General features: G+C 56.5%; 3 protein-coding genes and 1 pseudogene across 4 annotated transcripts in view; 2 read left to right on the top strand and 2 right to left on the bottom strand.

Annotated features, from left to right (window-relative positions):
• LOC111144102 (interleukin 12 receptor subunit beta 1) overlaps positions 1–7449 on the top strand; it is an 18752-nt gene extending 11303 nt beyond the window's left edge. Inside the window, exons 10-16 of one of the 2 annotated variants that reach the window (XM_022498231.1) lie at positions 861–1028; positions 1754–1891; positions 2283–2438; positions 4267–4401; positions 5329–5434; positions 5748–5829; positions 6597–7449. In XM_022498231.1, the coding sequence (XP_022353939.1) occupies positions 861–1028; positions 1754–1891; positions 2283–2438; positions 4267–4401; positions 5329–5434; positions 5748–5829; positions 6597–6950 (1139 nt within the window). In that variant the 3' untranslated portion in view covers positions 6951–7449. Of the gene's footprint in view, positions 1–860; positions 1029–1753; positions 1892–2275; positions 2439–4266; positions 4402–5328; positions 5435–5747; positions 5830–6596 lie in introns of both variants that reach the window. The other variant, XM_022498232.1, reaches the window with a different exon arrangement.
• Positions 7450–22291: 14842 nt separating this feature from the next.
• On the top strand, positions 22292–22520 carry LOC111144367 (annotated as a pseudogene).
• An 8090-nt stretch (positions 22521–30610) lies between these two features.
• LOC111144326 (arrestin domain containing 2) lies at positions 30611–36641 on the bottom strand. The gene is made up of 8 exons (XM_022498573.1): positions 34170–36641; positions 34010–34076; positions 33623–33770; positions 33007–33109; positions 32661–32917; positions 32376–32538; positions 31940–32097; positions 30611–31701 (listed from the first exon to the last, which is right to left on the bottom strand). The coding sequence occupies exons 1-8, from the start codon at positions 34441–34443 to the stop codon at positions 31648–31650; spliced, it is 1224 nt and encodes a 407-aa protein (XP_022354281.1). The 5' UTR covers positions 34444–36641; the 3' UTR covers positions 30611–31647.
• Positions 36642–39284: 2643 nt separating this feature from the next.
• LOC111144202 (potassium calcium-activated channel subfamily N member 1) lies at positions 39285–57211 on the bottom strand. The gene is given in 12 exon segments (XM_022498413.1): positions 39285–39539; positions 42035–42104; positions 42551–42559; positions 46412–46539; positions 47133–47243; positions 49981–50122; positions 52417–52425; positions 52785–53203; positions 55954–56049; positions 56767–57072; positions 57074–57142; positions 57144–57211. Coding segments are annotated over 12 exon segments (1647 nt in total). The 5' UTR covers positions 57177–57211.
• Positions 57212–68773: the final 11562 nt, after the last annotated feature.

Below are 68773 nucleotides of genomic sequence, written 5' to 3'. Positions count from 1 at the left end.
AGGTTCCCTGCTGAGCAGAGAGCCCGATGTGGGGCTTGATCCCAGGACCCTGAGATCATGACCTGAGCTGAAGGTAGAGGCTTTAACCCACTGAGCTACCCAGGCACCCCTCCACTCATTTTTTGGTTCTTAAAAAAAAAATGGCATTGGAACAGTGTTTGTCTTGACGACAGAGTTCTTTGGTGCCTCTAGCTTTGTGCCTGATATGTGCCTCACTCATCTCACCCTGGTCCTGTCCCTGCTGAGTACTCAGCAATCCTGTGAGGACAGGGCTGGTACGGGCGTGCCCATTTCAGAGATGAGACCTCTGAGGCTCAGAGAGGTAAAGCCACATGCCAAGATGGCACAGCCATGAGTCCGTCAGCTCCTGGCCTGGTTCGGGTCATGGCCCCACTGTGTGAACTTGTGCCAGTGGCTCTCCCTCTCTGAGCCTCAGTTTCTGTATTATTGGGGTGATCACCTTCTCACTTTGTAGCAGAATGACACCTGTGAAGTGCTCAGCACTGGCCTGGTACATATGGTTGGTGCTCAGTAAATGGTAGTTGTTGTCCCTGGAATTGGAAGCAGTGCCTGCCTCCCTGAGGTTGTTGCCCAGAAAGGGAGGAGCCCTGGGGACTGAGTGGGTGTGTCCTCAGGCCTCTGAGCTCCTGTCCAGCTGGGAGGCCCACCCTGCAGACACCTGCTAGAGCAGGAGATGCTCCCCAAGCCAGTTGGGGGAGGGTGGAGGGTGGGGGTGGGGATAGCAGCACAGGCAGCCCTGATGGTGGGCGTCTTGGCAGGGGACTCACGGTCAGACCAGGAGACCTAACTCATTCAAATCACCATTGTTAGCCTAACCTGCCTCCCTCATCTCCTTCCAGAAATGGGGGCTCTGAATATCAGTGTCGGAGCCGATGGGACCTCCATGCACTGGCCAGCCCAGGCCAGGGCCAAGACGTATTGCATTGAGTGGCAGGCCCAAGACCAGGACAGGAACCTCACCAACTGCACCCTGACTCCATCCCAGGACCAGGACCCTACAGGAATGGGTACCGTCATGTCTGTCGCCCGGCTTCTGCTTCTGCTTCTGCTTCTGCTTCTGCCTCCTCCCTTAGAGCTCCTGGTTGGCTCCAGGCTAGGGGCGTGTGAGGTGTCTGAGGCCCAGAGAGGTCTTGCTACTTGCCCAGGGTCACACAGAGGTGGGGACGGGCTGAGACTGGGACCCTGCCGCCCATGCATGTCTGAAGCCTCCTGCCAGGACCCTGAAGTGTCAGGGCCATAGCCCCGGGCAGATCGCACACCAATAGGTAATGAGTCTCACATTCCAGGGTGTTTGTTAAACAGGTCCCTGTGCCAGAGAAGGTGACAGCTCCCAAGATGCTGGTGGCAAACTAATGAGACCTCTGGAGAAAAAGGGGGAGCCTTCCAGCCCTGGCAGCCTCTCACTCCCACTTCCTACCTGGAGCCTGGCCCAGGGACCCCGGAAACCTCAGCCTCAGACCTGGCCCTTGAGGTTTCTAGACTGGGGAGACAGAGCTGGAGCCAGATGCACCTGGCGCCGTGGCATCCAGGCTGGGCTGCAGGTGGGGGGATGGGCTGCGGGCAGTGGGAATAAGAAAGGGATCCTGGAAGAGGGGACATTGGCACAAGGGCTTTGAAGTATGAGCAGGAGAGCTTTAGGAGTTCCTGGCAGGCGGCACAGCCAGTGCAAAGGGGCAGAGGCAGCGGTACAACCTATTTACGTTACTGGCCTGGGTTTCGCCAATCTTTCTAGCAACCTACAGCTGGAGCAGAGGATCTGGGGCAATGGAGGAGGAGGTATGTTACCACATCACGATCTTCGCCTCTCCACGCCCAGAGAAGCCCATCTCGTGGTCCACGGTCTTGTCCACCTACCACTTCGGGGGCAATGGTGAGCAGCCCACACCTGCAGGGTGGTCTCTCCAGAGGGGCTTAGTGGGGGTCTTGGGTGTCAGGAGAGGGGAACGAACGCTTAGAGTCACTTACTCCAGGTCAAGCCTTGGCCAGAAGCCAGATGCGCAGAAGTCTCAGGGGATCCTGAAGAATGCCCCCCACTCTGCTTTCCCTGCCTGAAGGGCACTGCCCCCATTTTATAGATAAGAAAAGTGAGTCTCAGAGAGGGGCAGCGATGGGGCCTGAGTTGTGGAGCCGGGATGCGAACCCAGGCCCGCCTGACTCTGTTGCCAAGGTTCCCTGGGTCTCTGGACAGTGCCAGGCTGGGCAGGCAGGGAACATTTAGCCGGTGCTCTTGGAATTGACCACGGTGGCCGGGCTGGTTGCAGCCTCCGGGGCAGGACGCCCACAGCACGTGTCGGTGAGGAAGCTCAGCCAGGGCTCCGTGAACGTGGACTGGACGCCGTCCCCGCTGAGCGCTTGCCCAGGTGTCCTGAAGGAGTACGTCGTGCGCTGCGAGGATGAGGAGGGCAACCTCGTCTCTGGTACGTGGGCAGCACGGGCCCGGCTGGGGGAAGAAGGGGCCTGGGATCAACGTCTGCCTGGCTATGGGCCCCTGAGCATCTCACCGGCCCTCTCTGGGCCTTGGTTTTCCCACTCATAAAACAGGAGTTGCTCGACTCCAAGAGGCCAGACTGCCCTTTCTGGACCCCCAGGAGGGCCTAGTGGGCACAGCTTCCATGTGTGGAAATGCAAATGCAAATCAGCAACTTGACTGCTGTGGAGCCGGATGACCGTGTCCATTTCACAGATGGGGAAACTGAGGCTTGGAGAGGGTCTCCTGCCCAAGGGTTAAGCAAGCCTGGATTTGGGCTCAGTCAGATGCTCCTTCCTGCCCCTTGGGAGGGAAAAAGAGCAGATTGTACATGGTAAGTCTCACCAGCGCTGGAGTTTCCTGTCATTTCACACACTGGGGGGCCCCCATGCAGTCTTTTCCTGTGGCCTCACCCGCCCACCTCCCACAGCAACAGTCCAGGCCAGCAGGACTGGCCGCTTCATGTCTTCGCGTTCTCACCCAGCACCCAGCACCAGCCAAGGCCAAGGCATGAATGCCGGGGAGCGGGGGAGGGATACTGGGGGGATGCTCTCGCATCAGAAACACAGGCATCCTGTCATCTGCTTGACCACCCGCTGTTTAGAGGGGGTAAGTGGGGCCAAGTGGGGTTCAGGGACGCATTCTGGTGGCACAGCTGGAAGCCACCCCTTTACCGATTTGCTGAAAGTCAAAAATGCTGAAGATGAATGCACCAAATGCCCATTCACCAAATTGAGCAATTCCCCCCCACTCCAGTTTCTTTGGAAGAACATTCCTCTTGAATATAGACTTAGGGTTCTAGGAATTTTTTTCTTCTTGATAAGAGCCAACAACTGTATTCTTGTTTTAAGGACTTTTATGGAGAGCTTTATTTGTGAATGAAAGCCAACTGATTCCACACCGTGTGCTGAGGTCCTACTGTGTGCTGAGGTTCAAGGGACACTGAGGAAGCAAGATAGACAAAGTTAATGCTGAACTTGACCCTAAAGATGGGAAGGAGAAGAGGGAGGAAACCATGGGGCTATCTGGGAAAAGGGTGAGCAAGGGGGGGTGGGGACTGCCAGTGCAAAGGCCCTGAGGTGCGACTGAACCTGGCATCTTTTTTTTTTTTTAATATTTTATTTATTTATTTGACAGACAGAGATCACAAGTAGGCAGAGAGGCAGGCAGAGAGAGAGGAGGAAGCAGGCTCCCTGCTGAGCAGAGAGCCCGATGCGGGGCTCGATCCCAGGACCCTGGGATCATGACCTGAGCCGAAGGCAGAGGCTTTAACCCACTGAGCCACCCAGGCGCCCTGAACCTGGCATCTTGAAGGAGCTTGGAGGATGGGGTGGGGTGGGGGAGAGCAAGGAGCCAGCAGAGGTCAGAATTTGAGAAAAATAGCATCATTCACTAAATCTTGGAGGGAAGAACAGTCCCCCAAGTAAGCTGGGGTGAATGGGTGCATTCAGAGTTTTCAGCAGGGGCCAAGCATCCCTCTCTTGGTTTTGGCTCAGGCCGTGATCTCAGGGCCGTGAGATCGAGCCCCGAGTCAGGCTCCACACTCAGCGAGGAGTCTGCTTGAGATTCTCCTTCTGCCCCTTCCTCTCATGCTCTCTCTCTCTAAAATAAAATCTTAAATTATTTTTTAAAATAGTGTTTTCAGCAAAATGTCCCTGAGTCCCCACTACCACTCTCAGCATGCGGCTGCCCACCCAGGACCTGGGCATCCCACTCCTGAGCCTGGCCTCCTGGCAGTAAAGAGAGTCTGGGAACCCATGGCTGCCTCCCTCCCACAGAGCTGCCTGTGAAGGCCACAGAGACCCAGGTCACCCTTGATGGCCTTCGGGCTGGGACAGCCTACACTGTGCGGGTTCGAGCAGACACAGTGACGCTGCAGGGTGTCTGGAGCCGGCCCCAGCCATTCAGCATCGGTGAGCAGGAGGGCAGGGCCTGGGTATGTACCCAGCATGCACTGCCCCATCCCAAGCCTCTGCAAGCAGCCCCACCCTGGCCCTGCTCCCCATGTAGCACCCACAGGAGAAATTCCCAGCCCACTCTGCTCTCCCCTCCTTGTGCAGTGTCCCCTTGTGAATCTCCCTTTCATGCTCTCATTGCCTTGCCCGTGCAGGCTCCTCTGCCTGGGATGTTTGTTCTCCCTGCTAACTCCTATTCATCCTTAAAACCCAGTTCAAAAGCTTCCTCCTCCAGGAAGCCAACCATGCTTTCTCCAGGGTGCCTACCCCATGCGCCTCGCCCCCCAGCCCCCGCCAATCTGTGAAAATCCTCCCTTCCTGGCCTGACACCTTGGGAGTGGGTGAGGCTGTCCAGGCTCTGCCAGGCTCTGTCCAGCCTGGGGGCTCCGGTGGGGTGAGAGAGGATGGGGGGGCCATTTGTTGAGCGAGTGAAAGAATGGGTATCTCTCTTATCACAAAGATAAGGAGGTGGACTCCATTGTCTTGGGGTGTGTGGCGGGAAGAGATTTGGAAACCGAATGATCCCTGTTCCTACCATGGTCTCTGCCTGTTGCCCTTATAATGCAATTTGGTCTCAAGAGAGCCAGTGTGAGTCAGGCTTGGCATGGGGTGGCAGATCTGGGCCCAGGGGAGCAACCACAGGGGCACAACAAGCAGGCATGTGCAGCTAACATGTCCCGAGCCCTGTATGCCAGGACTTATCCCGCAGACCCAGGGCACGTGGGTTCCCTGGTCCCCTGCTTCACACATGAGGAACCAGGCACAGAGGGACCCATGGTGTGCCACAGTCAGCAGTGAGTTGATGGAGGGTCCAGCCCTCCCAACGCCCTTCCTAGTAAGAGGCAGGAGGTGCCCCTCTGCCAACCCAACCTCTCGCACTCCCAGAAGCCCAGGTTTCCCGGTTGTTCGATTTGTCCATACTCTTCGTGTCTCTGGGGAGCTTCGTCAGCATCCTTCTCCTGGGCGTCCTTGGGTACCTCTGCCTGAACAGGTAATTTGCATGTCTCCCCCAAGATGATCCGTAATGACAATAGTGGTCATAGTAATCGCTCATGCCAAGTCAGTATTTGTGCCCAGTTTACAGATGAGGAAACTGAGGCCCAGAAGAGTCAGGGCCCAGGTATCCAGCAAGGGGGGCAGAGCTGGGATTTGAACCCAGGTCTGTCAGCATCCCACACCCCCCAGCCCCAATCCACATCCAATCTCCCTTTGTAATGTAGTGGAGATGAAAAGAGTAAGTGGAAACAATTAAAAAGTAAAAACAGAAAATGCTGCTTCTCTGACCAGTTTCCTTCCGTCCCCAGGGCTGCACGTTACCTGTGCCCGCCCCTGCCCACGCCTTGTGCCAGCACTGTGATCGAGTTCCCTAGCAACCAGGGAAAGCAGGTAAGGACTCCTTTTCTGATTTAAAGTCCTATTTCTTGGGTCTATACTCTGGGCCAGGGTTCTACAGAGTAATGGCCGTGGACTAACTCGTTTTATCCTCCCCTAACCATGGACACAGGGACTCCAAGAACCTGTCCGATTTCACAGATAGGCAAGAAGAGGCCCAGAGAGAAACCTCCTGTGGGTCCTTTCCTAGCAGTAGAAATAACTCAAAGTGGCTTCAACAAAAAGGGAAACTGATGGGGGATGAGGGGATTCCCCAGACGGTGGTCTTCAGGCATGGCTAGGTCTAGGAATCCAGAGACTGGGTATCCATTTGTCTGGACTGCTGTTCTGCTCGCAGGCTTCCTTCCCACTCGGGTTCAGCCTTTCCCCAGTGGAAGAAGAGTGTTCAGTTCACTTTAGCAAAAGTCCCAGGGCCATCACCAATAGGCCTAGAGTGGGTCACATGCTCATCCCTGAGCCCATTGCCGGAATCAGAGGCTAGAGTGCTCTGATTGGCTGGGCCATGTCACATATCCATCAGTCAAATTGTGGTGGGGTCAGTGCATAACCACATCAAAACAAGAAGAGGAGGAATAATTTCCCAAAGAGAAATGGTGTGTGTGTGTGGGGGGAGGGCTTCCTAAAAGGGGCTGAATGGGGGGGGGTCATTGAGGCAGAGCTAATCCTCTGGTCTCAGGATTTTAGGGAATTAAGCCAGTAGAAACCTGATCCCAGGAAAATAGGGCCCTGCTCATAGCCTTGGACCCACCCTTCCTATCTAGGCTTGGCAGTGGACAAGCCCAGCAGACTTCCCGGAGGAGGTGTCCCCAAAAGAGGCCTTGGTGGTGAACATGTCCTGGGAAAAAGGTGAGGGAACTGACCTGGACACACCCATGCATCTCAAGGAGAAGACACAGCTACTTCGGGACACTCCTGAGCTGACCTTGGACACAGAGCTCCCGTTGGAGGACAGGAGACATGTGCAAGGCCATCTGGAGCCTCAGGCTCTGGGGCCAGGCAGGCAGGAAGGTCTGGAGGGCAACCTTGCCCAGGGGGCTGGACTCTCACTGCCCTTGGGAGACCTAATACAGACCCCCATAATCAGTGGCCCTTCGAACATGGACTTGGAGGCCTGAGTGACGGAGAGGAAAGTCGGCCTCGACCTTCAGACAGGAAGACTGAAGGCGGCTGGTTATTAAGGAAACATTGCAAACCCAGCCTGTTCCGTCTAGACACACCCATGATGTCCTGATTCCCCATAACCACCTTGAGAGGTACATGGCTATTCTAGTTTACAGATATGACCACTAAGGCTCAGAGAGAGCAAGTGGATAGCCAGAAACTACCCAGCACAGGCAGGAGTCAAACCTGGGCAGAGAGATCCAGACCCCATTTCCGGGTCCCGGCCCCTCCCCTCCTGCCAACACAGGTTGCACCATGTCCTGTGGCGGGAACCCTAGGAACCACCAAGAGAAGGAAGCTGCTGCACCCCATGACACCCATGGGGAAGGGACAGAATTTTTCAGGGTAGACTAGATTGGAGGGGGGCCCAACGGGGGCTTAGGCCAATCCTAGGACACTAGGCTGGACGTTGTGTCCCAGGAGCACTTGACGGGGAGTCTGGGCCCAGAACTCCTGCAGCACTGCAGGCTTCAGGCTCGGAAGATCTAGTCGTTGGAAAACAAGGGCAGCCCTAACCATTCTGAGGGAGGCGATGGTTTCCTGCTTAGCCTTAGTCTCCTCCCCTCTAGAATGGGGGTGAGGATAATATTGAACTCACAGGTCTATTGAGGGGGTGTACGGCTTAATAAATGAGCCTTCTGTTGGGTAACGTTCCCCAGGCTGAAGCCTGCGCGTCATGTTCAAAATCCTCCAGTAGGGGAGTTCATTCATTCTCCACACGCATTTATCCATCTCTCCCTCTGGGCGCCCCCAGGAGCTCCCGGATTGGGGGAGACAGAATGATGATCACTCGGCAGGGTCAGGACTGGGCAAGGGGAGGGACGGCTCGAGGGGGGGTGGGATTTGGCTCCTTCAAAACAGGAGACTTGGTTCATTTCCCCAGCTCCGCCGGCTCCCCCCCCAACTCCGCCCCGTTTGGGGGTCGATCTGCCCTCCGCCCAGGGATCAGGTCAGGAATCGGGGTTCCCCCTTTCTCCTGACACCCAACGCCCCACAGCGGGAACGCGTACCCGCCCCCCCCCACCCCGTGCCGTTCACACCCTGAATCTGCCCTCTTCCTTTCCCCTCCTGCCTAGAGCTCCTCCCATTGTTAAACCAGGCGTCTCGGATTCCCCCGGCGGCCACCAGGTGGCAACAGCAGCACGTGTCTCTCTGGCCTAGCTGGGGCGTGGGGGTACACCCCCTCCCCGCCCCTCTCTACCCGCTAGGGAGTTTGCAAAACAGACTTTTCCGGTGTTAAGTGGAGACGGGAGGGGGAGGGGTGGAGATTAGAACCCAGAGCCACTGAATTTTGTGGCAAAAGGACCTGAAGCCTCTGGGTGAGAGCGGTCTGGCCCCACAGGCTGGGAGACTAGCGGTCCAGGCCCCGCCCCTTTGGGGGGCCCCAGTTTTCCATTTAGATGGGGAAACAGAAGCCTTGGCTCGGTGCTCCAACCACGAGTGACTGCTCCCTGTTCCGCGCATGCTCCCTCCCTTGAATTTGCCACCTCCCTGCCTGGCAGGCCTTCCCTTGTGAATCAGTTCTCATTCTTCGGTGGCAGGACCGAGTGGGCAGACAGGAAGGGATGCTGGGTCAGCGCCCTCATAGAAGAAAACCAGAGGGATCTGAGCCCCGGGCTCAGAACTACCCCCTCAAAACCAGGGCCCCACACCCATCCCTACTGCTCCTGTGCTCCTCACTGCTCACGGCCGCCAGCAGGTGGGCCCCACCGGGATGCCCATTGAGGAACGGAGAAACAGACGCAGCCGCACAGTGGAATATTACCCAGCCATAAAAAGGAATGAGGTTCTGAATCGTGCTACAACGGGGCTGAACTTCAGCCCAGTGAAGAACAGTGGGTAAGAGATGGCTTCCAGGCAGGGGTGATACCAGGGTCAAGATGGTGAGAGGAGGCCAGCAAAACCAGTGAGCAAAGGCCCTGAGGTGGGTGTGGTTAATAGGGGAGTGGGTGAGAGGAGGGTGTTAGAGATCACTGCCTACTGGGAACTTAGGGGGTTCAGTCCTGTGCTGGGGGAGCTGGTGTCCTAGAGCAGGGTTGTTGAAACCCGATTTCTGAGTTGTTTAAAGATTCTTCCTGCTGCCGTTCAGAGGAGCGGGTGACCCAGCCCTGCTGGCCTCAGTGTTCTAGTCTGTAAAATGGATAAGGTGGCCTCTCCAGAGCCCTTGGCCCCTTCTCACTTCCTCTCCTCTGTCTCTATCTCTCTTGGTCTCCCTCTCACCATGGCTTCCACCACGAGTCAGGAAGCATGTCTCTATCAGAGAGAGAGGCTGCCTCAGTTTACCTCCCCAGATACATTCCTCCTCTATTTCTCCGGTGGCCTCTAGGTTTGGTCAGAAAGAGATGTTGTCTCTGTCTCTGCCCTCGAGCCAGGATGGGACTGAGGTATCAGTGGCCCCCTGGGGACTCTGGGCTGTGGGAGATGACACAGGACAGCCGTGGCCGGGCCTCTCACACATAACTGCCCGCGATGACAAGGTTGCCCTGCCCCCAACTGGGCACCTTTGTTCATGCCTCCTTTTTTGTTTTTTCGTGTTTTGTCTTTTTTTTTTTTTTAAAGATTGTATTTATTTATTTGACAGAGAGAGAGAGATCACAAGTAGGCAGAGAGGGAGGGGGAAGCAGCTCCCTGCCGAGCAGACAGCCTGATGACGAGCTTGATCCCACGACCCTGAGACCATGACCTGAGCCGAAGGCAGAGGCTTAACCCGCTGAGCCACCCAGGAGCCCCTGTCATTTTTTTTTTCTTTTAAAGAGACATCTACACACCATACAAATCACCCTTGCAAAGTGAATAGTTCTGTAGCATTTGGTGCATTCCCAATGTTGTGAAACCACTGCCTTGTGTAATTCCAGAACTTTTTCATGACCTCAAAAGGAAACCCTATGCCCATGAACCGTCACTCCCCATCCCACTTCACCCAGTCCCTGGCAACCGGCAACACATGAAAAAGCGCTCAACACCAACAGTCCTCAGGAAAAGGCAGATCAAACCAGCTCTCTATGGATTGGCCTGTTAGGACACTTTCTATCCGTGGAATCACACAGCACGTGGCCTTCTCTGTCTGTGCTCTTGTGGAATAAACAGCATCATGTTTTAGAAGTTCAGCTCCGTTGTTGTAGCATGAATCAGAACCTCATTCCTTTTTATGGCTGAATAATATTCCGCTGCGCGGCTGGATCACTGTTTCTCCGTTCCTTGATGGGCATCCTGTGGGCGCCACCTGCTGGCAATCGTGAGCAGTGCGGCTGTGAGCTTGGTTTACAGGCTTTGGTGTGAACACCTGTTTTCAGTTCTCTCGGTATATGCCTGGGAGGACAATTGTTGGGTCATAGGGTAATTCTGTGTTTCACTTTTCCTCTCGAGGCGCTGCCGGATTCCCATCAGCAATGTGTGAGCGTTCAGATTTCCCCACATCCTCATCAATACCTGTTATTTCCCAGTTAGGGAGAGGGGAGCCATCCTAAGGTGGCATGGGGTCTCACTGTAGTTTGATCTGCCTTTTCCTGAGGACTGTTGGTGTTGAGCGCTTTTTCATGTGTTTATTGGCCATTTATTATATCTTTGGAGAAATCTCAATTTGAATCCTTTCCTTATTTTTAATTGAGTTATTTATCTTTTTATTACTGAGTCCTAGGCATTCTTTAGATCGTCTGGATATTGATCCGTTGTCAGATACAAGATTTGTAAATATTTTCTATAGCTCTGGGAGTTAGCTTTTCACTTTCTTAAGAGTGTCCTTTGCAGAAAAAAAATTTTTTTTTTTTAACTTGATGGAGACCAATTCACGTGTTCCTTTGGTTGCTTGTGATTAGGTGCCCTAGCCCAGAAGGCTCCTGGCCATCGCGCAACTCTCCCATCCTCCTGCCCCTCCGCGCCTGCCGGGTCCGGCCGGCAACCCCCCCTCCCACTGGCGTTGGGGCATCTGCGCCCTAGTCCCCCAACCGGGAGGCCTCTCGGGCAGGCACCCAGCGGTCTCCATCAATGTTTAATAACGAACCGGGCACACGGAACTTTGGCACCGACGTGGGAAACCCCGCCCGGACCCATTCGCCCCTTGGCGCCCCCTATGACCACACGTGGGGGCCGCGACCCGGCTGGGCCCCGCTGTCCAGGACCGAGGAAGACACGGGGAGGGGGGGAGCCGGACTTGCTGGCCCCGGTGCTGGGGCGAGGGCGTAGGTCGCGCCCTGAGTCCTCCCTACCCCGGCCCGGAGCTGCTTCTGGCTCCCCGCCAGCCCTGGGCTGACCCTGCCGGCGGGAACCGCCTGCTGCCGCGCCACGGCGCTCCTGCCGAAACCAAAACACCCAGGAGGAGGGAAGAAAAACACTCCGGGAGGGCTGGTGGGGGGAGGGGGCAGTCGCGGGTGTGCTTTCCGGTCCGGGGTTAAGGGGGGCGGGTCACACCGCCTCACGGATCCGGGGCTGCCCTGGCTCTGCGCCCTGTCCCCAGCTGGCTGTGCAGCCTGGGGCGCCCTGAGCCTCAGTTTCTCCGTGGGTAAAATGGGGGTAGTTAGTCTTCTTTGAGGGTGGGAAGGTGGGAGAGGGAGCAAGATGAAGCTGTGGTTAACATCATCCATGATAATATTCAAGTCATGGTTTGTGGGCGCCTGGGTGGCTCAGTCGGTTAAGCGTCTGCCTTTCCGCCCAGGTCAAGATCCTGGAGTCCCCGGATGGAGCCCCCGCATCTGGCTTCTTGCCCCGCGGGGAGTCCGCTTCTCCTTCTCCCTCTGTATTCTCCATCTCTCAAATCAAAATCATCATCATCATCATCATCATCAACATCTTAAAACAACAACAACAAACCAGAGATTTAACGCTCCACTCAGGGGCTGCTCCAATGAGGGGACAGGGGGCTGACCCTGAGCCCCCAGGTTCCCCTGGGTTTGCAGGGCAGGGATGGGCCTGTGTCTCCCTGACTGTGCCAGCCTCCATCCTTCCCCGTTTCTCTCCCTTTCTCTCCTGCTTCACCTCTCTCATTCCCTGTCTCTCCCTACTTCTGTCTCTCCCAGAACCCTGCCTGAGGATCGCCCAGACTACCACTGCTGGCGCAGGGTAGTGGTCAGTTTAGGCGCCTCCCTAAAGCCCAGATCCTAATGTCCCTGCATCTGTCCCCACTGTGGCCTCAGGGGCAGCTCCCGAAAGCCTGGGACACTCACTTGCCGTCCAGAAGACCCAGACTGCGTAAGAATCCCTCTCAGACCTAGGAAACCCAGCTGCTTAACATCCACACACTACCCCGCCACCAAGTTTTTAGATGGGGAAACTGAGGCCTGTATCAGGAACAAGTCGCATCCAGAGCCTCCAGCCCCAGGGACATCACTGGTCATTCTGGCCCAGCCACCAGGCTCTGTGGCTTCAGACCATCCTCCAAGTGTGCTGTCCCCTGGGCCTGTCCCAGAAATAGTCATTTCAAATGCTGCCACCCCGGGGAAGGCTGGGCAGTGACACTCTCACCTCCCCGAGCTGGTTTCCCAGAGGCTGTGGTCTGGCGGGTGGCCCAAGTCGTGTCCCTGTCGGTCTCATCGGAGGATGCCCGGTGCCAGCTGAGAGTAGGGGCTGGAGGCGGGGTCTGAAGCTGGAGCCTCTGGCCCACGAAGCGCCTCACTGGCCCCACTCCCTGCCTTTCATCATAACCGTGGGGGTGGGGCCACAGGAAAAGGGGTCTCAGGCGGAGGGTCCCTTCTTCAGGAAGCCCCCGGACCCCTGGGGACCCCCAGGTCTGGGTACCGCCTTCTGGCCTGGGCTCTATGGAACTAGGAGTATCTAGGCCTGAACGCTCCCAACCTGAGACCTTGGACTTCACCCTGCAGGAGGCAGGAACCTGAAGGTGGTGAAGAATGAATGAATGGAAGAGTGAGCAGTTCTACAACCCCAGACTTGGAAGGCCACACAGGTGGAAACCTGAGTTCTTACACACCTGGAGGCTTCCGCCCCAGTCCCCATCGGAAGCCGGGTACTAAGTAGTACCTTCTAGGATGGAACATTTGATGCTGCTGCCCCGCCCCCAGGTGGAGTGCCATCCCAGCAATAGGGTCTGGAGCCTGAAGTCCTGGGTTCGATTCCCCTCTCTGCCATTCATCAAACTGCATGACTGCTCCATCTCTCTGGGTCTCAGTTTTCCCTTCTGTAAAATAGGGGTTGTGCCCTGGTCTCAGAGTCGCTGAGGGGAGTAAATGAACCTGTGCGAAACTGGGTCAGGCCTGTTGTCAACCATAAGTGGTGAGCAGCTTCCCTCTGACAAGACTGAAATTATAGAGAAAACCAGAGATGGAATGATGACAGTGTTTGTATCAGGAGGCCGATTGGCCTGGTGAGTGAGGGGTGGCCCTGAATCTCCCTCCCGGACCCTGGCCACCTCTTAACTTCCCACTGTCCCTTTCAGGCTCTCTTTTACCTAGATTCCTCTGCTCCCAGATCCTCAGTTTACCTCCCTGTGATATGGGATCAAACAGACATCCTTGACTCTCTTCTCCATTCTCCAGCAAAACTGCTCACATATCTGACCCTTTCTCCCCACTTGGTCCTGCCCCACTATCAGTCTATCCCTGAGACCAACACAGGCACTGCCTCCCCGGTCTCCTTGCTTCTGCTCTCAGCCTCTATAGAATCTTCCCTCCATGGTGCCCGGAGGCAGACTTATCTATGCTTCCTTTCTCCAGAACCCTCTATGGCTCCCATCTCCCTTAGGGTAAAAGCCGGAAGTTCACTTGTAACCACAGGACTCTGCTGGTCTCGCTGGTCCCACCTCCCAGCCCCACCCTGGATATTGCCAGAGGCTTTTCGTCTCTTCAAGAAAGCATTCAAGGAGAGACCAGACATAACGGTGCAGGAAGGAACATATAATTAAAGCAAAAGTACAGTCTGAGATGTGAGAGCAGGCAAGCTTAAGGGAGAGGCAGTTGGGCCTGGGGTTTGGGTCTCTAGCTGTTGTTGATAGTTATTAATTAGGGGGTAGAATATTTATTTCTTGGGGAGGAGACTTTTTGGGGGAACAGGGTTTTGTGCTTTTTTTTCTTTTTCTTTGTTTTGGGTCCATCTAGTTCAATCTGGCTTTTCGTGGCTTTGTTTTGGAGAGCTGCCAGGACAGACCTCTGACTTTTCAGATAGCTGACGGGCCTCACAGTTTGCTGGCCTCCAGGCATCCTGTTAAAGCCTAACTAGCTGCCTACTCCAACACAACCCTTTCTCCTCTTGATCTACATGGACTTCCTGAAAACGCTTCCACATCAGGCACACTCAGCCCCAGGGCCTTTGCACAGGCTGTGGCTCTGCCTGGGACAGTCTTCCCCAAGACACCTGCGCGTCTCCAGCACCTCCTTCCTTTGGGTCTCGGCTCCGATGTCCGCCCACATTGCCCTTTTTCTCTTGCCATCAGCAGTCTGTGTTTTATTCACAGCCGTGTTAAGCCAACGTGCTTCATCATTGTGCTCACAATTACATTCGTGATGAGTCATTTACCAGACGCTTACTGTGTGCCAGGCCCTGGGCTGGGGGCTGGGGACAGAGTTGAGGACAATTGAGACATATCCCTGCCCTGGTGGGACGTACGGCCTGGGGGCAGGGAGAGAGATGGACAGAATGAATAAAAGAGGACACGTGGCCAGATGCGACAGAGAGAGGGTCTTTTTCCGATCAGACCTCCTGGAAGAGGGAGCATTGAGGCCCAAGCCCTGAGATGAGAATGAGCTTGTTTCTTTGTGTGGAGGCAGAGCCGGGAGAGCATGTGGGGAGGGCAGCAAGCCTGGACTCATGGGGCCCTGGGGGCCTGGGAGGGGGCTGCTCTTCACCTTCAGAGCAACAGGGCACCCTGGGATGTCTCAAGGCAAGTGACAGGATTTGATTCATGTCTCCCAAAGGAAAGAGCAGCTATGTGGGTCTCCCCAGTTCACAGGCAGGGAAACTGAGGCTCAGGGAAATGAAGTCACTTACCCAGCATCTCTGAATCTAGTGTCTCCAACCAGGAGCCTGCAAATCCCTCCTCCTTTCCACCCACCCAGAGCTGCCCAGTTGCAGGCAGGTAAACTGAGGCACAAAGGTGCTGTCACTTCCTAAGGTCCCACGGGAGCACAGTAGTCAGCCTTCCTCCACTCCCCTTGCCCCTCCCGGATGCAGCTTCACTGGGGGACTTTCTCACAGGGAGGAAACAGCAGCAACTGGTTTCACAAGTGGGTGGCCAAAGCCTCAGCCCAAGTTTCAGTTTGCAAATGGCGTCAGGCTCCAACCACCTGCCTGTCTGCCTGTCTGCCCCAGCCACAGCCCGGGAAGGCTGGCAGCACCACTCTCTGTGTGCGAGATGGCCGAGCAGCCTGTGGGCTGGGGGGCAGAAGGGGGAGTGAGGAGTGGGGCAACCCTGGACAGAGGGGGCAGAAGGCGGAGGGGTGGCCCACGTAGGCGGTGGAGCTGGGGGGGGCGGGGCCTGGGAGTGCACCAAGCCCTCCTCCCCACTGAGCTTTGATCCCTCATTCAATCCACAGTCAACCATTACTTCATGCTTTGCTGAATTAGCACATTTTATTCTCCCAGGGAGCATGTATTAAGTGCTTACTGTTTGGCAGGCAGTGTCCCAGGTACTGGCTCATTTGACCCCCCCCCCCCCCCCCCCCCGCCAGCCAACAGCTCTGTTAAGGCAACGTGTGAGATTCCTGGGGCTGCTGGAACAAATGCCCATGAACCCTGCCTGGGTTTCAACTACAATATTCTTACACAATCCAGTGGGGCCAGGGGTGGGGGTTGGGCAGTGGTCTGGAATCGAAGTGGTGGCAAGGTGCGTTCCTCCTGGGAGCTCAGAGGAAAAGCCCATCCCAGGCCTGTCTCCCAGCTTCTGGAGGCTTCCAGCAGCCCTTGGGGTTCCTTGGCTTGGGGCTGCAGAACCCCGATCTCTGCCTCCATCTCCCTGTGGCCTTTGTCTCTCTCTTTGTCTTCTCTCTTATAAGGATACCGGTCATTGGATTTAGGATCCCTGGAGTCCAGGATGATCTTGTCCCCAGACCCATAACTTATGCCATCTGCAGGGACCCTTGTAAAATTGGGACCAAGTAAATCTGAAGATCTCATTGGCCTTATGAAGCCATGAATGGATGGGACAACATTGCACTTAGCAGGTGGAGGGCAGAGCTGAGGAGTTGTACAAAATGGAAGGTTTTTACAGGAAGGAGGATGGGGTAAGACAGTTATCAGCAAAAGAAAAGAAAGGGTTAGTCCAAGCAAGGCCACCTTCCCTTAGGGAGAAGGACAGGGGGTCTGGTTAGGCGGATTACCTCCTTTTCCCTAGGGGAGTGGGATGGAGATGGCCCACATGTCAGACAGCTCACTGGTGTTGATCAGAAAATTCTTGGGTGACTGGTTAAGACTTACATTCTGGGGGAGGTTGAAACTGCAATTAGGTTAGGCATTAAGCCCCTTTCTAGTGACTTGGCCCAAGCAATACCCTTTTACGCTGGTGATTTTCTTTTTAATGCCCTTTATGGTCCTGTTCTAAGGTTCTGGGTAGACATGTCTTTTGGGGGCCACAATCTAACGTTCTCCAGGCAGATATTATCAGCGCTACTTTAGGGGAAACTGAGGCACAGAGAGATCAGGCTGCTGATGTGAAGGGCTAGGACTTAAAGCCCGGCTGTTTGGAGCCTGAATCTGTCCGCTTCCCTGCTCTCGAATCACCTCCCATCTGCTGTGGGCCACGTCCTTGCCAGAGCTGGGGATACGGAGGCAAGCGTGGCAGCACCAGGGATGTGACCTATGAACCTCAGGCTGATGGATGTTCAGGGTGTTAGGGTGTGATCTTAAGATCAGGGGTCTCCCAAAGTGGGCTGTATGGTGTCCTCCAAAAGACACAGCCACCCAGAACTTGTGAATGTGACCGTATTTGGAAATAGGGTCTCTGCAGTTGTCAGTAAGGTAAGGATCTCAAGATATGGTCATCCTGGATTAGGATGGGCCCCAAATCCAATGATAAGTGTCCTTATAAGATAAAAGCAAGGTGGGGAGGATCTGAGAGCCGAGCAGGCCAGGTAAGACGCAAGCAGAGACTGGAGCCAAAGACTGAGCTTTTTGTGTGAAGTGATGTGAGGACCCAAGTCAATTGTTTTTGACAGGGACTCTCACTTCACAGATTCTTTTATAGAATTGTCTCCCCTCCCTGCTCCTGGGATAGACCTTCTCGATCTTGGAGCAAATCCTTGACCTGCATAGGGTGTCTGCGGGCATCTAATTCCAATGCGTTGGTCAACCTGTCTTTCCCTGTGCCAATATCCCTCTGCCTTAATTACAGGCTTTGTCATGGGTTCCCATATCTGGTAGGACAGGTAACACTGCCTGTTCTGTGTAAGTATTTTGACTATTTGCAACCGTCTGTTCTTCCACATAAATGTTTGAATCATCTTATCAAGTTCCGGAGGGAAATCCCCTGCTGTGACTTTGATTGGGATGGTGTTAAAACTTCAGATGGGGGGAAAAAAAACCCCAAACCTTCAGATGGGAGATCAGCATCCAGCATCCTTTGAGCCTTAGCCTTCCTGTCCATGAATATGGTACATCCACTATCCCTGTTGCTTCCTTGGGATCTCTCTCCTTTCTCTTTTTTTAAAGATTTTATTTATTATTTGAAAGAGAGAGAGAGAGAGCTTGAGCAGGGGAGAGGGGCAGAGGGAAAAGCAGAGACACCCCCCCCCAAGGAGGAAGCCCAACGTGGGGTTCAATCCCAGGACCCTGGGATCATGACCTGAGCTGAAGGCAGATGCTTAACCGACTGAGCCACCCAGGCGTCCTCCTTGGCATCTCTTAGGGCAGCCATTTCTGTTTCCCTGAAAGGTTGAGAACATTATTTATTTCATTTATTTCTCTTTCCCATGTAGGGAGTCCTCCAGCTGACCTTCTGTTTAACCAGGGTATGGTTTCCCCCACTATATTCCGGATAGTACCGAGTTGTTTTGTTTGTTTGTTTTCAGAGGGACCCATTTTCACGTGGCCAGCATCTCCCCTTGTCAGTTTTAGGGGCGTACATCAAGTTCATTTTAAGCTTCTGTCCTATCTGTCCTCCTGTTCCCACTCTTGGTGGAGGCCATGGTTCAGAGGCTTTTCCTGGTGAAATGAGGGGCTTCTCCAGATCTGGTCATTTGGATTCCAGCCCGTTTCCTCAGGGACATCAATGATAAGGCCAATCTCAGTTCCCCAGTCTCAGGGAATGGGATGAGAGCCCAGTTCCCCTAAAACTCAGGCCATCACTTCTCACTCCCCCTCATTCTTCTGGTCTGGCCTCCCCTCACCCCCAGCCTTTCCCAGGATGGTAGCCCATGGCGGGGGGAGTGGTCACTCTGTATGTTACAAGTGCCTCCCCAGGGTTAGGAAGGAGCAGTCACTGCCTAGGTCATTCCAGCCTCGCTCCCGGCAGGCGTGGGGGTGTGAGCCACCTCTTGCTGAAATGGCAGGGAGATGCCAGGGGCAGAATTCCGAGCCGCCTCCTTGAGGCTGCCTGGTGCCTCTGTCTCAGGCCTGGGGCATTCTCAGACTTTTCTCAGCACCCCCCACTCCAGCGCCTCTGGGCTGGTCTCCAGAAAGAGCTGAGATTTCCCTCCATCCTGGACATCAGGCCTGGGATCAGACCCAGGAGCGCAGAGATCATTTTAAAATGCTTGTGTTATGGAAAATTTCAAACATGCCCTGGAGTCAAGAACGTGCACTGACCCCATGGGCTGTCCCCAGACTTGCAGTGATCCAGGAGGCACTGACCCATGTCCATGACGCTCCTTCCCCCTCGACCTTATTAGGGTACTAATCCCAGAGTCACACTCCTTACCCGAGACCTGAGATGCTTCTCACAGGACAAGCCCCGCTCCAAAATCTAAGTCACCCTTGAAACCTTTTCTCTCTCCCTCTCTCTCCTTGTATCTCTGTCTCCCTGTCTCTCTTTATCTCTCTTTCCCCCATCTATCTCTTTGTATCTCTCTCCTAGTCTCTCCCCCATCTCTGTGTCATCTCTCCCTCTCTGTCTCATCTGTCTCCCACTGTCTGTCTGTCTCTCTCCTAGGTGGATTGGGTGCCCAATCTCACCCCGCCCCACCCCCCACCCCAACTCCGGCATCTACCCCTGGGCCTCAAGTCTGTGTGGGAAGAGACATACTGTTGAACTGTCCAGTCGGTGGTTGACGGGCCGGGCTTTTGAATGAGCTCAAAGTTGTCCATGCTGTGCCCAACCCGGGGCCCAGCCGCCTTGCCCCACGTGTTAACCCCCATCCTGACAGTCACAGTGCTGAGTCTCCACCCTGCACTGCAAAGGTCCCCTTGAAGGGCCATGAACTCCCCCATTTGTCACCCGGAGTCCAACCTCCTAATGACCCAGGGACTCCGGGGCCTCAGGATGCCGGCCTGGGCTCCTCAGCATCCCCACGATTGTTCTAGAATAGAAGCAGCACCACAAGTGGACCTTGTCAGGGGGTGGCTGTGCACTGGGGATGGCTGGGCCACACAAGCAAGCCTGTCCTGTAGACGAACAGCTCAAGTGCGGGGCCATGGTTCGATGTGCGATATCTCCGTTCTGTGGATTGCCATCAGCAGAAAGCAAATACGTACAGCAGAGAGGATAAAAGATATTAAATCCAACCCAGGGTTTACTTATCCCTCCTCGATAGCACCTACTACACCACCCGCAACCCACCTGGTCCCCATGTGGCCAGGGGGTTATGACCTCATTGTACAGCTGGGGTGTACGCCTTTACCTAATAGTATGCGCATGTGAATTACACGAAGGCTTTGTATGTATTGCATTAATATTCATGTGATTGAAAAGACGGATGTGCTTTATTTTGAAGTGAGAAAAACAACACGAACAGGCACGCCTGGAGAGCTAGACTCTATAGTAGGAATGTTTTTTCATCCTTCCCTGGCTGTAACCTATCACACAACTTCCTGAAACAGAAGACTTTGTATCAAAGCATTTGGATTTTGTTACGATGTTGTCTTCCCCTCCCCACAATCTTAAAATAAAATATTATATAACTATTTTAAAGGTCAGCTTTGTTGGGGCACAGCTCACATATAACAGAGTACAGTTGGATGAGTATTGACAAAGGGATACAATCCTGAAACAATCACTCTGGAAAGATTTCCATTACCTAGAAAGCTCTATCCCCTCCCCACCCCCTTGCAGCCAATCCCCTTCTCCAGGTATATGGTAAGTTATAAACACTGGGTGAACACATTTGCCCTTACCAACTGGAAACAGTGAGTTATAGATTCAGCAGGTGGGGAGATGGAGACTGCCTCTTGCCATGGTCCCCCGGCGTTGAGCCCAGAACAGGTCCAGGAGCCTGGGGTGAAGGTCTGCCTATGGATACTGGCAATTGGCCAAAGTCCCATTTCATAGCCAGTACTACTGAGGCCAGAGACAAATGGCCCAGACAAATGGTCCAGTGACCCAGATTCCAGCCCTGAAACCTGGGCCTTCTCACCTCAAAACTGAGGATAAAAAGGAAAGGTGGCTGTTGTTATAGACTGAATGTGTCTGCCCAATATTCATAAGTTGAAGCAGCCCTAAGCCCCAGTGTGATAGTGTTGGGGTGGGGGCTTTGGGAGGTCATTAGGTCATGAGGGGGAAACCCCCATGATAGGATTAGTGCCCTTAGAAGAAAAGACACAGGAGAGCTGGCTTCCTCTCCCTGCTTTCTGCTATGTGAGGACATCATGAGCAGGTGTGTGTCCATAAACCCAGAATCAGCCCTCAACAGACATCAGATCTGCCAGTACCTTGACCTTGGACTTGCCAGCCTTCAGAAGCATGAGAAGTCCATGTTTGCTGTTAACCCCATTCTATGATAGCTTGTCATAGCAGCCTGAACAAAGATTTGCTGCATCATGGTCCCCATGTGCCCTCAACCAGTAGCTTCGTCCTTCTGAATCTCGGTCTTCCGGTCTGTGAAATGGGGATATTTCTGGGACCAGCCTGCTGGGGGCTTTTGTGGCTATTAGAGGTAGCTCCAGCAAGGCTTGGCTGGAGATGTTAGGCAGCTATGATGACTGTGGTTGCTAATGTTTCCATCCCAGCCCTGGTTTTCAGTCCTGAGAGTTCCCAGCTGGGCATCCCAAAACTCTTCTCTTTGCCTTCTGACTCTACCCAGCAGCCTGTAGTCTCATATTCTTCCTGCTCTGTGTCCTGGGAGGTAGCCACGGCAATGGGGCAGAGGACGGTGCATTGGGGAAGCAGGTGGCTCAGGAAATTCCTGTGCAGAAGCGAGCTGACTGTTCATCTCACCTGCTGCCCACCCCTCCACCACTCTCCCCCGGCCCTTGCGCCAAGGTTGTGCTCAGACTTTTGTCCTTCCACCTGTGGGCTGTTGAGGGCACTACATCCTGCCTGAATTGCCAGGTGACCCCGGCCATCCTAAACTTAGCCTTGACTATCTGCTGAAGCCTGCAGAATGTCAAAGGGAGCTGGGGGTGGCATGAAGCCAGCCCCTGAAATCATTATGTTCCCTCTCACCCCAGGACCTTTGCACACACGGATCCCACTGCTTAGGATTCTCTATTCCTGCAAACCTCCTCCTCCAGGTCTCTGGCAAGTGTCACCTCCCCCGGAAAGCCCTCCTGGACCCTATTCAGGGGATCCTAGCACTGAGTATCTCCCTTTGGCAGGTCTTGCCCGACTTATAGTTTTGTATTTATGGTGATGACTGTATTAACATCCGTCTCCCTTGTTGATGGGAGCCCTGAGCAAGCAGCGGTTGGAGTACCAGGCATACAGCAATTATACAATAAAAAGTGATGGAATCGAGCAGTGACTTCAACAATTGTTTATTGAACATCGTCTTACATTTGATCAACAACTCCCCTGAGCCCTTCAAAGCACCCAGGTGCGGGGGACATCCTGTGAATGAACCCCCCTTCTTCCTGTGGCCCAGAACCTCTTGCTGACATCCTAGTGAAACTCTTGAATGGTGCCATTCTTGTCATCCAGGCCCTGTTCCCCAGAGACACATGATGCATTTATGAGCTCATCAACAGACCATACTTAGGCTCATCCCTGTGACGAGGTCCTGGCGAAGACAAGGACAGTGAACATCAACACTACGACGCATTGGACTCTTGCTCCATGCCTGGCCCGAGATTCCCCTCAGGACCTTCACAGCTTCCCTTCGGGAAGACGTCCTCACAGGAGAGGCAGATGTGACAAATAAACATCTCATTTTCTTGTTTGTTTGCTTTGTGGTTTTTAGTGTAAGTAAATCCCATACAATATTTGGGATATACTTATACTAAAAATGTATTGCTTGGTCTTTGTGCTTGCCGAGTAGACCCCATAAACAAAGCTCATCCTCCAGAGTTGAAAAAAATTATGGACAAGATATTATCATTGAAATTAAATGGTGGCAGGCATGCCCAAGGAATACTGTGGGAGTTTGATCCCTTTAGGAATCTTGTGACAGATGAATGTGTGGGGATGGCAACTAGTGAGTGGGCCACAGAACAATATTGGAACAGCAGTAATATGAGGAAATGACATCATCATGTGAGAAGCTTTGGAACAAATATAAAAAATGGGTGTGAGGGGTGCCTGGGTGGTTCAGTCGGTTAAGCATCTGCTTTTGGCTCAGGTCATGATCCCAGGGTTCAGGCCCCACATCAGGTTCCCCACTCAGCAGGGAGCCTACTTCTCCTTCTCCCTCTGCCCTTCCCCCTCCTCATGCTCTCTCTTTCTCTCAAATAAATAAAAGTGTACAAACAAAAACAAAAAACAATGGGTGTGTTGGGGCGCCTGGGTGGCTCAGTGGGTTAAGCCGCTGCCTTCAGCTCAGGTCATGATCTGGGAGTCCTGGGATCGAGCCCCGCATCGGGCTCTCTGCTCAGCAGGGAGCCTGCTTCCTCCTCTCTCTGCCTGCCTCTCTGCCTGCTTGTGATCTCTCTGTCAAATAAATAAATAAAATCTTTAAAAAACAAAACAAAACAAAACAAAACAAAAAAAAACAATGGGTGTGTTCACTGGAAGAAATCAACTGCTTCCACGTGCCCCTCTCCATAGCACCCATTTTGCTACAATATAAAAATCAGGTCATGTGAAGAAAAAAAAAGGGGGTGTTGCTGGTTGTCTGAAATTCAATGTTAACTGGGTATCTACCCTGTATTTTATCTGGTCACCCTGATCCATCGGCATGCCCATTTTACAGATAGGGAAGTGGAGCTCGTGATGTGCGCATGGTGGCACAGCCAGGAATAAGCAGAGAGAGAGGATGCAAGCCAGTCCCTGGGACCTGACACCTGCAGGGCTCAATTCCTGCCTCCGAGGAGCGGGTATGAGCCTGGGCGTCCTCGGTGAGCAAGAACCTCGCCTTGTCTGGGCCAAGAACTCTTTCCACATTCCCGCTCCCGGTGCCAGAGGCAGCCAAGCAAAAGGGGTCCCCAGGCCTAGGGCCCTCTGCAAACACCTGCAGAGGGGCCCGTCCCACCTGCCATCTGGACTCTGGCATCCGGAAGCTGGTGGTCAGCTGGGCCCCCTGTAAACAACCGGTCTCATGTCACTGTAAACAGCTGGTGTCTAGAGCTGTTGTCACAGTGCCCAAGTCTCAGTGTGACTGCCCTGTGACTCGATACTCTGCCACTGGCCCCTGTCACTTGATACTCGGTAAACAGTGTACTGAGAATGGGCAGCAGCACCCCGTTTGGTCAGTCTGCTGCTGAAGCCAGGGGCCGGATCCAACTTAACCCGGGTCCCGACACCTCGTGAGCCATCCTTGCTCGCTCTGTTCTAATACTCTGTAAACAGCGAGTCTTGATAGCTGTTATTTGTCAATGGTAAGACACTGTTGGTGTCTGAGCAGCTCTACTATGTCATAGCTGGCTGACCTGGAAGCACTTGGAGCAGAGTTCCAATATTTTGTAAACAGGGAGTCCTGATACTTAGTTGCCTGATGAGTTCCCCCTCCCGGGGTTGGCCAACGGCAGCTCTGGCCACATCCCAGAAGTGGCTTTTACGCTTTCAAATGGTGTTGGAAGCAGACCAAAAGAGGACTTCATGACACACGAAAACTATCTGAAATTCAAGTTCCGTGTTCACAAATAAAGTTTTATTGGGATGCGGCCACGCCCACTTATTTGTGTCTGTGTATGGCTGCTTTCAAGGGAGCCATCTGGCAGCTGAGAGACTGCATGCCCCACAAAGCCTCCAATATTTATTATCTGACTTTTTTTTTTAAAAGATTTTATTTATTTATTTTGACAGAGAGAGAGAGATCACAACTAGGCAGAGAGACAAGCAGAGAGAGAGGGAAGCAGGCTCCCTGCTGAGCAGAGAAGCTGATGTGGGGCTCCATCCCAGGACCCTGAGATCATGACCTGAGCTGAAGGCAGAGGCTTAACCCACTGAGCCACCTACGTGCCCCTATTATCTTTTTACAGAGAAAATTCATCAACTCCTGCTCTGAGCTCTGGGGCAGTCCCCGTTCTTCCAGGCACATGGCATACAGGAGGCCCCAGTTTGGCCCCATCTGGTCCCGCTGGCTGAGTGGAGCCCAGACCATCCCTGCCCCTCCGGTATTCCCCCACTAGATGTGAGCCAGGACAAAGGCTTTATGCATTGTCAGATCTGGCCGTTCTAGCCTTGAAGTCAGCCCTTTCCACTTTTTCGGTGACTCTAGGTAAGTGAGACACCGATTGGCCCCAGGTACAGGAGAATAAACTAAGGTTTACAGAGGGAGCCCACACAACCTAGGATGCAGAGGGAAGTGGTCAAAGCCGTCAGGACTCAAGAAAGGGCAGGGGAACAGCCAAGATGTGGGTGGGGTGACTCGCTCAAGGCCATTGTCCTGAGGCCTGAGAGATGGAGAGGAATGGAGGGCAGAGTAGCTTGGTTAGTGGGCATAGCAGGTGCAAAGGCCCTGAGGTAAGAACTACCTAACAGCCTTCAGGAAGAGCCAGGGGGTTAGAGGCCATTGAAGGAAGGGGCAGATGGAAGGAAAGGAGAGCACTATACATACCCCAGCACAAGCTAGCTCTTGCCAGCACTCACCAGTCCCCGCTACCAACAGACACCTATGCCCAACACCTAGGCCCAGACTCGCAAATGCACCAAGCGGCCCCTGTTTGCTCCCCGTACCGGCTGAGATGTGTCAGCTCACATTTGGGCACATGCAACACACATGCACGCGCCTCTGGCAACTCCACAGCCAAGGCTGACGTGCAAACACACACATGCGCACTGGGGGCTCCGTTTATCTCCAGGCTGTCTGCAAACCCACATGTGTGCGTGCACCCCCACCCCCCGCAAGCACAGCACACGTCATGAGGAGGCTCAGGAAACACTGCTGGGGGCTCCCTTGAGAGCCAGCTTCCTGTTTTCAAAGAGGCCAGGAACTGCTGAGGGAATGTTTTGGACAGACCCAGCCCCTCCTCCCTCGGCTCAGCACGCCCCATCCAGGCCCACAGACCTTTAATTGCTTCCGTGCCCAGTGCTGACCCGGTCGTACAACGAAGTCAGGTTCCAGATGACAAACCCAAGGATCAGAGAGGTGCGGCCACTATCCCAGGGTCACGCAGGAAGGAAGAGGTAATGCTGGGTGTCCAGACCCTGAACCCCTACCCCACCTCCCCCTGGAGCACCATGCCTGGGGTTGAGGGCTCACGGACGGGGAAAAGGAAAAGGCTCCCTCCTGCCTTGGACTGTGGTCCTGTTCCCGGGCTCCTGGGGCCATCCTCACCCAGCCCCAGGCTCTCCTGCCCTGTGAACCCAATTCTCCCATTCACTCCCCACCCATGTCTCTCATCCGTGTCCCCAAAGAAGGGCCACCTACACTACAAACATTAAAGAAACATCAGGTTCCAACAAAGCTGCCAGCAAAGACTTGGTCTCGCCCTTAAGCGGCTGATGGGGGTGCCTGGGAGCAGAGAATCCCACATATTACAGCTGCCCTCTCTGTGCTCCAGCCCCCCAGGGCCGCCGGAATGGCTGAGGACACACCTGGCCCTCTCTGGCCTGCTGTGGTGGCACAGGCTATTCCCTCTGCTTGGAATGCCCTTCTCTAGCTCCCTGGCGAACTCCTCTTCATCCATTAAAGCCCCAACTCCAGGCTCCTCTCCTCCTGGAAGCCCTCCCAGGGCTCTCCTGCCCTCACCCTACCCTCAGGCTCTACCTCACTCCACAGGGCTAGGGGTGTTTGTGGATTTCATCACAATGACCTGGGGACTCTCTGTTCTGCCCCTCCTTAAGGTAGCAAAGATGGCACCCATTCTCACCTTCAGAAGCCCCCAAACTCCTAGGGTGATTTGCCCACTCAGAGTCACTATTCCTGAACCAATCCCTGAGTCTGTGGTCACAAAAGGCTCTAACTGGCCAGACCTGGTCACCTGTCCACATCTGGAGCAAGGAAGGGGACCTGGCTCCTTTTGCCAGAAGGCAGGCGGGGAGAACAGCTACAAAACCGCAGAAACTTTTGACCAAGGACTAAGGGGTCCTCTGCCTGCCCCATCCTGGCTGGAGGGTCTTGGGCAAGTCACCTGTTCTCTGTGCCTCAGTTTCCCCACCTGTGAATCGGGCTCAGCAGAGGGGAGGTATTGGAGCACTGCGGACCCACTGAGGCATGCCCCATCCGTCCCCTCCCCAATCCTGCTCAGCAGGCCCTGTTTACCGTCCCCGCCCCCCATTCTTTTATTGTTCTCTGTGAGTCCCCCAACTCTCCCTTCCACCCCCCCCCCCCCCCCCCCACCCCCGCAAAGGGTCTCCCAGCTATGCAGGCCCGGATGAACACTGGCTGAGTCACTTCTTCCTCCTGGGCCCCTTGCCCGGCCTGTGCTTTCTGGGGACTTTCTGGCCTTGACCATCAGAAATGAGGTGGGGGAAGCGAGGGCAGAGGCACGCCTATGGACAAGCCTGTGCACACCCTGGCGTGGGTTCAAAGTCCCCATCCTGCACCCACGTGTGAGATGGAGGGCGTCTTGCCTGCTTCCTGGCAGAGCTGGGGGACTCCACACATGAACAGCCTGCATGCCCTCCCCCTCGAGCCGTGGGCGCCCAGTGTCAGTACTGTTGCACCTGCTTTATGTGTGTGTGCATACATGTGCACGCGGGTCCGTGCTCATCGAGGTCCAGGCTGTGTGCCCCCGAGTCCGTGGGCCTATCTCTGTGTTTCCTGTGTATGCATGCATTTCTGTGCATGCGTGTGTGTATGTGTGTGTGTGTGCCCAGCCCCAGACAGAGAGACCCAGCCCCTCACTGGAAAAGGTGTATCTAGGTGGGGGAACTCCCTGGGAAGAGATGGGAGGGCTGGGAGATGGCTGGTGTGTTGGGAGTGCAGGGGACAGCAGCAGGAGGTGTGTGCAGGTTTGGGAGGGGGTTGGTCAGTCAGCTGAAGGGATGGAAGCTGTGTGTGGGAGCCTGGGGGCTAAGGTAGATCTGAGCTTTGGGGGTGAAATGGCATGAACTCTAAAATATTCACTGAGCACCTAGTGCACGCCCAAGGCTGAGGATAGAGCAGGGCAATGGGGTGACTGACACCACACCAACAAACAAGTAAATATAGAACTCTGAGGAAGGGGAAAGACCAGGAAGCAAAAGGCATCAGGACAGAAGTAGGGGAACTGCAGCGTGTTTTGGCCCAGAGACACAGAGGACGTCCTGAAGAGGTGATGTGTGATCTGAAGGCTGCCGGGGAGAAGGTCCTGGGCACAGCTGAGGAGAGGGAGCTCCAGGTAGAAGGCAGAGCATGTGCAGAGCCCTGGAGGTAGGGATGAGCTGACAGAGGGGCCCCATTCAGGAAGATCTAAGCCCAAAGTAGGGAGGAGAGGCAGCAAGGGGGCAGCACTGGTGGGGAGCAAGGCCACCAGGACGGGCTGTCCTGTAACCGGAGCCTGACAGGAACCCTCCACTCCCACCCCCAGTGCTCCCTGCTCGGGACAGAATGTGCTGGGAGGAGAGGCCAGCGGCTATGCCTGGTGGCTGGATCCGGGCAGCTGGAAGATTCCTGAACAGCAGCCCAGCTGGGCCCCCTGCCAGTGAGAGCGGGAAAACAAGCGGAGGGTGCCCTGCCTGCCTGTCACCCTGTGGCCCAGGGGCCGGGCCAGGCCAGGGGAGGAGACAGAGTTGCTGAAGGTGTCAGAGACTGAGAGAGCCTGAGAGATAACCAAGGAGATGGTGAGGGAGAGACAGAGACAAAGAAATAATGAGAGAGAGATGCAGAGATGGTGAATCAGAGACAGAGACAATGAGAGACAGAGATGGCAAGCAAAAGGGACAGTGCAAAAAAACACATGGAGAGGCAGAGCAAGAGGGGGCGGTGATAAGGAGGGTGAGTCAGAGAAGAGACCTGGTATTTCACTCTCCGAATGAGTGACAAGTTCTGATTCTAGGTGGTCCTAGGAACAATGTAAGGTGGTAATACCCACATCCCCATCGTAATCTTGGTCCACACTACGGGGGGCGGGGAGTCTCCTTCAATCAACAACCCCCTTCATGCCTCTCATGCCTGCTGGGTGCTGGGGCCAGAGACACAGCCCTCTCTAACCCTGCCCTCAAAGCTTCAGACAAACAAGTGAATATCTAAATAAAAAATTCCAGAGAGCGATGAGGGCTATGAAGACTATAGGACAGGGGGATGGGAGAGGGAGTAGCGGGGAGTGGCACCTTTAGCCAGGAGGTTGGGCTGTTTCCTGAAAAGATGAGGCTAGGAGACAGAGAGGAGCCAGTCCTAGAGAAAAGCCTTTCAGCAGAGGGAACCACATGTACAAAGGTCCTGAGGTAGGAGCCAGCTTGGAGTATCTGAGTGGCAGTCAGGGATCCTGACTACCACTCAGGGGAAGCTGGAAGGAGAGGTGGGTAAGAGGTGGTGAGAGATCTTAGGGGCTTGAGAGGGATAGGATTTTATTTTAGGAGAAGAGTATTTGACCAACCTCTTCGATACCCTATGGGCCTCACTCTGTGTTCAGGGAGTTCCTTGAATCCTGGATGACCCAAGCCTGCTCCATTCTGGTTTTCATTTATCTGAACCATATAATCCACTTCTTCTAGAGATCAGGTTCCAGACAGTTGCAGATGCAGGAGTCCTGGGGACACAAGGTGGCTTGTCTGACCAAGCCTGCTGGGGAGAAACTTTTCTTATGTACCCCCATCTGCAGTTGTAATAGGATGTCTTAGACTCTTCTCGGTTTGGGAACATGGACCCGGAAGCTGGGGTGTTGTGTCCTGCACACCCACGGTGACAGGGAACCTGCCCCTTCCCGAGGCTGCTATGTTGGGGGTTTGGGGTGACTGTGCCATGTGGGTCCATCTCCCCTGTGCTGGGCCCAGAGGAACCCCCAGTCTAACAAGCTCTGAACTAGATGCCAGGGCAGATGCTGCCGGACAGGGAGGGCTGGGTAAACCCCAGGACCAGAAGCAGGTGGAAATCAGGACTCAAATTCAGACCAGGGATGGGAGGCATTTGAGGCGGTGGCAGAGAGGTGCCCGGAGTCCCAGATGAGGAAACCGGCTCAGAAGCAAGTGACTTGCCCGTGGTCACTCAGAGAGCTAAGCCTGAACCTATACCTGCCAGTGTCCAACCTTGGGGTCCCCCCATCCTCATCCCTGTGCCTCAGCTCTGCCAATGGTCATCCCAGACCGCCACTTAATTTTCACTGCCTTGGACAAACTGTGAGCCCAGTTAGAGCCATTAGATGGGCTTCTAACTTGGCCCCGCCCCAAGGAGGGTGGGGCCTCAGGTCTGGGGCGGGGCCTCAGGTCTGGGGCGGGGCCTCAAGTCTGGGGCGGGGCCGAGGGCCCCTACCCGGCAGGGAGCGCCCTGATCTGTGAGGTGTGCGTGTTCTGAGTGGCGACACCAGAGCCTGCACGAGTCATCTCACTCTGTTGGACTCCCTTTCCCTACTTTCATCTCCAGAAGACGCGACCTCCGTGTCGCCAGGGCTGCCTGGAAGCCCAGTGTGTCTTCAAACGAATCCTTGGACACCCATGTCCCCCGCAGCCCTATTCACATTCACCAAAAGGTGGTAATGACCCAAATGCCTATCAAGGGGGTGAAGGGACAATCAGAGTGGGAGTCCGTCCACACAACTGAATATTATTTGGCCATAAAAAGGAATGAAACATTGGATGAAGCTTTCAGTTGAGTAGAAAGCCAGACACAAATGAGGCCACAGGGAGCATGATCCCACGTACAGGAAATGTCCAGAACAGGCAAATCCACAGATCAGTGGGTACCAGGAGTGAGGGGGGTGGGGTGGGCAGGGACTGCGCCTGGGGATGGGCCATCCCCTGGGGTGATGGGAATGTCCTGGAGCTACATGGAGGGGACAGGTGGCTGACAATGTCAACGCACAAAGTGCCACCAAACGGCACACTTTCACATGGCTTATTTCACGGTATACGAACTGTCTTGAAAACAAAAGCCTTCCCCCATTCACACTCCCAGCCTCTGTGACTACACCAGGGAAGGGGAACGGGGTCCGGCTCCAACCTGAGCTCAGCCTTCCTATGTGTCCCGGGGCCTCAGTTTCTCCTTCTGGACAATGGGCCCTCCCAAACCCCTCTCCCTTAGCCTGGCATTCAATCCCGGAGATTCTGACCCAGGGTGGAAGCCAAAGCCACTTGGTTTCATCTTTGGCAGCTGTAGGAAATAAGGCAAGAAGCGTACTCTCTTTCCCCACACTTTTATTTAAAAAAAAAAAACACCCAAAAAAACCCAACTATAAAAAAGGGAACAATTTAAGGCTTATCAGAAATGTTGAGTCCCAGGCGGGGGCCCTGCCCCAGCCAGGGCTGAGAATCTGCAATCCGGGGGTAGGGGGTTGGTCCAGCTGTCCCCCTCATACTTTGTCCCTCCCTCCCTCCAGGAGGTCTCTCCCAGAGCTGCACTGGGCCTGCTGTTACCCCAGGTTGACCTCTGTCCCCAGGGCCCGGCTGAATGTTCTGAACCAGGTTTCCCGGGGTCATACAATATGCAGACGAGGTCTCACATCCTGGAGTACTTGGAGGAGTCCCCAGGCAGTCCCGGCCTGGGCCAGCAATCTCTCTCTGGCTTTCAAAGGCTGGAGCCAGTGTCCCTGCCCCACCTAGGTCCCACATTGCTTCAACGACATGCATCCCCGAATGCCCTGTTTCTGGGCCCTCTCGCCTGCCGGACCTTGCCATGTGGCCTCAACTGAGGCACTCGCCCTCTAAGCCCCAAAGGGGGTGATCTCCAAACATCACTCAGCTCTGACCTTCTCCGACTTCTTCTTCCTCTTTGCCTGTCTGCCTGCTGAGCGGTTGTATGTATGCCAAAGCCTCAGCCAGAAGGCCCTTTGCTCCAGGAAGCCTTCTCTGCTCCCTTCAGGACTCTCCCAGCCATGGGTCTCTTCCTCTGGTCCCACGAGACTGGAAGTATTTATGTCTGGCTATAGCTCTCCCAGACTAGAGGATCCTGGGGGACCTGAGCCCTATCCACGGGCCGGTGTGGACCGACAGGATCCGTCGACGGGCACTCAATGCCTCACGAGGACTGGTCCGGACACATCAGACTCCTGCCCAGCTCTTCCTCTGTCCTGCGTGATGTCAGAAAGCCGTGCCCGTTCTGAGGCTCAGAGTCCCCAACTTCAACGCAGTCAGCTGAAGCTGGTTGGTCAGCTCTTGACACAGCATTGCCCACGTCCACGGTGGCCAGAAGCGCGTGTGCGACCTCATCCCTCGAGGTCTCCCCTCGCTGTTCAGCAGGTCATGCAGCGTGGCCTCATGGCCTCTGAGGGGGGGTTTGGGTCCTCCTGAGAGAAATAGTCCCATCCAGTCTCAGAAGGGCACCGGAGGCTCAGAAACACCCCTCTACCGCCCTGATCTCCAGCTCCCCAACTCCCACACTCAGCCGGTGGCCAGGGGAGGGCAACGTGCAGAGCAGACTGGGGTGCAAGGTGGCCTCAGGCCCCAAACTCATCCGAGTCCCACTCCCACCTATGCTCCCAGGGCCTGGAAAGGGACGGGGGCTTCTTGGACCCCCACACTCACCTCGGAGTACAGGGGTGGCGGGCGGAAGCGGAATTCCTGGATGTAGGCGAAGAAGGGGCCTTCGAGGCTCAGGTTGGTGTCCTGCAGTGGCGGAAAGGGGCTCTGCCCCGCGGCCGCCACCTCCCTGTCAGACACCACCTCTGAGTACTCGGGAGGGGCTGCAAGTAAGACAGACGGGGTTGGGTGAGGCTGGTGGAGGAGGGGAGCCCCGGAATCGGGGACCATGGCCAGGAACTGGCTTGGGCCAATTCTGGGGCTGGTGGGCTGTGGGTCCCCAGGCTGAGATTCTGGGGAGACCTGTGGCCACCAACATGATCACTACTGTGCCCTTTAACAGGTAGGGCCGCTGAGGCTGGGGGAGGGAGAGCCCACCTAGCAGCCACCTTTCTGCCCACCCAGCTCCCCTGCAGCAGGATGGGGGCGGGGAGGGGCTCACCCTCAGGGCGCTCTGGCAGGGCTCCCAGCCCCCAGTCCAGCAGGAAGCTGGCATGGCTGCCCACGCTGGATGAGCGGCTCCCAAAAGGGTGCAGGGGGATGGTGCCGATGACCAGTGGTAGCTCCAGGAGCAACTTGGATGTGCCGGGGATGTCCACGCAGACCTGGGGAGGTGGGGAACAAGCCATGCGGGAGGGCACCCGGACAGCCTTGGGGGAACTCTGGTCTGGGGGACCGGGTGGATTCAGCCACCCCTTGCCCTCCTCGGACCAATGGGACACTCTACCTTGAGGGAGTAGTCTACGTGCAGGACCCGGCAGTGCAAGATGGAAGGACCCACAGGGGGGATACGCAGCGCCCGGCCCTGCCACAGCGCCCGCCGCCCAGGGCCCACAGGCTCGCCCACGAGACTGGCCACCACTGCTCGTTTCTGCTTGTGGGCGCCCCGAGCCATGAAGGTCTGCGTCTGGACCACGGCTGCCCGAGGAAGCACGGGGCGTGTGGACCCATTGTCGATCTCCGCGAAAACTGGGATGACCTCGCCTGTGGTGGGGTGCAAAGGGGACATCAGACTCCCTGTCTGCAGCCCTGAGGTCGGCCCTCTTCCCCATCTCACCCTGCCTGCCTGGTACCTGGGGTGTAACCCTTTCGGTCGATCTTGGCAGAGAGGGAGACGAGACCACGGCTGCTGTACCAGGATCGGGCGACCTTCTCTAGAGCTCCGGCCTGAGGGGCCTGGCGGGTTGGAGGAAAGGGAAAGGAACAGGTCACTTTGTGCAAGCCATTCCCAGCTGAGGGAGGATTTGGGGGCAGAGTTTCTGGTTTTCTCTTAACAACCAAATACCGTCTGGACAAATAAATCCACAGATGAAACCCATCTTATAAAGTTGAAGATGAAGGGAACAAGCTAATTACTTAGCATGTAATTAGTCCTCAGAAAGCCATTATTATCACAAGCCCTGGCTGTCCCCTATTTCATAGATGAGGCCTTTGAGGCTCAGAGAGAGTAAGACACTTGCCCAGAGCCACACAGCAAACTGGCACAGGTGGGATCTGCACCCAGCTCCACTGGACTCCAAAAGCATTCCCGTGCCTGCCTCCCTTCCTGCCAGGGCCCAGCTGTGATTCCCACTTTGTGCAGGAAGCGAAGGGGTGAGGAGCCAACTGGGGTCACCCAGCTACCAGCCCGCCCCCCTCCTCCACCTGCAAAGGTCTCTCAACCTATCTCCCCTGGGAGCAGCCACTCACCAGCAGGGCGGGTGTGTTGATGTCCACGGGCTCAATGACCGTAAATACCTTCCTTGCCCGGCGGGCAGGGACCCAGGGACGGTGCAAGGTGGCCTTGACGCAATACCGGACACTGCCATGCTTACCCTCGAATGACGTCACCAGCGTCCTGCAGGGTGGAAGGAAGGTACTTCAAGGGGCAGAAAAACAGACACCCAGGTTGGGGGGGGGTGGTCCCAGAGACTTAGGAGAGCGAGAGATAGAGACACTGAGGACCCCCTCCCCCGGGGAATGGCAGTCTTGGGGTCCAGAGGGTCCCCAGAAACCGAGCAATGAAGACCTAAACCTGAAAGGTCCTGCAGGCTGAGGGATTCCCCGACAATCCCGTGCCCCACTCCCCGGACTTACGGAGGCAGCTGGAAGCTGAATGGAAACTCGTGGCGCCCAGGAGGCAGCGTCGTGGTTTCTCCTGTGTCTGCAGGTAGGAGCAAGAGGGGGAGGCTCAGCGGCAGCTCCAAGTTCCAGGAGCGCGCAGCACGTGTGCCGCGTCGGGGTAGCCGGCCCGTACCTGGCGCAAGCAGCGTGGCACGGTGACTCACGACCTCCACGAGCTCGCTGTAGCTCTGCGTGTACGCGGTGCTCGAGCCCGCGCTGCGCGACTCGGTCCAGTGCACGTGGGCGCGGCCTCGCGCGCGCAGCTTCAAGGCGCCCACGCGCGCCGGGCCCGCCAGCTCCAGCAGCACCCGGCCGGCGACGGCCTGGCCGCCGCTGAAAACCGGCTCGGCGCCGCCGCTCGCGCCATCCAGCTGCACCACGAAAGCCTTCACCTTGTCGAACAGCATCGCGCCTGGGATGCGAACCCGCGACGCACAGACCCTGGCCTCGAACCCGCGACGCGGTGGCGCGAGGCGTGGAGGATACAGTCTCAGAACGCGAACCTGCCCGGGGTGCGCAGGCGCACTCCGGACCAGGTCAGAAATTCCTGCGCGGCCAGCGCCGGCGCTGCCTTTATACGGCGGGAGGGGTGGGGCGCGACGCGGGCCCCACCCCCAGAAAGGAATACGCCAATGGCGCGGCGAGGGGCGTGGCTCCGCCCAGGCGTGAAACAAAACAACAAACTCTGCATCTGCCCTCTACCCTCGTTGACCCTAGCGTGAGACTGAAGCATCGCGGACCAGAGCCGGTCTCTCGCGGACCTCGGGGATAAAGAGGGGGAAACAGGGCCGGGAGCGGGCCCCAGGCCCAGCAAGAGCATGGGGCCACTAGGTTTAATCATCAACTGGCCACAGCTTGCAGATCTGACTCAAGGCATGTCCAGCTCCGAGCGGGAAGGCTGCGGAATGGCCTGGCTCCAATCGGGGCCGGAGAGCCTCGGACTAGACTGAGCGTCAATTCCCCACTCTGAGCGATGCGGGAAGGAGGAGGAAGTGGGTAGGGCCTCCCTCTGCTTGGGCACCTGCTGCCCCCTCTTGTGATTCGAATCCCGCTCAGCTGGATGACCCCGGGCTAGTGACAACCTCTTGAGCCTGTTTCCACGTTTGTCGTTTGTAGAGCTGGAAGAAAATCGGCCCGACCTCAGAGTATTGTGCATGAATCACGGTGTAGCCCCTGCTTGGACACCCTCCGCCTCCAGAGAGCCTTGCTCCCAGGTCTCTGGCCCATTCCCCACATATCGCCACTCGGTCACGGCTTAGCGTTTCTGCCCAAGCTGTTCCCATCACCCGATGTTCACGTCGCAACTTGCGGCCCCCCCAAACTCCTACACGCCCGGTAGGCGCAGCCCTTGGGCCCTCTCCTGGCACCCCCACCCTGCCCCAATCCCTTCACAGATAGAGCCAAGTGGAGGGGACTTCCCATGAACCCCAGGAGCCACCCACGAAACGGTATGACTGTTGTCTGGGCCTCAGTGTACTCAGACAAGAACCTCAAAGAGCATTTCTGAGGGAAGGGTTTCCTGGTCGCGCTCTGCAGGGCGCCTGCGCCCTCTGGTGGCAGCGAGATGCTCAGCCGCTCGAACCCACCCCTTACCCCCGAGGTCACCTTTGTGGAGTCTGACCTCCTGAGGCCTCGGAACCCCCAGTGGGGGGGGGGGTCATAATCGGACATGGTGCCCTGCAGTCAGAGTGACCACAGAGGCATTGGGTCAGAGCCGTACCTAAGGGAGGGGCAGAGGCTGTAGACACAACCATCAGCCTGGGGGGCTGCATGGAGGAGGGAACTCTGGGATTGAAATGAAAGTCTAGTACCTTCTTCCAGGGCCAAGTGAAGCCCTGGAGGCTGTAAGCCCAGGAGAAGGTGCAGGATGTGGTGAGTCCTTTTCACAGATGGGTCCCCAGGGCCCAAAGAGGAGCAGGGCCTCACCCGACGTTATGTGGCGGTTCTGCAAGCTTCACCCCAGTGTCTTAATGAAGCAGCTGGTTGAGTGGCACCAGGGGTGTGACCAATTTCCCTTAAGTCTCAGGGGAAAGGAAGTGCCTCTGGGGCCTCTTCCTGTCCCGTCCTAGGGCCCTCTAGGCCTGGGTTTCCACAGCTAGTAGGGACAGTCCCCACATCTGCGGCTGTTGGGCTAAGGCTGAAAGGCTGTGGGCAAAGGATCTACTGTGTACAGCTCTGCCTCTGCCCATTTTACAGAAGAGTATAGTGAGGTCTGGCTTAGCTGAGAGGGTGGCAACATCCTCCTCCAGCAAACACAGCTCAGTGCCGAGGCACAGACTCACCCCTGGCCTGCTTCTGACCCCGATGTGTGCCCTGAGTGGGAGGGACTGAAGTTTAGAGCTGGGAGACATCTGGGAGTCCTCTCAGCCTGATCTGACCCCATCCCAGGTCTCTTGCCTCTTGGGAATGCAAACCTGCCTGCAAACACCACCCGAACTCCCCAACCAGGTGTGAACTCATCCCTGCAAGCCCTAGGGGTAAACGGAGGGAGGAAGCACTGGTAGAACGTGAGATGGGGGTCGTCTTTGGGAAATAAGTGACCCCAAGTCTGGAGATAAAGGGGATCCTAGGGTCCAGAGAGGAGGATGTCCTGACTCTACCCAGGGGTTCTCCAGACTCTGGTGGGGGGGGGGGGGGGGGGGGTGGGGTCCAGCCGCATAGTCTTTACGCGGAGGGCTTCCCGGCTTTGGAAAGGGGGGGTGATGCTTAGACCCTGAGAGGGGATCCTGAGAAAGAGGGTTGGGGGAGGAGGTAAGTGGGTGTGTCCTGGCCAGAGGGTCCAGACCCTGGGGAGGAGGTCTCCACTTCTTAAGACGGGTCACCCGACCACACAACCTCTAAGTCGAAACTCTCCGGGCACTGGAGAAGAGCGCCCAGACTGGGGAGAGGGGCCCCGGGGGATCCCGGTTGGGGAGTGCGGAGCGAGCGGCTCACCTCGGAGCAGCAGCTGCCGCCGCCGCAAGTACGTCTCGGCAGCCGCGTAGTCGCTGGACACCGCGTTGACGCCCACGCTTCGGCCCTCGAGCCAGTGCGTTGTCGCCCCGCCGCGTGCGGACACCTCGAGCGCTCTCACCCGCAGCGGCGCCTCCGCCTCCAGCAGTACCCGGCCGCACAGCCGCTCCCCGCCGCGGTACGCGCCGCCGGGGCCCCGGGCTAGCTCCAGCACGAAGCTGCGTACGCCCCCCCGGGCGCATGGCGCAGGCCGGGGCGCACCGCGGGGAAGGCGCCCGCGGCGGGGAGCCCGGCCCGGGCCCCGCGGCTCGGAGCCCTTCCCCGCCGCCCCGGGCGCCCCCGAGCCTCCTCTAGCCTCCGCGAACTCGGGCCGGCGCCCAGGGCTCCCGGCCGGCGAGTCTGCCGCCGACTTCCTGGTCCTGGACGTCCGCCCCCGTGACGCGCCCCGGCCGCCGGGGACGTGCCGCCCGCGTGCCCGTGTTGTTGACTTTGCCACCCCCCCAACCCCCCGCCCCCCAGCGCGGGGCGTGCCGTTTTTGTAGGGTCGGCGCTGTTGACTCAGACGCGGATGTGGCTGGTCCAGAGAGAGCAGCCACCCGGCTATCTGGCGGTTTCATGTGTCCCCCATCCGGCACCTTTGACCCCGGCACCGCCCCAGCCTCCCACTCTGGTCTCCGTGGCTGTTCTCCACACACACCAAGCTCAGGCCTGGCCTCTTGGCGTTTGCACTGACAGTTACCCCGTTAGGAACGCCCTTCCCCACATCGGCTCTCCCATCTCCCCATCCCCACCCCTATGCCCAAATGTCACTTCCTCAGAGTCCCTTAATCATACTCTGGTCTTGTTTCTCTACGGCTCTGGTCGCTGTGTTTGTGACCGCTATATGTTTTTTGTTCCTCCTCCTGCATCAGACTAGGTGCTCCCCGAAGGTGGACACTGTGCCCTGTTCTCCTCGCCAGATCTTACAGATGGGGAAAGCGAGGCCCTCACAGGGGGCAGCCTCTGCCCAGAAGCACCCAGCAGTGGCAATCAGGACTCCCCACGCAGGTCTGGAGCCCACTGGCACCTCCCCACTCTTCTCGGTCTTGAGCCCAGGTTATCTCCTGAGGCTGGGTGGTTGATGGCTGTATATCAGAGGCCGCCAGGGCCCGAGGCTCTCAGACTAGCCTCCCCAGGAGCCAGGCTTCTATCTCTCTATTATGCCTGGAGCCCTGCGGCTGCCAAGCACCTGGCATCCCTGCCTCACCCCAGCACACTGAGCCCGAGGCCTGGAGGGACCTTTTTGATTCTACTAGTGTCTAGAACCTTCCCCTCTGATTCTACTAGTGTCTAGAAGCCTGCCCTGTGGCCACTCTAACCCCTGAATCACACTATACCCTCCCCCCATGTCCCAGGTTCTTCACTTTGGCTGGAATTTGAATCCTGCCCTGCCTCTCCCCCAATTCCTGCCCCTTTCTGGAGCCCCGGGCAGGTGGCTTTACTTCTCCAACCCCCAGTTTCCCCATCCTCCCCTGGTTAGGTTCTGGTGAAGTATGGCAATTTACACTATGTCCCCTGTATCGGGCAAATGTTCAACATACATCCAGCGAAGACTGAATGGTCCTCCTCACTCATGTCACCTTCCCCACTGGACCATGGTCCCACTGGAGCTTGGCGCACACCAGGTGCTCTGGCAAAGTTGGCTGCTGGGATGGGGAGGAGGTCTCCCCGATCTGCTGCCTCCTGCCGGCCGGGGCCGTCACTGCCAGCGGGGACTGATGTTGATGTCCTCAGGAGGTGTACCCAACTGAGCTCGGGCTTAGGACGGCTACCGGGCTAGAACAGGGATGGGACCGGCTCGGCTGGATCCCCACATCCGTTCTGGGACCTGGAGTTGAGCGGCCACCTCCCATGCTGTGATGACCAGTGTCCCATAGCCATGCAAAACCAGGCAGCAGCTGCGTGGGTCCTGCTTTATTCAGAACCGGCAAGGACCCCTCTCCTGGTTGCTCCATGCCCACCGGCGGCCTAGGGAGAGTTGGGGGGCCAGGGGACCAAAAGGAAGCTCCTGGCTGTCCCCCGCCCCGGCTCCAATCAGGGAGGAAGCGGGCGGTGGTCCACCCCTGCCCTTGCCTGCGGTCCGGCCCTGTCTTCTGCCCAGACAGTCTGGGTGGGGAGAGCCCTGGTCCACTCAGCCCAACTCAGCTTCGGCTCCTTGAACTCCAAGAGGCGCCACTGTACAGGGCTTCCCGGATGGCGTGGAGGTGGCGGCCACACGATGGCCAAGATTGAGGGGTCTGGTGGTGGGCAGGGTTAGTCACCCGCAGTCTGAAGGGGCCACAGGTGGCCACTGGCATGGGGGGCTCCGGGCTGCCTGGTCCAGGGGTCCGGGGCCAGGCCGGGGCGGCAGGGGTGGTGGGGGCGGGCGTATGGCTTGGGCGATGAGGCCAGGCAGGGCCTGCAGGGAGGCGCCCAGCGCATCCAGGCGGCTTTCGAGGGCGGCCAGGCGGGCCTCGAGCTCCTCGTGCTGGGCGTGCAGCTCGGACATGAGGTCGTACAGGACATTCTGGGTCTGCCAGAGACAGAGCAGGAGAGAAAGGAGAAGCCAAGTGAGGGGGGGGGAGGGACAGACGCAGAGAGAGACAGGAGACCAGCGCCAGTAAGGTGGGAGCCCACTAAGAGGGACCCAAGTGGGAGATGACTGTGAGGGCACCCTGACCCCACAGGTCTCCTGCTGTACCCCCGTTGCTGTACCCCAGGGAATGGGAGGAGAAGAGGCAAGAGGAGAGACAGGTCTCGAATGTGGGGGACCAGCAGGCCTGAGGAAGGTTGGAGGAAGTCCTGGGGTGGATGTGGCCAGAGCCGCCCTGAGGGGATGGACTGGCCACCAGGCACATGAAGCCCAAGAGTGCTCTTGGGGCTGCCTTCACGCAGGGGGAACCATGGCCTGCAGAACTGTGGGGACAGTGGTGGTGGTGGTGGTGGCAGGTTCTGGGCTGACACTACTCCAGGCTGGAGATGTGGTTGAGAAGGAGGAGGTTCAGTTGAGAACTGTCCCCCCTGCACTCCACAGTAGGCTGAGGAGGGGACAAGGGTCAGCCATGGGACGGGGGTATGGAGTGGGTTGGCAGCCATGACTTCCTGGACCAGATTCCAAGGCTCTGACCCAATCACAGACTGGGGGGCAGAGCAGCTACGACGATAACCATCGCAGCAGGGAATGGGATACCTCCAGCACCTCGACTGCTCCCCGCAACCCAGCAAGCAGGAGCCAGTTCTGCCACTGTCCAGATGGGCCCCGGGAAAGGAAGGGAAGGCTGGCGGCTCAGACAGACCTGGGTGCAGTGCCACTCTTGCCACCAGGTGGCGATACAACATCGTTCCTCCTCTCTGCCCTCCCCTCTGGGTTGACCAGACCCCCAGGCCAACAGCGGCTGACCACCCCCTGGCCTGAGATGGGAGGAGAGGTGCTGAGGTGGGGAAGGAGGCCCCCTCCTGACCTCGCTCCACGGGAGGGGGACAGGATGAGGCAGCTACCAGCATCTTGCTGCTTTCCACCCCAGCCTCTCCCTCCCAGCCTCCGTGCCCAAGCCTCAGTGGTGACCCCACCATGTTTTGTTACTGGCCCACGCACCCCAGCCCCAGGGCGAACACACCCTTTGGGCCCCCTCTTCCACAGTCCCCAGGGCCACAGGGTAACATCTAGAGGCGTCCAGCCTCTGATGATTTTTGGGGGGCTTCTCTGAGGTTTCAATTCTTCAAAACTTAGAAGACACCTTGTACTTTGGTCGGGGATACACAAATTAAATCAGCAGTCTTGGATAGGAGCGCATTAAAGTTTTAATACTGGACGACATTTTAACCTTGTTAAATTTTAAACATTAGGAACCCATACCATCCTATCCAATTAAAGCCTTACTTCAAAGCAGGCTTTGTTAAATGTACTCTGAGAGGGGCATACTGCCGTGATAGCAAGGTTTAAATAACTTTGAAAAATTCGAACTTCAATCATCTGTACTAATGGAAGAAAGAGCGATATGAATAATCCAAATGATAATAACTGGTACCTGAGTTATTCAAAGGCATTTCCTATGTGTTTCCAGCTCTAATCTCATATGGCATCAAACTAGTTTGGCGAGGGTTTCTGTCTGACTCAGGATTATGTTCTTTCTACTACCAACTGAGTGATTTCTTCAGGGATCCACAATATGGGTCCCCCCCCCTATAATGTTTCTTTCCAAATTAAATTTATGTAGGTTAATATTATACTGCATTTCTCTTGATAATGATGAAGAGAATGAGTCCAAAACGCTCTGGGTATAAGAAGGAGAATAGGACTTAACATCTTCCCAGAGATAATATTAAATGAACCTCAGCCTAATTAGCTGATTAAGGGGGAGGGAGCCAGTGAGCAGAGTTCACGCGTGAACCACTCGTGGAAGGTAGGCCACTGCTCAGAAGGGAGTTTAGGACAGTGGGGCGGGTACGCTAAGAGCTTGCCTGACAGAAGTTGGGTCAACCGTCCCATCTTCTGGAGGATGAATAAAAAGTGGGAAATGGAGTTGGGCTTGATAATAAAACCAGCAGAGAGATTCGTTTGTAACACAAACGGGTCTTAGAGAGCTCTGGCCACCAACTTTAATCTCCTGAGGGAGGCTGAATTGCTGCACAAATGAGCTTTCTGCTGATTCTAGAATCTGAATTTATATCCATAGCGAAAGAAATTTGTTTTTCTCTTCAGTTTTGGAGGCTGTATGTAGATCTGCCTAAAACAAAAGGGCACATCCCCAGTTTAGCCCACTAATGAGATACTCTGATGGAAGCTATTTTATGAGATACTGTTTTTTAAAAAAATAAAAGAGCTGCAGAGTTGGGGCTGGTCCCTGTCTGCCTCGCTTGCACCCCTGGCCTGCATCAGCTGTCTGTCCTCCAGGCGCCACCACAATTCCTCCCCTGGCAGGAGGTGGGTTCAGTTCTTTCTGGAACGCCTCCCTTTCCTCCCATGGGGGCCTGAGCAGCCTCCTGTGGGCCTGAGGAGCTGCCCCCCCCCGCCCCTGCCCTGCTCACCTTGGCCAGGTCCGCGAGAGTGTTGGCCTGGTCATTCAGCTTCCCCTGCTCAATCTTCACGCTCCGGAGCCTGGGGGACAGGTGGGTGGGTGGGGTTGTGGGCGGAGGCTGCAGGGGGCAGTGGGATCCTTCATGCACCCACCCCACCTGGGGTCGCCTTGTGAGCCATGCAGGGGGGGATGGGGTGGGAGTTAGCATCGGGCCCCATGCTGCTGGTTCCCTCCCAGCATACATCGGGTGGCAGGGCCTGGGGGATGGCTAAGCCACCTCCCGCAGTGTCCCCCTTTCTGGCCATGTCTCCTCGGGCTCAGTCAGGATGTCCTGGGGAACCTGGACCCTCCCCCCCACCCCCACCCCTGGCCTAGGTGAAGGCTGCACCGGGTCTGCAGGGTGGCTACAAGCCCGGGCTACCGCCTGAGGCCAAGGGGTGGTAGCACTCCACAAGCTGCCCTGGGCCTGTGCCCCTGCCCCGTGCCCACCATACACCACCACCACCACCCCCAGGAAGAGACTTACTTCTGAGCTCTGGCAGGACCCGGCAGAGCAGAGAGAAATCACAAGGCAATTTTAATCTCCATGCCGCTGGGTTGGCTTGTGCCCAGCCCTGCCCACCTCCCCCCCCTTACAACCCCAGGACCAGGAGGGGGGCCCCGTGTGGCTGCGGGGGCCATGCCAGCCCCTTAGGGATGCATCTCTTCTCTGCCCCTCCCTCCAGCAGGGCCCCCCAGCAAATGCAGCTGTTTGCAGCCTGTGGTCCTGCTGTATCCTAGTCTGTGCCAGAAACCTGGCCCCACAGGGGCGCATTTAGTCCAGAGAACTCTGGCCGTGCTGTTTCCCAAGGCGGGTGACAAGACTCAGAGAGGCAAAGCCAGTGCCCACTGGCCCTCCAGCAGGATCTGAACCTGTATCTGCCAGTGGGCCACTGCGCCTTGGCCTCCCAAACAGCTGCCCACAGGAAAGGGGGTGGGGAGGTGGCCACACAGTATCCTGGACCCTCATCTCCATCCCTGGTGTAGTGAAACCAGCCCAGGGAAGCTGTTCCAGGTAAGGCTCCTCCTCACCAGTCCAAGCTCGAATCCCTGCATGCCCACATATAACAGATGCTTGGGGAGGCCCTCAGGGCCCACCTATGCTGGGTACCAGGATCCCTGATAGGACCCAGCCCTCGGTCTGGAGAAATGCGGTGGGTACAAACACCCCCAGCCCTGGAGGTCTGAGGCTGCCCCGAGTGGAAGTCGACGTCTGCCGAGCTCCGGGGTGCCTTTTCCAGGGAAGTCAGTCTTGATCTCTTTGCAACCTCCATGTTATGTGTTGAAACAGTGTCCCCCAGGCCAACTGAAAAAGATATACTGAAGTTCTACGCCCCCAGCACCTCAGAATGTGACCTTATTTGGAAACAGCGTCTTTCTAGATCTAACCAAGTTAAAATGAGGTCTTGGGGTGGACCCCAAAGCAACATGACTGGTGTCCTTGTAAAGAGGGGGAAATTTGGACACAGACATGCACAGAGGGAGGACGATGGGAAGACACAGGGGGAAGGCCATGTGAAGGCGGGGGACTGGAGTGATATATCCAGAAGCCAAGGGCCCCCTAAGGCTATCAGAAGCTAGGAAAGAGGCCTGGGACAGATCTTCCCCTAGTGCCTTCAGAAGGAAACCAGCCTTGCCAACGCTTTGGTTTTGGACTTCTGGCCTCTAGAACCATGAGGTTATAAATTCTGTTGTTTTGGGGCACCTGGGAGGCTTGGTTGGTTAAGGGCCTGCCTTTGGATCAGGTCATGATCCCAGGGTCCTGGGATCGAGTACCGCATCCGGCTCCTTACTCAGCGGGTAGCCCACTTCTCCCTCTGCCTCTGCCTGCCGCTCTGCCTGCTTGTGCTCTCTTTCTCTGAAGAATAAATAAATAAAATCTTAAAAATAAAAAAAAAACCCTTAAAATAAATAGATGGATAGATAGATAAATCTATAAATAAGAGTGGGATAGTCCCGCCCTAGAACAAAGGGACACAGGTAACTCATAGAGCAGGTGCCTTTTTCCCCAGACCTGGATCTCTTTAATTCCCATCCTCCCACTTTCCTCCAACAACCTTCTGGAACATTCCTTGGGACAAAGCCCAGGGCAGAGCCATGTCTGTGTCCCCCATGCCTGGCACACCAGCTGGCATAGGAAATGCTGGTATGATAAGCAAATGAACGTATCGAGGGCGGTATCAATGCTAGCTCCCATGTTTAGAAAATACTGTATGGCAGGTAGGCATGGTTGAGTCCCCAGCTGTGTTTGAACTATATGTTATCACTGGAGGAAAGACACATTAATTACCACTGCCTCCACTTTAGAGATAAGAGAATGAAGCTTGGAATAACACAGTCACTTGCCCAGGTCCCCACAGTTAGGTGGCAGATAGCAGACGGGGCCCCAGTTGTTGGTGAATACCTGTAGGAGGGTCAACAAGGAGGGGTCTCTGTCCTCAAGGGCCTTGGGGTCTTGTGAGGAGGTCAGATTGAGACCTGGACACAGTGAGGTTGAGTAAATGTGGGACCAGCTCCTCTCCCCACTTTTTAGATGATGGTGGGAGCAGACAAAGGGGTGGGGGGGCGTGGCCACCATGTCCCCAGGGACTATGCCAGGCATTCCTGCCTATCATCCCATTTAGATTTCCCTGCAGTCTTGTGAAGTAGAGACCGTTATCATTCAAAACCAATCCAGTTATAACAGTAAACACAACAAATGTAAATGGACTAAACTTTGCAGCTAAAAGACAGTTAAAAGCCCCAGGAAATTTTGGGGGGCAATGGACCTGCTTTTTATCTTGACTGTGGCAATTATTTCATGGGTATATACACTGATCAAACCTTTTTTTTTTTAAAGATTTAATTATTTGTCAGAGAGAGAGGGAGCGAGAGCGCACACAAGCAGAGGGAGCAGCAGGCAAAGGGAGAAAAGGAGGCTCCCTGATGACCAAGGAGCCCAGTGAGGGACTTGATCCCAGGACCAACCCTGGGATTGTGACCTGAGCCAAAGGCAGACGCTTAACTGACTGAACTACTCAGGCACCCTATATACATCCTATATGTGGCTACTAAGCACTTGAAATGTGGCTGGTCAGAATAAAAATGGACTATAAATGTACAATACACACTAGACTTCAAAGATTTAGTGTCAAAAGCTTTCTAAAATAGCTCATTAATGAGTTTAACATTAATCATATTAAAATAATGTTGCATATATTAAATGAATATATTAGAATTTATGTCACTTGTTTTCTTTTACTTTTTTTTAATGTGGCTACTAGGAAACTTAAAATTACACAGTGGTTTACATGATAGTTCTAGCAGACAATGATTGGCATATTAGAGCCTGGCCCAGGCCAAATCTGGCCAGCTGCCTGTTTGGGAAAAATAAAGTTTTATTAGATCATGGCCCACCCATTCCTCTTTACTGCATTCCTGCTACAACAGAGAGTAGAGTAGTTGTGACAGACTGTCTGGTCCACAGGGCCCCAAATATTTACTCTCTGGCCCTACAGGTAACGTTTGCCAACTCCAGCTGTACACTGGACTCACTGGAGGAACTTAAACTTAAGCCTAGGGTACCTCCCAGACTCCACTGTAACTGGCGTTGGGTGCAGCCTATAGGATTTTTATTTTTATTTTATTTTATTTTATTTATTTATTTTTTTTGCCTGTAGGATTTTTAAAGCCCTGTGGGTGTGAGCAGCCAAGGATGAGAACTACTTGAATAAATAATTCTCAATACAAAGGGACAACAGAGAAAATCAAATAATTTCTAATTAACCCACATGAGCACATGGATCAGGACACAAAGTTAATTCTGAGCTTCCTGGCAGCCAGAGCAAAAAAGGGAAATTGCTTAATATCTAAAAGGTAAAATAATTTTGGCTCTTCTGGAGAATAAATTTGCCATTTATGTTGGGTGGGTTGACTGACTTTTCTTTTTTTAATATTTTATTTGAGAGAGAGAGAATGTGCACAATTGGGGGAAGGGCAGAGGGACAAGCAGACTCCCCACTGAACAGGGAGGCCGATGTGGAGCTTGACCCCAGGACCCTGAGATCATGACCTGAGCTGAAGGCAGATGCTTGATCAACTGAGCCAGCCAGGCGTCCCTGGGTTGCCTGACTTATCCAAGGTGATCACCCTAGACAAGTGGTGGGCCCATCACTGCCTCCTTCTGACCATCCACCATCCCACCAGCACAAAGGCTTCAAACCCCAGCCAACTGACCACCCGGAATGGGAGGGTCCATGACAAGGCCATGCTAGCTGTCTGGCCTGGCCCACAGCCTCCTCCCAAGGACCACAGCTGCCTCTGCACCAGGTGGACACAGAAACGTGAGCGGGAAAGGTGCTGGACTTACTGATGGATGGCTTGGAGGAACTTACGCTGGTGTTTCCGAACCCGGGCTTGGTCTGGCTTCTTCACCAGCCTGGTGTGTTTGTAGATGAGCCACGTCTCCCTGAGAACATTAGCAGCGGCATTTTTTACCTGGGGCCAGAGAAAGAACAGTTCCTCAAGGTAGGCACAAAATTGTAGAAGGTTCTGGGAACTTCCAGAAGCTGCCAGAAACTCTTAGAAATTCCTAGAAATGCCCCTCTGGGGTCCTGGGCGTGTAAGGTGAGGCCATATTTATGCATCCACATCTGCGCTCTGTGGGGGGGTGTGTGTGTGTGCACATTTATAACATTTGGCATGGGCCAGACCTGTTCTATACACCTTTCAAATGTTAAATCAATGAATCTGCACGTGCTGGCATCTCTTTATACATGGGGAAACTGAGGCACAGAGTGCTGACCTGCCAAAGTCTGACAGCTTATAGATGGTTTCTAGCTGCCCTGGCCCCAAAAGGCTTGCCTCTTGCTTGTGTTTCAGGGTGGGGCGAGGCCTGGGCACACAGGTGGACACCCAGGGCCACTGCCATATCTCCGTGCGCGGCTCATGAACATTTGCACGGGCAGCAGAGCACAAGGCACTGCAGTGGCCTGTGGGCACGTGGACATGCCCGCTGTGTACAGAGGTAAGGCAGAGAGGGCCTGCCCTTGATAACTGGGAGAGGAAGTGGCTGCAATGGACGTCTTTACCCGCTTGGTGAGCTGAGTGTCCATCATGAAGTTGTGCACGTGTTTCTCTGCCTTGGTGAGCTCCAGTTTCCGGGCCACCACAGCCACCACGAGCGCTGTGCAGCCAGCCCCCTGCATGTGGAGGGTGGGGAACACATCAGTGTCCTGCCTCACGTAGGTCCCAGGCCACACCCTCCCTCCTCCAGAAAGCCTGCCCTGATTCCTACCTCACCTTTCCCCTCCAAGCCCACAGTGTGGGCAGATCCCACCTGCTGAGGTCCCTGATTCCGAGTCCCACCGGCTTAATATCAGTTGAATGTCTTATTTGATTTCCAAAGGCCCTGGGAGGTAAGACCACTCTTATCCCCACGGGGCAGAGGGGGAAACTGAGGCTCAGAGATAAGAAAGGGAGATGGAAAGGGAGGATCTGCAGGTGAATTCAGCACTGGTGACCATGGAGGCGGGAGGATTTGGAAGCATTTCCATCAAGGCTTTGGGGTCTGGGTGCTGGGAACAGAGGCCCAGAGGATAGGTCTTTCTACACTCATGGGAGGGGTCAGCTGGCAGGGTGCGAAGGCAGTGTGAGGAAAGGGGGGGGGCATCTGCAGGTAGGAAGAAGCAAAGGGGGGGCCCCGGGAGATGGGGAACGGGGGGGGGCTGCCTCACCAGTGGCAGACTCTCGGCTTGATGCAACCACATTCCCCAGGATGCCCTAAATGGCAGCCAGACTCGTGGCTAGTGGAAGAGGTCAGAGCGGTCCCAAGAGAAAGGAGAGGGCTGACAGGGGGAGGGAGGCTGCACGAAGTTAACATGGGAGGGAGGGGAAGGGTCTGCCACCCAGGAGTGGGAGCCGCAGAGCCTAGGACACCCAGGAGGGGGTCATCAGCCCCAGAAGTGCCCAAGGCAGGTGGCAGGAGCAGGCAAGGGCTGGTGGTCCCCATCTGCACTAAAGAGAAGTTCCTGGTGCCTTACCTGCCAGCTGCTTCCTCCTGAGGCTGCTGCCTCTAAGAAGGAAGGAAGGAGAGTCTGAGCTCAGCCCTTGGGACTTGGGGGAGCGGTGGGGAGCCTAAGAGGTCTGGGCTGTAGTTCAGTTTTTCTTCTGGATGGAAGGAAACACCTATGGGGAGGGGGAGGACAAGGGCCAGGAACACCACTGCATGGTCCTGGGCAGGTCCGGATGGCCATATGCCCAGCCTGGGCAGGATGGGCACAAGGTCACCCTGTGAGAAAACCCTGCCACGGGTTCCTGGAGTCCCATCTTGGAAAAAGCCCTGCCCACGGGGGCAAAGAAACGTGCTGGAAACCTGCAGTGGGGTCCTGGGAGTGAGCCCCGTGTTGGGCTCCACGCTCGACCCTTTCCCTCTGCTCTCCTCCCTGCTTGTGCTCTCCCTCTCCCTCAAAGAAAGCAAGCTTGGGACCGACCCCAGCACGATGGTTCGTGTGTGCGCCAGGCGCAAGGGCAGGGAGCAAGCTTCGGGCCACACACGGAACTCATGTTCTGGCAGGAGCCAGGTCCCAGAGAATGGAACTCAGCTTTTCCGTTTTGTCTTGGGCTTTTGGGTTTGACCTCACATTACCTGACTACTTATCTTTGTTCATTTGCAAAGTTCATTTGCTTGTTGTCGGGGGTTGGACTGCAGCCGGGCTTTAGTCTTTTCCCCTCCCCGCTCTTGTAAAATAACCTAAGCAAATCGCGTGAAGCCATTTCACAAGAGAAAGGCCATATCAGCTTGGCCAGAAGGGAGGCTCCTGTAGGAGGGCAGGAAGAGGGTATGGACCCCCAGCTTTTGCCCAAACAGCGTAGAGGGGATGAGGGGTGAAGAGAGGACAGAGCCACGGGCCTCAGGAGACAGGGATAACTGGGCAGTCTACAAGCCATGAAATGGGATGGGCAGAGGCATTGCAAGACAGCACCCCCCCCCATCTGCAGGAGGAAGGACACTGTTGTGGGGATGGCGTCTTGTTTTCGCAAGAACAAATGCATCTCTGCGTGCAGAGATAAGGAAGGAGAGACTCCAAGGACTGGCCTGTGATGGAAGCTGGGGGTGGGACCAGATTAGCGTCTCTGGCCTGCTGGTGTTCACTGGTTGTCACCAATGAACCTGTTATTGACTGCGGGGAGAGGAGTAGAGGACTGTGCATCCAACAAGTCATAATTCAAAACATGGAAAAGCATTTGTGAAGGAGGTAGAAGTTTGGAGAAAAAGGTTCCAGAAGGAAGAGATGAGCAGGAAGACTGATGATGGAGTCAGGGAAAGAAGGTGCCGGATGTCAAAGGCTGCCCACACCCCTGGATGGCCTTGAGAAGTCTTTGGGGGAGATGGGGAACTGCCAGGGTGCACTGGGTCACAGGAGAAAAACTTCACACCACTGGGGTTCAGTGGGGTGCTTGGGATACCCGAATAGTCAGGCAAGGATAGGGAATTGGAGGGTGTTGACTGGATGTCCACACTATTCATGTTTCTAGGCATTTCATGTAAAGGAACAGACTTGAACCTTATAGTGAGCGGAGGTAGGCACTGTTACAACTGGGGAAACTGAGGCATGGAAGCATCAAGCTCCTAGCCCTGGACCCAAGGGCTGTGATTTAAGCAGGATGCAGAGAATAAAGGGCAAAGAAAACTCTGTTCTCAGTAGACCACAGCATCTAGCGCTGTGTGCACCACAGGAGCTACAGAGCCAGGGCTGGAAGGAGCCAAGAAGAGATGCCCCCAGGAGGCCCAAGGGTGCAGATTCTGAGTGGTGGCAGAGGTAAGGAGGAAGAAGGTGAATGGGTTAGGATGACACAAGAAGGAACTCTGATGCATTATTGTTGGCAATGGGGTGAGCTCCCCACTGGCAGGGGGCATGCAAGGGCCCTCACCCTTACCATGATGCCAGTGAGCAGGCACACGCCCTTCCCGCAGTAGGTGTGGGGCACCATGTCACCATAGCCGATGGAGAGGAAGGTGATGGAGATGAGCCACATGGCCCCCAGAAAGTTGCTGGTCACTTCCTGCTTGTCATGGTACCTGTGGGGAGCCAGGAAGGCCCAGTCAGTCTACACTGGTGTCTCTGCTGTCATCATACCCGTGGGGCAGGCAGCACCGGAACACCAGAGCCCTGGGTCCTCCCAGCTGTGTGGGGACCTTGACTGCAAGAAGCTGATCGCTTTGAGGCTCAAAGAAATAAAGGTGCCACTTCGAGCAGGGAGGGGGGTGTTTATCAGCTTCCTGAGGGTCCCATGGGGCAGAGGGCACCCACACTCTCCTCCCAGCCTCCCTTCCAACCCCCACCCCCAGAGCTACTGTCCAGGATGTGTGCCCTCCCCAGCCCCAGTTATGGGGCAGAGTGGGCCAAGGGAGAGTACGTCCGCACGTGTCCACTTGTGTCCACACTGTGCACACAATCCCCGTCCCAAAGACAGACACACAGACAGACGCAGACACAGGTGGCCACGGGCACCAGAAGCAGCAGGGAGTGGAGGCGAGGATTCAGGTCAGACACCGGGAAGAACTTCCCCAGCCAGCAAGGCCCCATGTTGGGAAGAGGACCATGGTTGGGGGGGGGGGCAAGGGACATGGTTTTGTCCCTGGTCAGAGCTAAAGCGGTGATCCTGGTCCTGTGGGCTATAAACAAGTTCTACCCACGGTCAGCCTAGGCTGGGGGTCTGCGGGGTTGGTCAAGGGTTCTGCTCTAGCCCAGCGCCCAGCCTGCAGAGCCCTTCCACCTAGGACCCTTTCCAGGTGACCCACTCCTTCCCAGACTTCAGGCCCTGAGGGGGGGGTGTTCAAGGTCAGAGGTCAACTAAGGTGACACAGAGGGGGGTGGGCCCTCTTCTGTGGGCAGGGGTAGGACAGGGGAAGCTGGGGGCAGGGGCTGGAGCCAGGGGCTGGAGATGGGGAGGTGACAGAGGCCCCAAACGGGGATGGGAGGGATGGAGAACTTCCCAGCAGGACTGATGTTTGGGACTCCCTGCCCAACCCTGGGGACCGAATGCCACTCTGGGCCCCCCTGCCTGGGCTGCCAGTCTTCTTGCTGGCTGAGGGGGACCTGGGGCTGAATCCCATCTTTCACTGAGGTACCTAAGCCCCAAGTTACCCTGGCCTCCACCTCTCGGTCAACCAGCACCCCACACCCAGGGGACAAGAGGAGAGGGAGGCCCTCCAGTGGTGGGCGGGGGAGCCCTGGGCCTGGCTGGAGCTGTGATGGGGACTGCGGGATGCCCCAGGACTACTTAGGACCAGGAAGTGGGGGGCATGCGGGAGGCAAGGGGTGGGGTGGGGGGTGGGACAGAGCCACAGGGGCGGAGCGAGGCAGGGGAGGGGGCTTCGAGTAGCATCATAGGGCTCAGAATTTAGGATTGGCTGCCCCCCCAGTCCTGCCCCGTTCCCTGCCCCAACCCAGGGAGCCCTACAATGATCCAGACAGCACCTTGAGGGTGCCTGAGGAGGGGTGCCCCTCACTCCCCAGACCACACTCCTGACAGCGTGGGGTATGGTTTGTGGGTACCGGCCTGGCAGTACATTGAGAGTCCAAGGAGACCTTGACAGGTCTTGAGGTGGTAGGCCCCAATGACAACAAGGCCAGGGCCCTCACCGACATGAGCCCCACAACAGGCTGAGGCAGAGGCCATGGAGAAGGGCTTAAAGGGGGGGAAGGCTGAGGTCCTGGGGGGCAGGTCCAGCCCAGGGATCTCATGGGAAGCCCAGTACCAGCACCACGTGCCATAGAACCCTCCAGGGCCTTCCCCAGCAAGGCATGAGGTAGAAGAGTCTCCTTCCCAGGCAAGGTGCCCCTGTGCCCTGAGAAGCCCAGGGGGAACCTCCCTTTCCTGAAGCACCCTGCGGGTCTCCAGAGCCAACCAGGAGTCAGGCCTCAGGAATGTTCCTTTGCCCCAGAGCCTCCGTTTCTTCATCTGGAAACTGGGTTGATGGTCTACACCTTCCAGGGTTGTTCAGAACAAACCCTGGGCAGGGAGAGTTGCTAAAGGCTGGGCCGGTTTTTATTTACCCCAGACCCACTCAACTCTTGGGGGGAAGCTGTCCCAGTCCCCCAGGGTCAGCTGTCCAAACAAAACCCTCCCCAACCTTGGACACAGGACCTCCAGGATGCCCAGGGGACGCAGCCGGAGAGCAGCCTGCCTCCCGCTGTCCTTGGCCCTGCTCCAGACTTGCCTGCCCGGGGCCCCACTGGGACTCTGGGCTGGTCACAGCCACCCCGCCTCACCTCCCTATGCCCTCCCCGTGCGGCAGCTAATCTTAAATTCCTGGCGGGCAGACGGCAGCAGCTCTGTGCACACAGCTCGGTCAAAGGTAGGACTCACATGTTTTCCCTACAGTCCGGTGGGGCGGGCAGAGGGGAGAAGGAGAGCAGGTTAAATTGGTGATGGTGGTTGGGGGGGGAACAGGCAGAAATGGGGCCATCTGGCTCCGGCTGCCTCCACCGGCCCCGGGCAGGAGGCCGGAGGTTGGCTGCTCGCTGTGGAGGAGGGGGGAGAAAGTGGATCCCAAGACCCCTCTCCCTCCCAGGGGGAGAGGGCAGGGGTCCCAGAGGGGTATGGGTTGGGGGACAGGTTGAAGTCCCAGGGGATGAGGGGCCTGCGCTTGAGGGATTGTCTCTGGGGCCAGGAAGTGGGGCGGGGCCGGGGTGGGCCCGGTGGGCGGGGCTGGGGCTGGAGGGGGCGGGGCGTACCTCTCACAGACACGCACGGTCCAGGCAGCGATGATCCAGGAGGAGATGCTGAAGACGAGCAGCACGGTGCCCGGGCAGATTGTCATGAGAGTCTTCATGACAAAGCGTGTGTTGAAGGTGATCTTGTTGAGCGCGCCGATGCTGCGGCTGGAAGCGTCTGTGAATATCTTGCTGTGCAGCAGCATGACGCGGCCCAGCAGGTAGAGGCGCAGGAACATGGGTACGGACAGTAGCACGTCCACGTCGGCCTCGGCCGCCGACGGTGCATACGTGAAGGCCAGCCGCGCCGTCCACGTGAAGCGGTAGTGGCCGGGCACCGGGTGGATGGCGCACACGGCCAGCTCCAGGGAGATGAGGAAGACGCGCTCGCACGTCATGGCGATGCGCCAGTCGTCCGCCCCGTTGTCCACCATGAACAGCTGCGGGAGGCGGGCGGGGCGGGCGGTGGTGGGGCTCGGCCTTCTGCCCATGCCCCTTCCAGACACCCCCTCCGACCCCAGCCCCAGACCCCAGCCCGAGACACACACACCCCCAGGCCCACCCCCTGCTTGGCTTTTACAAGAAACTGCCCTTGGAGTGCGAAACTCCCTAGCTGGCGGCGTTAGCCACAATCCCAATTAAATGTGGGACAGGCGTTCCCGAAAAAGAAAACGCAGGGTTACTGATGACCCAGCAAGCGCACGCACTCCTAGGGACAGAGGCAAGAGAGAGGAAAACAGGCCTTGGAACAAATCCTGGTACGTGAGCAATTGTGCAAAGTGGAAAAAGTCCCAGGGTCCGTGTATGAATGAGTGCATTACCAAAATGGGGTCCTTTGGTGCAAAGGAATATGATTCAGGCATCCGGGGATACCTGGGTGGCTCAGTTGGTTAAGGGTCTGACTCTTGTGATTTTGGTCCAGATCATGATCTCAGGGTGGTGAGATGGAGCCCTGCATCCAGCTCTGTGGGTGTGCTTGAGATTCTCTCTCTCTTCCTCTCCCTCTGCCCCTCCCCCCACTCTCACTTTCAAATGAATAAATACAATATATATATATTTTAAAGGGTAGGAGCGCCGGGCTGGCTCATGTGCTGTCCTGGGATCAAGCCCCATGGCAGGCTCCCTGCTCAGCAGGGAGTCTGCTTCTCCCTCTGACCCTCCCCTCTTGCCTGTTCTCTCTCAAATAAATGTATAAAATCTTAAAAAAAAAAAAAAAAGGTGTGTGTCAGGGAAGAGCTCTGATACTTGCTACAACGTGGAAGAACCTCGAAAACATGCTGAATCGAAGAAGGCCATCACACGAGGTCACCCCCCACAGCTGAAGGGGCAACGAGGCCAACCCAGCGGGCTCAGAAGCTGGAGCGCTGAGCTCAGGAGGATCATTCTCGAACAAATCTGATGGAATGTAACCCTGCTAGCTCTTCGACTTGCTGAGCACCTGACACCTTTTCTTCTTTCACCTTTCTCTCTTTGGGAATGGGAAAGTCTACCCTATGCCTGCCCCAGCCCCATATTGGGGGAGACAGTGACTTGTCTGGCTCTCGGCTGGAGAAGAAGTGTGCCTCAGTCGTACCCGTAACTGATACCTCAGTGAGGCTTGGGACCTGGAGTTGCTGCTGGGATGGAGTAAGACTCTGCAGGCTGTTGGGATGCGGTAAATGGACTCTGCTTGGGAGGGGGACAGGAACTGGAGGGATGGCCCCGCTGGCGGAGTGTTCTAGACTGACTCAAGTCCCCTCAAAATTCATAAGTGAAAGCCCTAAGTCCCATTGTGACTGTATTTGGAGAGAGGGGCTTCAAAGAGGTCATCTGGGAGGGGCCCTGATCCTACAGGACAGGTGTCCTCATAAGACAAGGGCCACAACCATGGATGCGCACACACGGAGAAAGCCATGAGTTCACAGGGAGAAGGCATAGGATAGACATTCCCGTTCCTAAAGGGGGCTTTGTTGTGGTAGCCCGAGCACACTCACACAGTGCTTCTGTTTTTGTTTTTGTTTTAAAGATTTTGTTTATTTAAGAGCAAGAGAGAGAGCGTGCATGCGCACACCCACGAGCAAGGGGAGGGCAGAGGGAGACGGAGGGGGAAAGATGCTCAAGCAGACTCAGCACTGAGCTGAGCACAGAGCCCAGCACGGGCTTGATCTCATGACCCTGAGATCATGACCTGAGCCAAAAACCAAGAGTCAGATGCTTAACCGACTGAGCCAGGACCCGCGGGCTTCATTTCCGAATGGTTGAATCTTACTCCGTTGTATGCCCATAAGACATTTTATGTGTCCATCCACCAGTTTTGGGTTGTGTCCAGTGTTTGGTTACTGTGAATAGTGGTACACAGGTGTACAACTTCTGTGTGGATGTAGGTTTTCATGTCTCTTCGATGTCATGGAATCTCTGAGTCGCATGGTACCTCCGTGTTTCACTGTATCGGAACTGACTGTCGTCCCCAGCTGCTGTGCCTTTAGAACTGCTTCCTTCCAACTCGCGGATCCCTGTCCCCTCCACTGGCCCTCACCACATGCCAGACCCTGTGTGTCTCCAGTGCTGTCTGTGGGTGGTGCAATCCAGGCAGGATTTTCCTCTACCTGTCTCCCGCCAAACCATGGCTGCTTGAGGTCAGAGGTCAGAGGCCAGCAGCCAGACCCAGGAGCCAGCTCTGATACCCTCTGGCATCCCCCGGCCCTCGTGCCAGCCCCAGGTGGCCTCTGCCTGCTGTGGGCACAGGTGCCCAACGTGCCCTGAGCTGGGATCTCTGGCCCACTGAGATTTCGATTAACTCCCGAAACAAGAGAACAGACTCTCTGACATCTAATAACCCTTCAAATGCGGGGTCTGATCAAATAGGAACAGAAGCCTGGTGTCACAAAAACTGGTTTCCGAGGCTGCCAAACCTCCAGAAGACCCCAGGGCTGGGAAGGTGCTTGAGAGTGCCAGACCCCAGCTCACCTCCTCCTACTCCCTCACTGTTCTCCCCCCACTCCCTGCCGCCAATAATCTATGAAAAGTAAAACAAGGCATTCCAAAGAAATTTGGAGTGATCTAAAGCGTGTGTCTTCACAGAGATCTGTTTTCTTTTTTCTAGAAAGAGGCTATTGGTCTTTTTATGTTTTAGGGGGTTGGGGTCCTGGGTGACTGGTTTGGTAAGGGCAGGGCACAGGGAGGGGAGCACCCGGGCCAGCGGGGCACTGACCTGGATCTCCCGGGCGTGGTACAGGACGACCAGGCCCAGCAGGATGACGGTAGAGAGGCTGATGAGGCATTTGAGTGCAAATGAGTACAGGGACTCCTGGGCAGAGAGAGAGAGAGAGAGAGGGAAAGCAGAGGGCAGGAGGACAAGGATGTTGGGGGGTGGGTGTCCCTCCTGACCCCCACCTGGGCTCTTTATTCAGGAAGCCATGCTTCTGTCTTTACTCCTTAGGCCTGAGTTGACAGCAAGGCTGGCCTATACTTCAGAGCTTATAAGGCCTGGCCTTCTAAAGTCCTCGAGTGTGGCCATCTATGAGGCCTGGCCTCATGTAGGCACAGGCTGTCACGGTCTCTAAGGCCTGGCCTCCTTCACCTTCTCTGTTTCATCGTTTATAGGCTGGTATGCCGATCTCTCTCGGTCCTCACACAACCTTGGGGGGCACAAGGGGACACAGAGCCAGGTTCATAACCCAGCCCAACCACTCTCAGAAGGAGAAGCTCTTTCCGGGCTCTGGGGCCCAAGGCCTTCTCTGGGGCTCTCTTATCTTGGGCCCGGCCTGGGGGACAGCCCCCCGCCCCCACCTGAAGCCAGGGTGTGGTCTCTTGGTGCAGGGCAGAAGGAATGGGCTGAAACCTAACTTCCCCTTGGGCAGCCTGCCCAGTATTCCCCGCCTCCGGGGCCCCCTCCTCCCAGCACCCTCCACCTGCTTCTCCTGTGGCCAATGTGGTCCCTGACCGGTGCCCAGGGAGTGATGGGGGAGCCAGGCAGGCCCAGAAGGGGCTTCCCTGGGATGCCGAGGGGAAGGGCTATGCCTACCTTGGTGTAGACCCCCCAGGACAGCTCCGTCTCGGTCACCATCACAACAATGCCGAACATGCCGAAGATGAGGGCGTAGTCGCTGAGGCGCTTCCGCTTCTCAAAGAGTGCCCGCCGGTGGCCCAGGCGGTGGCCCACGTTTGGGGTCTTCCCTGAGTCCCTCCTCCTGCCTGCCTCATCCTCTTCATCGTCTTCCTCCTCTTCCTGGTCCTGGGGCTGCCCCCGGGGACTGCTGGGTGAGGGCCGGGCTGGCTCGCTCTTGGCCACCACCACCTGGAGGCTCGGGCCATGTGGGGGCTGGGGGGGGGTGGCCAGCCTCGGGCTCCGAAGGATCTCTGCCCTGGGCACCCAGCCCACTGCCCAGCGGCCGCCCCCCCGCAGCCATTGTGGCTGTGGCTGTGGCTGTTCATGACTATGTGGGCGCCGGGGTTGGGCTCGCTGTAGGCCGCCCGGGGCCCAGCATGGCTCAGAGACTGGGTGCCCGCGCTGACCTGAGGGGGCATAAGGGACACAGTCATGGCAGGGCCTGGCCAACGGACCAGAGGGCCAGGGACCACTGCCACCACCCCAGAACATTTTGAGGCTCAGGAAGCCATGAACCCAGAAAGGCTGACATGTGGGATGGCCATCCCAAGTCAGCCTACAATCCTCCTCTGCTCAAAAAACCTCCCAAGGCTCCCCAGTGCCGTTGCATGAAAACCAAAATTCTCCCTGTGGCCAGAAGGTCCTCTGTGGTCTGGCTCCTACCCACCTCAACCTTCTCCCTCTCCCCAGAGTCATTCCCTTCCAGCCCCATAAGCATCCCCATCACCAGATCGTGACAAGCCTGGTCTTGCCTGGGGTCCTTGCATCTGCTGTGGCCTCTTACCAAAACTATGCCCACTGATTTTCTGTCTCCGGGTACCTAGAACAATGCCTAGCACACAGCAGACACTCAGTAAAGACTTCTGAGTGTCTGGGAATGGAATTCGCCAGCAGGTTTGCCTGGGAGGGCTGGAGGCCGCGTAAGTGTGTGGTCGGGAGATGATTCCAATCCAGGCTTGACTCCTCCTGACCTTCAGGCTCTTGGACAAGTTAATGTCACCCTACTGAGCCTCCATTTCCTCCCCTAGAGCTATCCAAAAGCCTGAACACACCTCAGTGTGGGGGACATTAGGACAATGGCTGGGGCTACAGGGACACCCCTACCCAGCTCCCTCCTGCCTGGGCGGAAGGAGGTCTGTGATCTCCAAAGAGATTCCACGACCAGTGTGGCAACCGAGCATTCAGCTCTAAGGTCCTAGAATTGATTCTGTGGGGCCTTGTGAGATGTGCTCAGCCTGGCCTTGTGTGATCTCAGGTCAACCTCAGTTTCCCCACCAGGCTACCAAGGAGCAGACTCATTGCCCTGATACCCTTGCATTCTGCCCTTGGATAGGGCAGTGTCCTCTGGCATCATGTTCAAGAGCAAGGACCTTGATGCCAGTGACACATACATGACGAGGCTGCCTGGAGTCTCACCTCCGGGGTTACCACTTGCTAGACCCTCCCCCACATCTCCCCCTCCCACAAGCTGGCATTTAGTGAACATCTACTATATGCCAGGCTCTATCCTTCCCCCAAATTTTCTCCTCCATCCTCACCATGCCCCCAAGAAGGGGGTCCTGGAATTTGGCCAGTTTTATAGCTAGGGAAACTGAGGCACCATGCTATAAAGGGACCATCTCCTTATAGGGTGGATTCTAGACTGGGCTGCCTTGTGAGATTCCCCTGACAAGTGCTGTCCTCTTTGAAAAGGCCAGGCTGGCATGCACTGCAGGTGCCTAGGTACCAGGCCCAGAAGAGAGGGCCGTATGTACAGACAGGATGCCACCCCAGCCCAGAAGCCACACCCTCCGGGAGACAGACACGGAAACTGTCACACCAGGACAGGATGAGACAAGCCATGCTACCAGGAAGGGCACGGGTTACCTTGGCCAGGGCAGGACCACCTGTGCCCCTTGTCTGGCACCCCCAAGACAGCATCTGACCCATCCATGACATGTCCCCATATGCTGGTGCCAGCACACAGTAGGAACACAAGAAATGCCCCTTCCATGACATGGCAGTGACCTCGTGAGCATCAGAAAGTGTCCCTTCCCTCACCACTCCCAGCCATCCCATCACATCAACCAGGCCAGGGCCACCTGTGGCCTGATGCTTCCGCTGATGATGCCTGGCCTCATGGTTTACATGGGTCTGACGCCTCATGGTTTACACGGGCTGGTCTCCTGCAGGCCCAGCACTTCCCAGCTTGTAAGGCTGACCTTGGCCCTGATCTCTCACTCCACCTTCACAAACACTCAGGTGCCACTCTCCTCCTGGGCCAGGGCCCCTGCTTGCTACCCAGAGGGCCATAAGCTGTTGGCAGGGCTGCGAGCTTGTCACCGGGACACGCGCGCAGCAATCCCAGACCCTGCTCGCACCCGGGGGATGAGGAAACCCCAGGCACCACTCCTACCATCTCTCCTGAGAGCGCAGAAGGCCCTCGCCTGGGGCTCAGGGGCATAGGTAGGAGAGGCAAGTGGCCTGGCAGACAGCGCCTGGGGGGGGGTGGGGTGCGGCAAACGACCTTCCGAAACGCACTGATGAAGATGCAGTTTGGGGATGTGACTCAGCCGCCCGACGCACAGGCCAAATTCAGCCGTGTGTCCGCCATGCTCCTCCTTGCCTGGCAGCCTCGTCCTAAGGTGCCCTGGGCAGGGAGGGGTTGGGGGGATGGGTACAGGTGGCCTCTGGGAGGGAGAGAGGCAGCAGGGGGGTGGAGCTTCCAGGGCCCACGATGTGAATGTATACCCAGTGCTGATTGTGGCCTTTATTGAGCTCTTTATGAGAATTACCACGTTTAATCCCCATTGCCACTCAGTGAGGTAGGTGGCCATCCTGGTCCCATTTCACAGATGGGAGACAAGGCTCAGAGATGTTTAGCACCTTGCCCAAGGTCACAAAGCCAGGAGGGGCAAGAACTAAGTTGGTACCATCTGGGGGCAGTGAGTGGCTAGATCTGCCAAGTTCCCTCTTGCCAAGCCACCATCTGAGAAGGGAGCCAGCTCGGCCCTGCCCTTGACGGGCCACAGAGCTTGGGACACAGGCATTGTGGGCGTCTGACCATACCCGTGATCTCAGAGGACACGGAAGGACAGAGAGTCCTGCCTGACTCTCCATAGAAGGGGGCAGCTTCTGCGAGGCTGGGTGGGGACAAGAAACCCCCCACTTGCTCAGGTCTGCCTTCCCCTCCTCTACTGCAACTGGGCCTAAAGCTGGGGTCCCAGGGCTCCTTAGAAATTTTCAAAGAGGGGTGCCTGGGTGACTCAGTTGTTAAGCGTCTGCCTTCGGCTCAGGTCATGATCCCAGGGTCCTGGGATCAAACCCTGCTTCGGGCTCACTGCTCGGCGGGATGCCTGCTTCTCCCTCTCTCACTCCCCTTGCTTGTGTTCCCTCTCCCGCTGTGTCTCTCTCTGTCAAATGAAAAAATAAATCTTAAAAAAAAAGAAAGAAAGAAAGAAAGAAAGAAATTCCCAAAGAATCAGGAGTCCCTCTGAAACTCTGGCCAAGGTTGGATGTCTATGGAAGGGTGTATTTTTCTGGGTGAAGGACATGGGTTTGCCAATGGGTTCTAAAACATTAGAAACACCCTACTGGGCCGCATCTGGTTTTGAGGGCCTCTAGAATCACCAAAACCACCTAACATGTCTGGGGCATGAGACCTCTGTTCACTGAAGGCTGGGATGGAAGGATGAGCCAAGTCCCTGCTTCCACACCATCCCAAGAGATGCTGTGGGAACCTTGTGAGCCACAAAGGGCAGGGGGTACCCAGGAGGACTCAGGAGTGGGAGGAGGTAGGCAGGTGGCAGGGAACAGGAGAGCTAGCTCCTCCAAGGTCTCCCACCCAACAGAAATGCAAACTGGCCAGATCCCAAGGGTCCTTGAGTGAGCCCTTTCACAAATGATGAGCCCTTTCACAAATGCAGTGGCTGCCTGGGAGGGACCCTTGGGCGTCCTAGCTGGGATGAAGTCACTGCCCTCTCCTCAGGGGCCTTGGTGCCCCCCCGCAGTGGGTCGGCGGCCAGGATGAAAGTGAGATCTCACTTGGGAAATGCTTAGCGTGTGGCCATGGATACATTTGTGGTGGTGGAGCTGCCCAGGGCCACACTCCATCCTTTAGAGCTGGGCAAGAAGGTGCCCCCTGCCTGTCAGTCTCCAAGACAGAGCCCCTTGGGGCAAAATGCCCATCCCACCACTTTTAGGAACTAGGGCCCACCCCACCACTTTTAGGAACCAGCACATGGCAGAACCTTCCAGGATGTGTGGGCAAGCTGTGGGGCGTGTGTCCCTGTGGGGACACACCTTGGGTAAGGTCCCCAAGACACCCCACCCAGCATCACTCTTCTGGCCCTAGCACTGCAGGGTGGACAGGATCCACATGCCCTCCTAGCGCTGAGCTGCCCGGGAATGGGTACAGTAAGGCACCGACTGCCCAGTTCCCTTGGGCGCCCCCCCCCCCCCCCATCAACACCAGTCAGAAACCTGCCAGCAGTCAGCAGCGTGCAGTTAGCCTGCCCAGCCTTCCCCATGGCTGCCTCCAACAGCGCCCTCCACTCTGACCCATCAGCATCTCCAGTTTGGCCCCCAGCCTCCAGCACTCACATCTGCAGCCCTCCAGGACAGCCAAGGCAGTGCTCTGTGGGGGTACCCCAACCTCTGTCCAGGGACAGCTGGGAGACCCGGTTCCCTGGCCCCTGTAGGTGCGACCCTGAGGGCAGTACCTAGGGGCCAGTGGTGAGGGTCTCCTTCCTCCCATTCCCAATTCAGTCCCAGGTTACTGCCTACACCCCAAGAGCTCTCCCCACCCTATCTATGGAGTTTGGAGACTCACTGCTCTACCCCCACCAAAGTGAACCCAGTACCTTTCCCCTTCGGAGTGGGGGGTCCGTGAATCTGCACTCACTCAGACAGTGCACATACACATGCATTCCCTCCCTCTCTGCATCCCTTGGGTTCCAGACCCTAGGGAGACCCTCTGTCCTGGCCCCTGTCCCGAACCGCGCGTCCCCCCTCCAGGACGCGCCTCGCTCCTAGAGCGCTCTGGTCCGTCCCACCCCGTACCTGCAGGGCTCGGCTCCCACGGGCAGAAGAGGATGGAGGGGAGAGGGTCCCGCGCGGCCGCAGACCCTCGCGTGCGTGCCGGGGCCGGGGCCGCGGACGGGGCGGGCAGCAGACGGCGGACGCGGGGCCCGGAGGAGGCCGGGCCAGGGGCGGCGGCGGGTGCATCCCCCGCCGCCCTGTCCACGGGCCCGGCCGGGGGCGAGCGCCCGCCCGGGCCGGGAGAGGAGGGGGCGGTGCGACGCGGGCGGAGCCGCCGATTGGTCGAGCCCGGGTTGGTACCGCCCCCGGCGACCCCGCAAGCCCCGCCTACATTTAAAGATCCCACATTCCCGGGAGTCCCCTTCAGCCCCCAGCGCTCAGCGGGTCCTCAAACTCGCTCTCTGGCTGGACACAATGGAGGGTACCTGACTTAGCGAAGCGACAGCTCCGGCCCCCGACAGCTCTCGGTAACTCCTAGAGACCCCCTTTCCAAAATCAAGTCCCCAAACTCCAGCCAACCCTCGACCCCTCAAATACACACATTCGCTGAGGGGAGAACTTCGCAAAGCGACTGGACACCTCCCTCCTGACGTGACCCTCTCAGACGTCCTGCTTGCTGTCTATTGCCAAGTGCAGGGTGCCTAGGACCCTAACGTGGGGGCTTCTAGGAGTTGAGGGGGTGCTTGTTAGGACCATGGGTTCAAGGCCATCTTCTTGGTACTTAGCCCCACCATTTCTAACCCTTACCACCAATACGAGGATGGCAGGCCAGCAGAAGCCTGCTTGTCCAAAACCATGCTCCTTTCTCCTGGCACCTAAGGTGTCCTTGGGCGACTCATTTATTCAACTTAATAATGGCTGGAAGGGGCTTTGGGGATGGGGCAGGGGGAGCTCTTTCCTCCTCCTCCCCCAAGCTGGCCTAGGCCTTACCCTATCCCTGACTGGCTGGGGTGACTGAGTCCAGCTCTGACCCCCACCCCCCACCTCTCTCCCAGTCCCCCACTATTTTCTTCCCAGCTCAGAGCTTGGGACAGGGTCAGGAACATCTGAGCGCTCGTCACTACCTGTAGTCTGCTGATCTGTTTCCTCTGTGGTGTCCGGTTAAAACAGCAGGACTGAATGAGGATGAGCGGATGGCTACCTGGGCAGGGGGTAGTCTCATGGGCCAGCGATGAGGCTGTGCAGGGCCAGGTGATGGCCCCGGGGTCGGCGGATGAGACTTCTGTTTCTCATCCCAGCCTGTTGGGGACACCCCAAAGAAGGCCTGGCCGTGGAAACCCGGGGACCACTCAAAGCCCTGCCATGTCCGCAGGGGTGCCAGGATGGGGGACCCTAAATGGATGCATTCTCAAGCCATGCTCGAGGAATAGCCACGCTGTTCTGTAATCCCCATCTGCCCATCCGCGCAGCAGCCCCCCACCCCAGGCCTGCCTGGGCTGCTGGGGGCTCTTTCTAAAGCACAGTCACGTTGGAACCACCCACACCTCCCTCAGGACCTGGCACACATCCTTGTACTGCATTCAGTGCTCCAGCCCCTGCCAGCCTGGGCCTGCCCCTGTGCGGATCCCTGCCCCACACGAAGCATTCACACCGTGCCCACGGGCTGACTCCAGCCTGCGCAGGCTTCCGTGGAGTGCCTGCTGCATCAGATGCTTTTTGAATTCAAGTCTAACACGGAAACATCCAGCTATTCACAAAGGCATGGGCCATGGACCCTGGAGGCTCCTCCAGGCCCTCCTACCCCGAGCAGGCCCTGCAGGCTCTGTACCCATCTTCTCTCTCTGGAAAGATCCCTCTTTCCCCTCGGGGCTCACCTGCCCTAAGGGACCAGGGACACCCATCAAGGAGCTAAACTTAGGATGGTTGACCTGGTGAATGACCACTGTCTACCCAAGTCTGCCCTCCTCCCTGCTTGAACCTCACCCCTTGGAGACAAGGCTGGCCAAGGTGGACAGGGGTCAGGGGTGGACGGACATGGGGCTGTAGGTGGTCACCGCCTGAGATTTCATTGCAGACAGAGCCTTGTATCAGCCCATGGTTGGCTGGGAGAGACCCGAGGAGCCGACACATGAACTTGTCAGTTGGGATGCCCCCAGTGGGACTCAAACTCCCAGGAAATGGCCTAAAGAACAGGCAGGGGATGGGGTGGTTGCTGATCAGGAAGCACCCTTCCAGGGGCCTGAGGGCTGGGCCACAAATCTAGGGCAGTGGCCAAAGGTCCAGGTGCAGGAGACCTGGGAGAGCCTCAAAGGGGCTATGGGACCCATAGCTTGCCTGAGTAGGGATGGACTGGTCACCTACCCCCTCCCTCCAGCTGGCATCCACACAAATCTCAGACCCATCTGGGGCCTGGCAGATGACTGCCCAGGAGGTTGGACCCTGAGTTCCCCCTGAGTGTGGAGATGGCAGGGTGGGTAATATATTCATTCATTCATTCATTCATGTAGCCACTGAGCCCCTTTACTGAGTCTGGTGCTGGGAAGGCAGAGTCGGAGATAAAAACTTGTCCTTCTTGGAGTTGAATTTCTAGAACTCCTGGAATAAACCTCTCCAAACAAAAGGACCAGTAGGAATTCTAGATACACAAGTATTAGGAGATGATCCTAATGATCTAATGATTGGAACAGAGGAGGAGACTTTGGGGCGGTCATGGGAGGCCTCCCAGAAGCGGGGAACATTCCAAAGGGGCCAAGGAGCAGGCGCTGGGAGAGCTAGAAGGGGGCACCAGGTGAAGGGCACTGCGAGGGTCAAGGCACTAAGATGGGACCAAGGAGGGCATGTTTGAGGAAGAGAAGAGACAGCAGTGTGGCCAGAGGGAAGGAGCGAAGGGGGAAGGGCCAAGTCAGAGGCCGGCAGGGGTCCCACCTGCAGAGATGTGTTTGATGAGCCTCCCCCATCTAGGACCCTAGGGTCCAGTCCACCTAAGACCTCAGAAGGTGACCTTATTTGGAAACTGGGTTTTTGCAGATCCCATTAAATGAAGGGACGGTCATACTAGATTAGGGTGGGCCTTAACCCTATGACCAGGGGTCCTCCTAAGAAGGCCACGTGAAGACACACACAGACACAGACCCACGGCAGACCACCACATGAAGACAGTGATGTGGCCAGAAGCCACAGGACACCTGGAGCCCCCAGGAAGGGGAAGAGCCAAAAAGATCGTGCCCTAGGGCCTCCAGAGGGAACGCGGCCCTGCCCACCCAGGGATTGCAGGCCCTGGCCTCCAGGACTGGGAGAGAAAGACATTTCTGTTAAGGTTGCAGGCCTTTGCTACATCCCTGGAAAGTCATGTAGTGGTCACAGCCAAGGGCTCCTCCCTCGCTGAGCCTTGGTTCCCTTGGCAGGGTAGTGGGGGCCCTCTGAGGGCAGTGAGTGGGGCTAGGCAGCTAATCTCCCTCAACCGTGCTAGGTACACAAGCACTCACTAGATTCTCCTAGTGACTTTCGGCCTGATCAGAACCTTAATGGTTCAAGCGTCTTCCTGGCTTCTCTGGCTCTAGTCCAGTCTCTGCGAGTACCGCCCCCAAAGGCATCTTTCCTTGCTAAAATCTCGTCATGTTGCTTGTGATTCAGAGTGCTCCGTGGCTCCCCATGGCCCTTGTGGCATCCATACAATTAGACCCTCACCATAACTCCAGATGGACAGCACCAAAGGCCTACTTGCCCTTCTAGACGTAGCTCAAAGAGCAAGAACATCTCTTCCAGGACGCTTTCCCAGATTTCCCAGGGCATGACAAATCCCTCTCTCCTCATAGTTCCTCAGCACTGGGCAGGAACTTGGCCACACACACTCCCTTCTCCAGGCCCACCCAGTTCAGTCCCAGAATCTGCCCATTTCTCTCTCTCCCTGACTCTACACAGTCCCGGCCCAGCCAACTCTACCCAGTTGCCTCCTGGGCTCCCCTCTGGCCTTCTGCCACTTCCACTCCTGCCCCAACATTCCTGGTCTCCACAGTAGTTACAGAGGCTTTTGAAAATCATAAATCAGGCCACCATGTCTCTTCGATGCTCACACACCCTCCTTGGCTCACCACGGCTCTGCAGTCCACTCTACCTCAGCCTCTACATGCAGACCCCTTTGTCTTCATCTTCCTCCTCTCTTCCTTGCTCATCTGTTCCAGTTATAGCAGCCTCCTCACTGTTCTCAAACATGTCGAACTCGTTTCTGCCTCAGGACCTTTGCACATGCTGTTCCTGCTGCCTGGTATGCTGTTCTCCCAGCTCCCACCTGGCTGACTCCTCCTCCTCCGGGTGTCAGCTCATGGTCACCTCCCTGGAGGGGCCCCTCTGCCCTGGTCATTCTCTAACACAACACTGTGTTTTATTTTCCTCCGGGTACATCTCACAAGGGCTGATCTGGGCCAGCCTCCCTCCCTGCTGCATCGCTAGTGCCCAGTCCAGAGCACACAGTACCTGCTCAGTGTTTGTCAACTGATTACATGCCCATACATATCCAGAAACCTTGCCTCAATTCTCCCCACATCCCCACTGACGGCTCACTGTTGACCCTGAATGTCAGCCAATGTTTGCAGGCAAAAGAAAGGGCGAAGGAGCTGCTCCCTAAAAGGTGTCTCGGGGAGCAAGACCACAGAATCTGGGCAGTGGAGGCTATAGGGGTGGGGGAACCTTCCAACCTGGGGCAAACCGCCCCTTCCCCCCCGGTTGTATAACACAGAGCAGGTCACCCAGCCTCTCTGAGCAGGTTCCCCACCACCAGTGAGGAGAAAACCGACAGTCACCCTCTGGGGGCTCTAGAAGGCATAGCTGTTTTGTTATATTTTGTTTGTATGATGTCAAAGGTTGGCACTTTTTTCTTAGATCACCAGTTCTCCTACCCAGCTCCTGGACCACTCTCAAAAAACACCCGAATCTGGATTTACTCACCCTGGTATGCAGGGGTCTCCCTGATGAGGCACCACCAAAGGGCCTGTCCCCTTTGATCCTGCTGGATTACCACTTGGCTGGCAGGGGGCTGAGCTGCCTTTCTTCTCCCCTCAACCTGTAAGGACCAGACATGGGGTGTGGGGTAGAGGCAGGGCGCCAGGACGGTGGGGGTGCATATAGCCCCTCACAGCAATAGTCTTTACAATAGATCTCTCTTCTGACTAGCTGAATTACCTTGTAAGTTTTAGGGAAACTTAAGATTAATGGTGTTGTCTGGCCAGTGTGGCCTTGTTTCTGGGCCCAGGTCCCTCAAAGAGCCCCTGCTCATATTTCCACCCCATACCAGGCACCCTCCCTGGAAGCCCCACTTTCTTCCACAGGACACCACTGCTCACTAAACGTTCTATCTGACTTTCCCAATACCGTTCCCTGCCCTGCCCCCAGTTCCCCCCACTCCCCAGTTCATTCACCACAGGGAGATCTAGGTGGGTAAGGCTGGGACGGGCTGGTGTGAGGATGAAGGAGACAGGGAACCCTGACTTGACCAGCTGTATTCTTGGCCACCCCCAAATCCTCACCCAGTCTGTAGCTGCCCTGAAGTCTGCAGCGCCCTCAAGGAATTCACTCTGTATTGGCCTGTTGCCCAAGCCCCTTGGTACCCAGGCCCCACCTTGGAGGAGCAGGCCAAAGAGGACACAGAAGAGCCCTGTAGCGGAGAGGGGTGAGGGAGCTCGACCCCAGAAAGGGACTGAAGGGGTAACAGTCTGAAGTGGACGTCCCAGTTGCCCTTCCTCTTGCTGGAGGTCTGGAGTGGGGCCACTGGCCCCCTGGACAGCTCAGGGGCTGCCTATTCCAGTCAGAGGGGCCCTGGATCTGACTCTTGTCCTGGGAGAACAGGGTGATTGCCCAAGGTCACGCAGTGGGTCAGTGTGTCAGAGTGGAGATGACTCTATGAGTTCTGGAAGTACCCCTTGACCCCCTCCCCATCTTCCCTTCATCAGCCAGACTACCTTGGAGCTCTACGGCAGCCTAAGGAGGCTGAAGGAAAAGGGTCTAGGAGGGACAAGATGCCTGGGAACCTGGAGGGAGCCAGGTGAGGGTCTTATCCACTGAGTTCTGTCCAGGGCTCCCGCAGGGTGGAGAGACTTGGGGAGAGTGTGGAACTCCCCCCTCCCTATTTCCAGACAGGGTCCTCGAGCCCCACCCTGACTGTTAAGCGCAGGGAGCAGAAGACCCTAGAACTGATACCACCAGGTGAGTTCTGGGGTTAGTGAGTCCACCACAAACACAACTCTGCCTCTGCCCAGCTATGACCTTGGGTAAATGCTAACCCTCTCTGGCCTCAGCCCCTATCCCAATCAGTGGTGTAGGGGTGGGGGGTGGACTTTAGGGGAGAGCAGAGCAAGAGCTCCCACGCACAGTAGGCTGGCAGGCGGGGGGGAGGAGGGGGTTTCCCCTCCACTCTGCAGTGGGCCGGCCGGGGGAATCCCCACCACACTCAGTGGGAGGTGGAAAGGACTGAGGGGCAGGGAAGGGGAAGAGAGCAATCGAGCTGGTCCTCCCCCCCCATTACCCCTCCCCCCTGCAAGCGCCAGAGGGTCCCCTTGTCTCCACCTTCACCTTTGTGGGAGGACGTCTCCGCATTTCAAATTTCCCGAGCGGTAGCCCCCTCCTCATAGGGGTATGCGGTGGTGGTGGGGGTGCGTCTGGAGTGACTCGGGGCTTGGAGTTGGGCGGAGGAGGGGGGGGTCATGTGGGATGGAAGGGGTTTCCCTCCCTCCCACATCTCCCCCTTTGAATTCCCGAAGTCGGGGCAAACCCTGACCGAAACGCCCACCAAGGAGAAGGGGAGAGCCGCTGGGACCCCCGCCCTGTAAACCGCCTCCCGCCCCAATGCCCCACTGCTGCCTACTCACCGGCCAGAGACGGCCGCCGCCGCCGGAGCCCCAGCCGCCTGGTCCGAGCGCGAAGACAAGTGCACGGCCGGGCAAGGGCGTGTGAGCCGGGAGGGAGGGTGTGC

This window comes from Enhydra lutris, unplaced genomic scaffold (assembly GCF_002288905.1).
Source record: "Enhydra lutris kenyoni isolate GAN:26980312 unplaced genomic scaffold, ASM228890v2 scaffoldscaffold10, whole genome shotgun sequence".
Classification (NCBI taxonomy): Eukaryota; Metazoa; Chordata; class Mammalia; order Carnivora; family Mustelidae; genus Enhydra; species Enhydra lutris.
This window is presented reverse-complemented; position numbering and strand designations above follow the sequence as displayed.

Excerpts from the sequence above, each read along its gene's own strand:
- LOC111144326 (XM_022498573.1), bottom strand. The coding sequence starts at position 34,443 with ATGCTGTTCGACAAGGTGAAGGCTTTCGTGGTGCAGCTGGATGGCGCG. Across the intron at positions 34,077-34,169 it reads TGCCACGCTGCTTGCGCCAG|ACACAGGAGAAACCACGACG; the intron begins GTACGGGCCGGC and ends TCCTACCTGCAG. Across the intron at positions 33,771-34,009 it reads TTCAGCTTCCAGCTGCCTCC|GACGCTGGTGACGTCATTCG; the intron begins GTAAGTCCGGGG and ends TCCACCCTGCAG.